Source organism: Cornus florida, unplaced genomic scaffold (assembly GCF_030987335.1).
Source record: "Cornus florida cultivar Cherokee Brave unplaced genomic scaffold, ASM3098733v1 CherokeeBrave_3.0.0_Hap2_Chr02, whole genome shotgun sequence".
NCBI classification, from domain to species: Eukaryota; Viridiplantae; Streptophyta; class Magnoliopsida; order Cornales; family Cornaceae; genus Cornus; species Cornus florida.
In genome coordinates, this window is record NW_026775572.1 from 84,301,531 (window position 1) to 84,373,619 (window position 72,089).

Below are 72,089 nucleotides of genomic sequence, written 5' to 3' on the forward strand. Positions count from 1 at the left end.
ATAATAAAATAAAAACTATAAATAAAGGAACTTGATTAAAAGTCGAGGCTAGAATTTAATTCTATATCCTTAAGACAAATTCCCCCGCTATGGTGCTAACGAACTCAGTGGCGTCTATCTCCTAGGATACAACGACTTGTCTTCCTTCGGTAATAGCACTGCAAACCAAAGGAATAGGCGAACCGGCTCGGTGTAGTACTCTCTGACCCAAAGTCGGACTCAAACTCACTGACTAAGGCTCGAACCCACAGACAATTATAGAAGAAGAAAAAAGGAAGAAGATAATTCAGAAAGAGAAGAATGATTTTCTGAATTGGTGTGATAGCAAATAACCCCAAATGGGGGTATTTATAGGAAGCAAAGTGCGTTTTCGGGTATGGGTGCAACCATGGGTCATATTGGTTCAGCACAAGTTGCAACCCTTTAGAAACAGATGCAACTCTTTGGAAAACAGATGTAACTCTTTGGAAATAGATACAACCCTTTGGAAAAAAAATAAATAAATAAATAAAATAAAAAATAAAAACTAACTTTTATTTTAAATTCAAAAACGAACCACCCATTTAAATAAGTCCAGCCCAAAAATAAAGGCCCAATCCAATTTTCCATTTAGTAAAAAGAATAATCGGACTTTACAATTTGGCCGAAGCCCAAGCCCAAGCCTAAACCCAAATCCCAAAATTGGCTTATTTAAATTTCAATTGGTTTCAACATTTTTTTTTCCATATGGGACAAACACTTCCCACATTTTGCATACCCATTTAGGCTTATCAAAACACCACACTTTGGAGATAATTTCTCATTCACCTGGAAACGGATTTGAGAAAGTAAATATACCACGTTCATTTTCTTGCGGAGAGAAACATGCTCATCTAGAGATCCGCAAAAAATTCTTAGCAGAATCTATTCCAAATCTCATCCAAAGTTTATGTTTTTAATACCCCCGTTTCCAACAGTTTTTCTAGATGTCGGACAGTTATTAGTACTGTGCATCTTTTTTGGGTGTTTTGGTGGTGTTGGTTTCCTCTCTTGTCTAGTTTTGATTTAGTTATAGTGAGTGTTTGGATTTTCCTTTCGGGAGGGTTCTTTGGTGGTGGAGGCGTGGTTTTGGAATCGTTTTTGCCTTATCTCGTTCTCTGAATGGTACGACGATGGCACTGTATCCTGCTGTGGGTGGTGCTTTTGGTGGGTTGTACGCCACGGCAATTGTGGTGGATCTGGATCATCGGTTGGTCTCTCCGGCCGAAGAGGTGGTTGTTATCTTTACGCGTGTTGACGTCACGAGTGACATCATCGTTGCTTCTAGTGGACGCTTGGGTTGGGTGGTTGTGGGTCAGCGGCACGTGCATATACCTAAATATCTTCTGATGCTGCCACTTCAATATTTATTGGGTATGATTCCTTTTGAATTTTCTGTACTGTTTTGAGTTAGGGTATGGCTGAGATTTGTTACCATATGTTCCACGCTTCCATTTTTGCTCTTTCTGATTTTTTATTTCGTCAAGCTATGTTTGGCTGGTTCTTTTCAATTGTATCAGTTGTACTTCACTGCTATTGGGACTATTATGATGCTTCTCTTTTCTAGTGATCTGTGTTTTAGTTGGGTTATATATCATGGGCTAGTCCGACCTTCTCTGTATGCTTCTTATGCAGTTTTCCATTTTCCTTTCTGTATTCCACGGTGGTGCGAGTTCGTACTAACCTTAACTCTCTTTATGGGAACTGCAATGGAGGACGTGATGATGCAAGGTATCCTTTCTCAGTTCTGGGGTTTGACGTTGACTCCGGCTGAGAAGGAACCCATTCAGTTATCTGAGGAAGACACTGCTCAAGGGGTTCAGGTCTGTCATGCTAGTTTATTTGCTAAAGTATGGACCTCTAAAATAATAACTCTGGCAGGAGCAAAATTTACTTTTGGTAAGTTATTCACCAAATTGTGGCCGAAGGACAAACATCATCGTAATAGCCTTTCACAGCGGCTTCAAGTTTTTAAAGTGGCAGCGAATTTATTTCAGCTGATTATTCCGGATGCTTTTGTTCGACAGGCTATTATCCATTGCTGTCTTTGGTTATTTGATGGCCACTTGGTGGTTGTCAAGGCATGGGAGGAAGGCCTATTATTTTTTGAGATTCCATTTCAGGTGTCTCCCTTTTAGGTTTAGAACTCGGATGTTAAGGCCAACTTACTCTCGGAGAGAGTGGGATAAAGGATTGCCGATTCTTTAGGGAAATGCTTAAAGGTGGAGTTAAGAGATAAAGGTGTGGTTGATGGTCAAGAGAAGGGTGTTGTGGATAGTTGTGTCTTACGACTTAAAGTGGAGATGGATATTATACAGCCACTTCGTCATCATGTGGTCTTAACCAGTCCAACTGGAGGTGTCTCGCGCGGTCCAATTCGTTATAAAAAGTTGCCTTCTTTTTGTTTCAAGTGTGGTGTTATTGGACATCACTGGACAGCATGTCCCATAGAGTCAAGCCCTTCTTTGCAGCCTCTTACAAAGTATGGGGGTGGCTTGGGGTTGAAGGCTTTATTGGTAAGGATCTCTAGCAACCTGACAAAGAGGGGGGTCCTTCTAGGGGTGCAAGTTTGGGTAAAAACTGGTTGTATGTTGACGATAATGATTCGGATGGGTCTGAAGATCTAGGTCATACTCATGTTTCATCCATTCCCAGCCAGTTTCAAGGGTGGCCTTTTGATTCTTGTTTGCTGTTTGGGAACCCATCTCATGGCCAAGCATTTCCTCCGGTTCTTTCTTTACAACCTGTAGTTATTTCTTTATCAAGTATTGGAGGTCAGAATCCGATTGGTGGTAGGGATGGTCATGGGGAAAGATCCACGGGGACTGTTGATACCCAGCTTCTGAATGTGATGGATCCTGTTAGAAAAGGGGTGGTTGTTGAATCTTCTCCTGTTGGGGATCACCATCATCTATTAGAGGGGGTTTTGCTTCCGGGGTCTTCTTCTCAGACCCATGTGGCTTCAGTACAGTGTGATGAGGCTGTGGCTTGTGCTCAAGTTACTTCTCCCATTAAGGGAAGAATTTTGCCTTTGGAAAGGTGGGATTAAATGGCGAATGAGTGGCAAAAGGGAAAGGCTAAAGTAGTGAAGTCGAAAGGAAATAAGTCTGATTCCTCTGCAACCTTTAATAGTCAAGGTTCATCTTCTGTTCGTAAGGGTCGTAAACATCGTCCATCTACTTCAGGGGGTTCTCGTGCAGAGCACGCTGCGGGGGAAAATAAACTTAAAGTTGTGAGGGTAGTGAGGCAGGTATGATGGTTGAGCTGAGTCCACCATGTGCTTTACTTGGGACGCCTTTAGCCTCTCCTAGATGGTCTGATGCGCAGGTGAACGAATCTTTTACATCAGACTCATCCCAATCTTTTGCTACTATACTTGCACAGTTGGTGGGTACTGGTCAGTCTACTGCTCCAGAAACCGTTTAAGCTTTGGTTATCATGACGGTCGCCATGTCTTAGCTTAGTTTAGGTTTCTATGGAGTGTTTAGGTTTTGGTTGTCTTATGGTTTTGAGGAACTCTTCCTGTTACTTTGTGTATGCTAATGTTTGATCCTGTAATGGGTAGTTGTATGTTTGTTTGCCAAAAAAAAAAAAAAAAAAAAAAAAACAAAACGGATATTACACATAGATGTTTGCTTGATACTCTACTCATCTACATGACTTCACTGGGTTCAGTGAACATAGGCTTAGGAGTTGTTGGGTTAACATCATATTTGAAATAGTTTTGGACGCTTTCGCTATCATGTGATTTAAATTTTGTTACTTTTATCTTTCCGCTTTCATACTAGTTCTCGCTTTCACTCCTAATTCGTGTGACTAGACTAGAAACAAAAAATTACATTTTTAAAAATAAAAAATTTTGAAATTATTTTGTGTATATTTTTGGCTAACATATTTAAAAATGATTTTATACCTCTAAAAAACAGAAGTTCAATCACCAATGGTGGAACTGACATGATTTGTATCTAGATTGTGGTATAAGCCTATCAATCCAAAAAGCACTACTCATACTATATTTTTAAAAATAAAATAAAATTAGAGGAACAAGAAATTGAAATAAAGAACCAATAACCAAAACTCATATTTCAATATTCAAGATGCTTCTTTTGCACACATTTCATATATATATATATATATATATATATATATATATATATATATATATATAATAACTTAATAAGAAAAAAACATTTTTGAAGTGAGAAAGTTAACCTTAATTTGGTAAGTTAATAACTTTCATATAAGCATTTTTGTGGTGCTACTAATAGGTGAAATTTGACTTAACCTAAAGGATGTCAGTGTAATTAATAGTATTTTTGTAGTAAATTAAATAACTTTATTTGAATGTGACTGAAATAGAAATTAACCTTCATATATATATATATATATATATATATATATATATAATAACTTAATAGGAAAAAACATTTTTGTGGTGTTACTCTATATGTATCACCTTTATTTGGTAAATTACATTGACATCCTTCAAGTTAGGTCAAATTTCACATAGATGAAAATTTTGTTTTTAACTTTCCCTCACATTTTGAAGAGTTAATTTTCATCTATGTGAAATTTGACCTAACCTAAAGGATGTTAGTGTAATTAATAGCATTTTTGTGGTAAATTAATAACTTTATTTGAAATAACATTTTGGTGGTGCTTCCATGTGTATCATCTTTATTTGGTAAATTACACAGACATCCTTTAGGTTAGGTCAAGTTTCACATAAATGAAAATTTTAGTTTTTACTTTCCCTCACTTTCTAAATTAATTTGTATTTCAATCACACCCCCAAATGTCACTTTTTAGGACTGTTAGAGTACTTTTACATGTAAAATGACTATGATACCCTTTTAATATATTGTCGAGTTAAAAAAAAGGTTTTGCAGTTTTTAAATGACCAAACTACCCCCTAGAACCCATCTTAAGTTACAAAAATGTCATTGCCCATTAACAAATTAAAACTACTTTCTACTTTCCTTTCTCCCTATCAAATCTCTCATTCCCTCCGTCACCACCACCACTGCCTACTCCACCAACATACAAGTAAATCTGAACTCATATTGCTCTAAATGATAAAAATAAGAACAAAATTTCAATGTGAAGCATTATGTTAACAATGATTTATCTCAAAATCTCCAACTAATTTCAACTTTGACTTGAATGATATAATATGCTTATGTATACATGTTGATAATAAAAATAAAAAAAAAATTACTCCCTTCGTCCCACAATAGAGGTCCATATTTAGAAATTAGAGTTTTTAAGGGGATATGCAATTAATGCATTATCCCATTTTAAAACTACCAAATTGTCCTTTTTAATTTAAATATATATAGTTACAAAGTTTGAAATTTTTTAAAAAGATAAAGGACAATGATGGAAATATAAATGAAATATGCTTTGACTTTTCAAAGAGGACAAGTAATTTAGGACATGTAAAAATGAAATAATAGACTACTAATATGGGACGGAGGGAGATTACTCTTTGTAGAAGGAAAAAAAAAAAAAAAAAAAATAGAACCGAGTATAATGATTAAATACAATTATATATCCCCTTGCCATCTCATCTTTACCAGTCATGATTTGTGTATTTGTAATATTTCAGAACATACAGGAGAAAGAATTTCTATCTACCACACCCAAAAGAACTATGTATTTAAGGAATACCATGAATTTCTAGAGAGAAAAAATTGATGAGCGAGAAAATAAATGCAGTACTATTGATAACGCATTTGTGTGGAGGAAATGGAATTATTGGACAATACTTGCCTACTCACTGATGAGTAGGAAATTTATATTTACCATATATGTGGCGCAATGTTAAACTGATAAGTGTTCTTACATTTAAAATAATAAAAAAATAAATAATTTGATAGCTATCCGGGTTAAACTTAAATGGATTCGAATCAAATTCTAATTCTCTCTCCTCTCCCTCTTTCTCACACTTCGATCATGTGAAAGCCCTAATCTCATCTGTTTTATCCTTCTCCCCTTCTGTTGTCCAAAATATAGTCTGAGTATACCATACATATAGTATTACTATTTAAATATTATGCATAAATATAATGTGTGTGTATATATAATTATTATTCTAAAATAATAATCTATACATACATCTATGTGTATATATATATATATATATATATATATATATATATATATAATATCTTATAAAATAAAATAAATAAAAGAACTTGTAAATAAGTCGAGGCTATAATTTGATTATATGTCCTTAAGACAAATTCACCCCACTATGGTGCTAACGGACTCAGTGGCGTTTATCTCCCAGGATACAACGATTTTTACTTTCTTCTGTAGTAGCACTGCAAATCAAAGGAATAGGCAAACCGGCTTGGTGTAGTACTCTCTAACTCGAACTCGGACTCGGAGTGACTGACTAAGGCTCGTACATACAAACACTTATAGAAGAAGAGAGAGGAATGAGAGAATTTAGAATTAGAGAAAAAGATCATGAATTAGAGTGCTTTGGAATGAACCCAATGGGGGCTTATATAGGCCTCATGGTTCCTTTTTGTTTTAATATTTTCTCGATGTGGGACAAACACTTCCCACATTTTGCAAACCCATTTAGGCTTATCAAACAACTTACTTTAGAGCTCATTTCTCATTCACCCAGAAATGGATTTGAGAAAGTAAATATACCACTTTCATCTCCTTGTGGAGAGGAACGTGCTCGTCTATAGATCCGCAAAAAATTCTTAGTGAAATCTATTCAAAATCTCATCCAAAGTTTATATTTTTAATGCCCCCGTTTCCAACACCTTCTTTACCTCGCGCTTATATTTTTACACAGAGAAACTAGTGTTTTATTATTGGCAGGAATCTATGGCACCTTTAAGTAACCTTTCAAAAAATTCACAAGGTCAGAAAGGAACTAAAAATTGGGCATGAGAATGGTCTTTCATAATTTGATTGTTGTTGTTTTTAACTAGTATCACTTTCCTAGTCATGAGTACATATGCTCTTCTTTTTTTTTTTTTTCTTTTTTGAACAGGAGGAAAATGGTAATAAATTATGCTAGATGTTGAATTCAAGAGTCTCCAGAACGATATCGAATGCAATGTTTTACAGCTGGATTTATTTACCGAAGCTGATTAAATAGGACCTCGCACCTGTAGGGTGAACATTAGTTTTTTAAGCTGATTTTTTTTTTTTTTTTTTTTTGTGTAAACTATACACTTAAATTCTCTATAGGGTTTTGGCATTTAGTGATTTTGATCTCAAATAACATATAAGCACGAGATGCTTTTCTTTGTTCCAGATGTTTTTTTTTTCTTTCTCAGTAATAGTTTGTTGCCACTCTTCACTTGATGTCAAATCAACTGAATATCTCCTACTTTCCATTCAAAAATTTCAAGGTAATGTTGTCAAGACCAATACTAGTAACAAGTGCAGAAATTAATCAAGAGGGATATTTCATCCTTCACTTAGGTGGTTCTTCTTCATATGCAACTCCCAATCAAGCTATAAGCTACAACTCCCTAATTCAAGAGACTATATTTACTTACCTCAAACACTTCTTGGTCTTCTCATTCCTCCTCTGCATCTACTTCTCTTTTTCTTCTTCCAGTTATCCGGAGACACCAGTTTCTCACTCTAAAAATCTAAGCGCGAGAGAGGGGGAGAGAGGGAGAGGGACGAATGCGATTAGGGCTTTCACATGATAGAAGCGTGAGAAAGAGAGAGAGGAGAGAAATTAGAATTTGCATTTGGGTTTAACCCAGAGAGTTATCAAATTATTTATTTTTTATTATTTTAAATATAAAAACACTTGTCAGTTTAGCATTGCGCCACATACGTGGTGAGTATAAGTGTCCTACTCACCAGTGAATAGGACAGTATTGTCCTTATTATTCAGCATATATATTAAGCTTTTTCTTTTTTCTTTTTCCTTCTTACTTTGACAAGAAACTTACCTCCTCACTTTCGGTTTTTTTTTATTTTTGGGAAGGTAACTTACATCCTTACTTTGTTTCTATGGAAACTTGTACCTTTGACCTTCAACATTAAAAAGTAAAAAAGTAGCACTAAATTATAATTCTTAGTTAGAATTGTCAAATTATAACATAAAATTGGATGTTTAACAGTTAATAGTCCATTTAATAAGACAGCTAAATTCAATTTTTAAAAGTATAAATGAATATTTTGTTAGGATTTCACACACATAATTGGCAAATAGAATAAAAAAAAACACACACACACAAACAAACGAGATTTACGTGGTTCAGCAAATTGCTTTCGTCTACGAGCGAAGAACGACTATCGTTACTTCAAAATTTGATTATACACTTTTTCTCTTCTCACAAAATCAACTCACTTTTTTTCTCTCTACAATTATCTCTTTCTCTCTCTCTACCCAAACCCATCTCTATTTACAGTCTTCAAAACCTATTTCCTTGTTGTAAAAAAATTATACCACTTGTGTAAAAGGAGTTACCAAATCATTATCAACTCTAAAATAGAAACCTAATGAGACAATTTCTTTCACAAATTTTAGTCTTCCAAAACAGAAAAGAAAACTAATTTCTGTAATTTTGAGCCATAAACCCAACAATCTCCACTTTGGCTCAAAATTTGTTTTCACAAGCTCCTTCATAGTTCCACTTTGACTAATGATCTATCCATCTTGAACCTAGCATCCTATTTCTTGTTGTCGTTCTTCGCCGTTCCGCCACACCCATCTAGGTTCAAGGTGGAGAGATCGTTAGTGATGAACCAAAAGTTAATCCGATAACGGATCTGAAATGCGGAAGCAAATCATAAACCAAGGTCTTAAGAGATAGGAATCACTCCTAGGACACAAATGTGACCTTTCATGAGATCACGGGACTTAAAAGGAGCAAAAGCGGGAACAAAGGTCAAAAAGGACAAAATTCGTTATCCGAGGGGCAAAATGGTCAATTCACAATTAAAGAGAGAAACTTGACTCTAAACAAGTCAAACAAGGTAAATACAACCTAATCTAATCATTTCAAGACATCCCAAGAAGCTTTAAGAACATTGGCTAAGAATCCCACAAATTGCCCTTTTCCGGTTTAAGTGAAAATTGACACTACTTCACTAAAACAAGAATATCTCTCACTGTGTTTGGAATTTGAGAATGGCATAGGTACCATTGGAAATCTGACTCAAAATCTTTGATTTTAGGCTCAAGAATCACCCCATTTGGATAAGAAATGCAGAATATATGACCCTTTGAAGTTGGATGTTCAATGCTGAAATGAAACATGGAAGCTGTGGTGCACAGGAGCTATTTCGGTTGACCGACTTAGAGTTTCGGTCGACCAAAACTGGTCACAAAAGGGATCGGTCGACCGACTTAGAGTTTCAGTCGACCGAATCTCACAGAAGGTTTTCTGAATGATGGTTTTTACTGTTCATTTGGTCACAAAAAGGGTTCGGTCGACCGACTTAGAGTTTCGGTCAACCGAAACTCCTTGAAATGCTACTGAAAGCTCCTCCAAACATGTAAAATTGCAATGGAACCTATGAGATTCATTCTACCCACATGCATAGATCAAAAATTGATTCATTTTAAGGAAGATTGAACATATGAACATATCATTTACAAGAATTTCACGTGGCAAACCTCCAAGATGGTTAAAATACATTTTTGAAGAAAAGTTTGATACCAAAAGAGTATTGATGCAAGGTAAACATACTTGGCCCTTGGCCTCCATACATACATGCTTATAATGTCAAAAGTGAATACTTAAGTATCATTACATGTCAAGAAAGCTACATAAGCTCCTAAAGTACCATACACCCATGGTATACAAAATATGACATCAAAGTTAAGCATGTTAAGCACTTGCATGTCAATATACAAAAATGTTCCAAATTGCTCATTAGCCTCTAAGGATGATGAGCATCCAAGAACATAGTCTCCTTACCTGAAAAACAACCCAAACCACTAGGGTGAGTAATCAAGTTACTCGTAGGAAGAAGCATATGCGTATACCCTAAAGTTTCAATATCATTGCTAGATCAATATAGACGAATACAAGGGAGCATTCCACTTAACGTCTATGTTCAAGGTGTTATAAGGGATCATCTTAAGCTATCTTAAATGAATCTAACAACACAATATCAAAATGGATGTACTTAACAACATCAAATCGCATGAAACTAAAATTACAATTTACAACTAAAAATTGATTGTCAACTTGGAATTGAATGCGAAATCAAAAAGTGGACTCCTTGGACACCTAAGCTCGGAATTCTGCTGAGACCTCAACGGTTATTCCGGGTATTAACCCGCAGGGAAGACCACCCTAAGTGCGCACTATCTCAATTGGGGAGAACTCATACCTCTCGCACTAGAACAAAACTCTAGTCATGTCATTTGCAACCATGTCCCAAGAGAATCCAAAATACATCAAGTTCAAAACTTATACATAATATTAAAGCATATATACCACCTTCCATGCACAAGCATTTTGAAACCACACAAACCATGTCTTAGGGTTCCAAGTCTAAAATGGCATAATATATGACAAGTCTTTAACATGATAAGATATGCAAAATAATACCACTAACTTATCAATTTAAATCATGCCTCAACAACAAGCTTTATATACTAAATCTTAGCATTTTAGCAATAAACTTCTAAAACAATCATAATTACCAATAGTAATCTACTAGAATGTAGGATTAACATCAAAATAGTATAGTAATTCAAGTCAATAAGAGTTCTATACAACATCAACAATCCTACTCAAGATACATACACAATATACATGCTTAATCAATAAAATCCTAAGTCAATCATAAGGATTTCCTATAGTATGCAATACCAAAATTCTAAAAGCATGTATACAATATATATTAAACCCCAAAGGATTTTAAAACACTTAAAATATAAACATACTACCACCCCTACCTCAATTGAGAATTGAATCTCTATAATCCAAGCAACCAAGCTTAAAATGGAAAACAGGTTTAGGGTTAATGAAGAGGAGAGTGAGGGGAAACTTTTGTGTTCCAAATTTTAAGTCTAGGATGAATGGAAGGAAGCTAAAAATGAAGTCAAAGCTATGAACCAAGCTCTTCTCCAATGGTGGCTAGGCTAGGGTTCTTCAAGAACATGTGAAATGAAAAAGATAAAGTGTGAAATGGTGAGTGGAAGGGCTAGAAATCCTCCACTCACTATGTGCTCTTACACTACCTCTCACACACACATAATGCAAGACTAAATCATGATCCTACACTTGTCACAAATCAATGGCTCCTTCCTAGGCTTAATCTTAATTCTACACTTGTCAACCATCTATGCCAACAAATGCACCAATCCTAGGCCAACATGTGGGTGAATCTCCACCCTCCAAATGTCAAAAGATTACACATCGAAGTCACTCCACCCCTTTGCCAACAAGTGACACCATAAGAATGTGACACTTGTCACATTTTCCTAAAAATTGCAAAAAGATCCTTTTTCAAAATATCTTACAAATTAAATTTCAAAAAGGTCCCTAAGACGAAAAATAATTATTTTACATAATTACACCAAAACCCTAAAATAATGAATAATTACAATAACAAATGCATCCATGCCCTTTATGAAAAGTAAGCAACTAAAATGTATTTTCTACAAAAGTAAAAATATAAATGTCATAAAAATCAAATATCATGAATGCATGCAAAACCGGAATCAAATCCGAGCACAACAAGTGAGGTTATGCAAGGAAAAATGAAAAACGGGAAAACGATGAAATAGGGAAAGGACAAAATAGGAAAAAGACGAAAGAAGAAAATCGCCGAAAAAGGAAAAGGAGGAAAAGACCGGGTCATTACAACTTACCCTCCTTAAAAGGATTTCATCCCTGAAATCAAGTCGTACCTGAAAGAGAGAACAAATGGGGATACCGAGAGTGAACCTCATGTTCAAGCTCCCAAGTAACCTCTTCAATGCCATGATGTCTTCACAAGACCTTAACTAATGGAATGATCTTAGTCTGCAAAACCTGTTCCCGTGAATCAAGAATCTGGACTGGACCCTCCTCATAGGTCACACCCTCATCAACAACAACATCTGTCCACCGTAAAATATGCGATGGATCCGGCTCGTACTTCCTTAACATAGAAACATGAAAGACGTCGTGAACCCTATCCAGGTCTGGCGGCAACGCCAAACGATAAGCAACTTCACCAACGCGCTCCAAAATCTGAAATGGTCCAATAAACCTAGGAGACAACTTACCCGTCTACAAAAATCTCAAAAGTCCATTCCGTAGAGAAATCTTAAGAAAGACATGGTCGACTACCTCAAAAGACAAGGATCTCCTCCTCTTATCAGCATAAGTCTTCTGTCTGCTCTGAGCTGTAGCCAGCCGTTGCCGAATCAACTTAATTTTCTCTGTAGTCTCGAAGACAATATCGAGACCTAAGGCGGCTGTATCACCTACCTCGGTCCAACAAACTGGAGATCTGCAAGGTCTGCCGTACAACGCCTCAAAAGGTACCATGCCAATACTGGTCTGGTAACTGTTGTTATAGGCAAACTCCACCAAAGGTAAGTAGTATTTCCAACTACCCCCAAAATCCAAAATGCAAGCCCGTAGCGTATCTTCCAATATCTGAATGGTACGCTACGACTGACCATCAGTCTGAGGATGGAATGTTGTGCTGAAATGAAGCCCGTGTCAAGAGCCTCTTGAAAACTCTACCAAAAGTGAGACGTGAACCTAAGATCCCTATCCGAAACAATAGATACAGGAACCCCGTGAAGCCTGACAATCCGCCCCACATACAGTCCACTAAGCCTCTCTGCACTGTCTGTCACTGCCATGGGCAAGAAGTGAGCCGTCTTAGTTAACCTGTCAATAATGACCAAAACAGCATCATTCCCTGCCTTGGATCTTGGAAGTCCCGTCACGAAATCAATGGTGATGTGCTCCTACTTCCATTCTGCCACTGGTAGTGGTTGCAATAAACCTACCAGTCTCTAATGCTCTGCCTTTACTTTCTGACAAGTAAGGCATTTAGCCACGAACTAAGAAACATCCCGTTTCATGCCTTTCCACCAAAACTGTCTTTGCAAATTGTGATACATCTTCGTATCACCAGGATGAACTACGAGTTGAGAATGGTGAAAATCCCGAAGAACAACGTCACGATAAGACAAAGGAACAACCATCTTCCCTCTGTACCTGAGACCACCGTCTGAATGCAAGGTCCAACCCTCTACATTCTCACCACCTGAAATTCGATCGTGAATGGACTTCATCTCCCCATCCTCCTGCTGTGCCTCAATAACTTTGCTAACAAGAGCCGGTTAAGCCACAAGGTTAAATAAAAAAAGCCGATGAAACATCCTCATACAACTGCAAACCAAGATCTGCAAGCTCTTCTAGCATCTTCCATCTGTGAATGGAAATGCTAGCAAGAGTACCCTGTGACTTCCTACTCAATGCATCGGCTACCACATTGGCCTTTCCTGGATGATACTGCAACTCAAAGTCTTAGTCCTCCATGAACTCAACCCATCTGCGCTGTCTCAAATTCAAATCCTTTTGAGAGAAGAGATATTTGAGACTCTTATGATCGGAGAAAACCTCGAACTTCTCATCGTTCAAATAATGTCTCCACCCCTTAAGGGCAAAAATAATTGCTGCCAACTCCAAGTCATGTGTTGGATAGTTCAACTCGTGAGTCTTCAACTGTCGAGACCCATAAGCAACCACCCATTCTGTCTGCATCAAGACACAACCTAATCCTTCTCGCGAAGCATCACAATAGACCACGTAACCCAAACCATGTTCAGGTATGATTAAAACTGGAGCTGATGTCAATCTAACCTTCAACTCCGGAAAAGCAAATTCACAAGCCTCATTCCATATGAACTTGACTCCCTTGCAAGTAAGTCGAGTCATAGGTGTCGCTAAACGAGAGAAATCCCGAACAAATCTCCTGTAGTAGCCGGCTAGGCTAAGAAAACTCCGAATCTCAAACATTGTCTTCGGACACTCCCAATCCATCACAGACTCAATCTTCGATGGATCCACTTGTGATACCCCTCGGATCCGAGACACGGGTTGATCAAGCCCAAGCCCAAACCCGAGGGAATGTCAAACAATTAAAGTATTTTAAAGCGAACACAGAAGACAAAATGAATTTAATAAATAAAGTTTACGCCGAAAGAATCTAGAAATACAATCCTTTATAATTAAATACTTAGAATCTGATAATCCAAAACTCCATCAGTTTAACAACTCGGGAATCCATCTCTAGTGGACCCCTAATAAAAAAAATCCCAAACTGAATGAAAGTAAAAACTGAAAATAAAATCCAAATCTAATATTTGGAAAGAAGTCCTACGTCGTTGGTAGAATGGAAGACCGTCTCTGCTCAACACGAACAAGCTCTAGACTGAAAATGTCTGATACCTGAAAAATGATGAGTGGGTCAGGCCCACATGCAAGTTCTATACTACTACTACCCAAGCAGAGACCCGATACGCATGTACATCCTAACCAATCCAACAATAACTAATAGTCCGTAGATAAATATATATATATAATCACACTACAGGACTCTCACTGGACTACAGGCCCGTCTCAACCTGACTAGTAGGCACCATGCGAAAACGCACCCAAAGGTGGGCATGACTACCTAGTCCTAGCAGGGTACACATCCAACCATCATAGCCAGTTATGCATCCCAATGCATATACACTCCCTAACCAACGACTCTGAGACTCAGGCTCATATCGTGGCATCATAAAAATATATTTAAATTTCATTCCAAACCAAAGTGTCACCCAATTATTTATTGATCTGACACGGAAGACAGGTAGGACTTAACTTTTGTAGTTAATCCATCCCTTATTCCAGAGTAGGTAGGACTTAGCATTTTTAAGCTAATCCCCCTAGTATGTCACCGTCCCATACCGGTGCATACAAAACATCCATCCAGAATTGATAATATATATATATGACAGCATAACATATCAATATCAACATACCCAATCATAAGCATAACAAGAATGTTTAACTAGCATGCTTGTTCAATACATCCAGTACCTGATTCTCTAACAAATTTTAAATGCAGAGAATAAATATAACCATCCTGTAACTCACAATAATAATAATAACATTAACAGTATCTACATGCTTACTTGTAATTACTCCACAACATCCCACAAGTTGACATAAACAATTGTTTTGGTAACCATCAACTAGTTCCTTATTAAGTATTAACTGAATTTATATTAGTTAATAGGCTTAATCCCATACCCCTGTTATATGATTTACATATCAAACTCCTAATTCAATTGCTAAATTAAAATTAAACAACTTGAATCATCCGCACAAGGCAACCATGTAAACTTTCTTAACAGTTTCATAACGTCCCTCCAACTAACCTTCTATAGTATAATATGTATTTTCATGCCTTCTGAAGTTTTAGTAGAATTTAAATATCACTGAGAACCTCTAATTAAACTCTCAGTTGCCCCTGGAAACCCATTAACCCAAGCACAGCAGCTAGCAGTCTCGCAGAAAACCAAAAAAATGAAAACCCACAAAGGAGCCGGCTCCACCCAAAGTGGAGCCGCCTCCATCACCAAGTAGAGCTGGCTCTACTACAAAGTAGGGCCTGCTCCATCTTTTAATTGAGCCTGCTCTACTTGAAATAGAGCAGGCTCCTTCCCCTGTGCGTCGTTTTTCCAATTCCGGCGGTGTCCGGCTGTGTTGATCCTCCAAACCAAATTTCTTGCTGATTAAAATTAAGTCCTTGGGTGTTCAAAAGTTAATTAACTTCCTTGATTAATAATCACATTCAGTGGGAACAAGAATTAAACAAAATAGTTTAAAAACGATTAACATGCACCTAAAAGAAAATATGTTGTTCAACTTATTCTCCAACTCCGGCAACTTTGTTCCTCCAACCCAAGTTTCTTGTTGATTTAAAACTAAGTCCTATGGTATTCCAGAGTAATTTAAATTCATCATTCATTAATTGAATTCAATTGGAACAAGAGTTACACAAAACAGCTTCTGAGTGGATTAAAATCCATACAAGAACACATACTGTTTCAGGTATCTAACCCTGCGACCCAAATTAATTTTAATATTTCCCACTATGTTTTAGAACTATTAAAATTCTTAATCCATCAATTGACATCATTAAAATCATGAATTAAGTAAAACAAAACAGTAAAACAAACAACACTGTAAAACAAATAATTTAACAGATCATAAACATATGTTTATTAAACAATGCAAGCATGCGAACCAGATTTGTTTTAATCCTTATTTTATCCTGAGATTGTGTTAGGGATGCAAAGAACACAGGTCAAAGAGGTAGAGCTAGTTATAAAACTTGCATGTGAGACTCGGTTCAGAAATCTCAACGTCTTTCTTCTAAGTTTTCCCGGCGCCCCTTTGGTTTTCCTCCTCTCTGTTTATTTTGTCTTCACAACGTGGTTAGGGTTCTAAACCCTTGACAGCCTTATACAGATATATTTATAGGTTTATAAGTGTACACAAAACCCTAGTTTAATTTAAACCCTAAACTAAATCCTTAGTCGGCCCATATGAAACCTAATTAATGCTTAATTATGTCGGCTACATACGTGACTTCTAAAACCAAAACCCTTAATTAATCCTACTAACATAAACTCTATTTATAGAAAATCCATTTATACTAAATTAAATCATTTAACAATTAATTCAATTTCAAGAAAAATAATTAATTCTATTTAAAGAAAACAATTACATCCAATAATTAAAACCCAATTAAATAAACAATTAAATAAAATAATCAAACAAAAACAAGTCATTTAAATAATTCATAATGAAATCAACAAATTCACAACTAAATCAATAAAACACAATTTAAATAATTAAATAAATTCCAGAATTATCCTTGTTAAATTAGGGGTATTACACCACTGCAACACCGCTCCTTGACACAACATGTCCAAGGAACTTCACTTCCGATAGCCAAAATTCGCATTTCTCGAACTTGGCATACAACTGATTATCCCTAAGGATTTACAACACTGTCCTCAAATGATACTCATGCTCCTCTACCGAAGCCGAGTATACCAGGATGTCATCAACGAACACCACCACAAATTTGTCAAGATAGTCACTGAATACACGGTTCATCAAATCCATAAAAGCTGCTGGAGCATTGGTCAAACCAAATGGCATCACCAGAAACTCATAATGGTTATACCGTGTGCGAAAAGCGGTCTTGGATATATCTTCATCCTTAATCCTTAACTGATAGTAACCTGATCTCAAATCAATCTTCGAAAAGCACGTCGCTCCTTTCAACTAATCAAACAGGTCATCAATCCTATGCAAAGGATACTTGTTCTTGATCGTAGCGTGATTCAACTTACGATAATCGATGCAAAGTCTTAATGACCTATCCTTCTTCTTCGCAAAGAGAACCGGTGCTCCCCATGGGAAAGCACTAGAACGAATAAAGCCCTTAGCTTTCAAATCATCCAACTGACTTTTCAGTTCATCAAGTTCTGCCGATGCCATGCGGTACGGTGCCATAGAGATGGGCGTTGTACCGAGAATGACATTAATGACAAAAACAACTTCCCTTAAAGGAGGTAACTGTGTCAGTTTCTCTGGAAAGATATCAACAAAATCCTCAACAACTGCCGGAAAAACACTGCCCAAACTGTCATCCTCGTCTACTAATAAACTAGCCAAGTAGGATCTATGGCGACTCCAGTCACCAATACTAAAAACCATCGCCGGGTGAGAATCGCTCTGATCTCCCACAAAATGGAAACAATCTCCCTTGGGAGTGCAAATGGACACCCTCCCGCGGAAGTAATCAATCGTAGCCCGAAAGAATGACAACAAATCCATCCCGAGAATGACGTCAAAGCCCGTCATGTCGAGAACAATGAATTCAAACTCTAAGGTCTGCCCAACTATCTCAATAGCACAACCCCAACAAACATGATCTAAAGACACTGGACCCCCAACTGGTGTGTCAACACAAAGAAAACTGTCCTGAAGTGTGACCTCCAAACCCAATGAATGTGCAAATGATGCAGAAATGAAAGAATGTGATGCACCCGTGTCAACAAGAACCCGTGCCCAAGAACTAAAAACTGGAAAGATACCTCGAACTGAAGAGGTGCCTGCGGAAACATCCACCTGTGGAAGAGCGTAGGCTCGTCCCTGACCCCTGCTGTGAACTGCCCTGATAGCCTGACTGGTGTGTAGAAGCAATAGGTGTAGAACCCCTGGCTGGATAAGTGCCAACTGGCGCCACTGGCTGCAGTGCCTGAGGAACTCTGAAACCAGACTGAACCACTGTAGACTGTGTCGGTACCATCTGTGAATCTGTGCCACTACGTGACTTATTCAACAACTTTGAACAATCCTTCCTGAGATGACCTGGCCGCTTACAATAGAAACAAACTCCCTACCCTGTTTACGTAGAAACTGAAGTCTGACTGGCCTGGGCCCGAAGCTGTGGGCAACGAGGCTTGATGTGCCCCGGCTGCTGACAATGGTAACAAACCACACTTGGGTTGACCCGAAGATACAGGAACTGTGGGCGCAGAACGATTCTGCTGCGATGCCCCCTGTGAGTGGGTATTGTTCCCTGCCCTGACCTTCTTCCATTAACTCCTGGAAGATGATGGATTATCTCCGCGAGGCTGCTTGTGTGAACCCCTAATCTGTAACTGATCCCGTTCCTCTGTTTCAGCTAGCATAGCCCTCTGGACCACTTCTCTGTAAGTCCTCAAATCAAGAATTGAGACCTGTAGCCTGATGTCAAGGTGTAGCCCATCCTGAAATTTCATTGCCCTGGCCTCATTCGTCACTACCATATCCTCGGCATAACGAGAAAGAGAAGTAAATCGTGTCTCATACTCAATGACACTCATAGTACCCTGATAGAGACCTGCGAACTGTGTCCTCATCTCCCACCTCATAGCCCTAGGAAAGAAGCGCTCGAAGAACAAATCTCTGAACTCGTTCCAAGTTATTAACTCAATATTGTGGACATTGGTCATAGACCTCCACCAAATATCTGCATTTCCCATGAACAAAGAAGCAGTCAAGGAAATCCTCAACCTATCTGTGGGTACCGCCATACTGTCCAACTTGCGAACCATAAGGTCCAACCAAGCTTCTGAGACTAGCGGATCTGAACTCCCCGCAAATGGATCAATTTTGACCCTCTGTAGTCGCATAAAGTACTCTAGTGCCTTATTGACTATCGGTGCCGGTGCTGGTTCAGGAAACTGTATCCCTGCCACCTGCCTGCGTATCAACTCCTATAAGGATTTAGCAATCCCCTGATTGATTCCCTGAGCAAACCGCTCTTCGTAAGTTGGTGCCCGTGGCGGATTAGCATTCGCGCCACGAATTGGAATCCTGGGCCTCCCCGAACCCCTCGTGAACTCGGTGTCAGCCACCTGCTCCTCAGTGCCCTGATGTGAGGACTCTCCACGTGTGACAACCATGGTGCTAAACGTGTAAAAGAAGGAAGGTCAACAATAACACAAGTTATTATGACCGAGTGCAACTCACACTATGAATGCACGAAACACCAATCAAGACAAAGTATGCAACATACAGTCATGCTAAAGCAATCAAGGAAAGATGTGTAAACAGTTAAGCACTTAAGTAAGTAAGCATACATGTCAAATAAGGATGTTTTTAAACATATAAGCATATAAGCCTAAAGACATGTCATACTACCAAGCGTGTTATAACGAAACACGTAAACATGTTATAAAGCCAAAACATGTTATCAAAAGCATGTGAATACATGAAGGTAGATCAACAAAAGCATGATATGCACCTAAAACCCGTCGTCCTAAGGTGTTCAAACCTAGGAACTCTGATACCACTTGTGACGGCCCAAGTTTTTCAACCCGGTGCGTCAGTGATGAACCGAAAGTTAATCCGATAACGAATCAGAAATGCGGAAGCAAATGATAAACCAAGGTATTAAGAGATAGGAATCACTCCTAAGACACAAATGTGACCTTTCATGAGATCACGGGACTTAAAGGGAGCAAAAGCGGAAACAAAGGTCAAAAAGGACAAAATTCATTATCCGAGGGGCAAAACGGTCAATTCACAATTAAAGAGAGAAACTTGACTGTAAACAAGTCAAACAAGGTGAATACAACCTAATCTAATCATTTCAAGACATCCCAAGAGGTTTTATGAACATTAGCTAAAAATCCCATAAATTGTCCTTTTCCGGTTGAAGTGAAAACTGACACTATTTCACTAAAACATGAATATCTCTCGCTGTGTTTGGAATCTAAGAATGACATAGGTACTATTGGAAAGCTGACTCAAAATCCTTGAGTTTAGGCTAAAGAATTACCCTATTTGGATAAGAAATGCAGGAGATATGACCCTTTGAAGTTGGATATTCAATGTTGAAATGAAACCTGGAAGCTGTGGTGCATAGGAGCTATTTCGGTCGACCGACTTAGAGTTTCGGTCGACTGAATCTCACAGAAAGTTGAAGGATGGTTTTTACTGTTCATTTGGTCATAAAAAGGGTTCGGTCGACCGACTTAGAGTTTCGGTCGACCGAAACTCCTCGAAATGCTGCTGAAAGCTCCTCCAAACATGTGAAATTGCAATGAAACCTATGAGATTCATTCTACCCACATGCATAGATCAAAAATTGATTCATTTTAAGGAAGATTGAACATATGAACATATCATTTACAAGAATTTCACGTGGCAAACCTCCAAGATGGTTAAAATACATTTTTGAAGAAAAGTTTGATACCAAAAGAGTATTGATGCAAGGTAAACATACTTGGCCCTTGACCTCCATACATACATGCTTATAATGTCAAAAGTGAATACTTAAGTATCATTACATGTCAAGAAAACTACATAAGCTCCTAAAGTACCATACACCCATAGTATACAAAATATGACATCAAAGTTAAGCATGCTAAACACTTGCATGTCAATATACAAAAATGTTCCAAATTGCTCATTAGCCTCTAAGGATGATGAACATCCAAGAACATAGTCTCCTTACCTGAAAAACAACTCAAACCACTAGGGTGAGTAATCAAGTTACTCGTAGGAAGAAGCATATGCGTATACCCTAAGTTTCAATATTATTGCAAGATCAATATAGACGAATACAAGGGAGCATTCCACTTAACGTCTATGTTCAAGGTGTTATAAGGGATCATCTTAAGCTATCTTAAATGAATCTAGCAACACAATATCAAAATGGATGTACTTAACAACATTAAATTGCATGAAACTAAAATTACAAGTTACAACTTAAACATTGATTATCAACTTGGAATTGAATGCGAAATCAAAAAGTGGAATCCTTGGACACCTAAGCTCGGAATTCTGTTGAGACCTCAACGGTTATTCCGGGCATTAACCCACAGGGAAGACCACCCTAAGTGCGCACTATCTCAATTGGGGAGAACTCATACCTCCCGCATTAGAGCCAAACTCTAGCCATGTCATTTGCAACCATGTCCCAAGAGAATCCAAAATACATCAAATTTAAAACTTATACATAATATTAAAACATATATACCACCTTCCATGCACAAGCATTTTGAAACCACACAAACCATGTCTTAGGGTTCCAAGTCTCGAATGGCATAATATATGACAAGTCTTTAACATGATAAGATATGCAAAATAATACCACTAACTTATCAATTTAAATCATGCCTCAACAACAAACTTTATATACTAAATCTTAGCATTTTAGCAATAAGCTTCTAAAACAATCATAATTACCAAAAGTAATCTACTAGAATGTAGGATTAACATCACAATAGTATGGTAATTCAAGTCAATAAGAGTTCTATACAATATCAACAATCCTACTCAAGATACATACACAATATACATGCTTAATCAATAAAATCCTAAGTTAATCATAAAGATTTTCTATAGTATGCAATACTACAATTCTAAAAGCATGTATACAATATATATTAAACCCCAAAGGATTTTAAAACGCTTAAAATATAAACATACTACCACCCCTACCTCAATAGAAAATTGAATCTCTATAATCTAAGCAACCAAGCTCTAAATGGAAAACAAGTTTAGGGTTAATGAAGAGGATAGTGAGGGAAAACTTTTGTGTTCCAAAGTTTTAAGTCTAGGGTGAATGGAAGGAAGCCAAAAATGAAGTTAAAGTTATGAACCAAACTCTTCTCTAATGGTGGCTAGGCTAGGGTTCTTGAAGAATATGTGAAATGAAAAAGATAAAGTGTGAAATGGTGAGTGGAAGGGTTAGAAATCCTCCACTTACTATGTGCTCTTACACTACCTCTCTCGTACACACAATGCAAGACTAAACATGATCCTACACTTGTCACAAATCAATGGCTCTTTCCTAGGCTTAATCCTAAGCCTACACTTGTCAACCATCTAAGCCAACAAATGCATTAATCCTAGGCCAACATGTGAGTGAATCTCCACTCTCCAAATGTCAAAAGATTACACATCGAAGTCACTCCATCCCTTTGCCAACAAGTGGCACCATGAGAATGTGACATTTGTCACATTTTCCTAAAAATTGCAAAAAGATCATTTTTCAAAATATCTTACAAATTAAATTGCAAAAAGGTCCCTAAGACAAAAAATAATTATTTTACATAATTACATCAAAACCTCAAAATAATGAATAATTACATTAACAAATGCATCAATGCCCTTTATGAAAAAATAAGTCATAGAAATCAAATATCATGAATGTATGCAAAATCGGAATCAAATTCGAGTACAACAAGTGAGGTTATGCAAAAAAAAATGAAAAAGGAGAAAAAGATTAAATAGGGAAAAGACAAAATAGGAAAAAGATAAAAAATAAAAATCTCCCAAAAAAAATAAAAAAAAAAAAGGAAAAGACTGGATCATTACAGGAGAGATGGTCTGTGGCTACGATTATGGTAATGGAAAGGGTGACAGAGTAGGTGGTATAATCTGGCGCCAATTTGTGGTTGAAATAAACTGAAGGCATTTTATTATATCGGATATTTTATAATAAATATGAGGTTTGCCAAAAGGATAAAATGGTCATTAAAGATGGCCTTATAGGCAAGATCGAAGAATCCGATTAAGACTGTTTTGGTAGTTTCGCATTGATTACATTTTCATTGTTGAGTGCGGACTCCACGAGAAACAGAGAAAAACCCGTTTTGTTTCGCCTCTACTGCTCATTCTTATAACAAGCGCCTGCCATTTACACTTTTAAGAGAGAGAGAGAGAGATTGTGATCTGTTGTTGTTAGAGAGAGGAAGAGAGATTGTGATCGATCTGTTGTTATCTGTATAGAGCTATGGCGTGTTCGAGTTTGGTGAAGCTGAACGCATCGGCTTCACAGTGGATCTCTCAACAATCCTTCAACCAACGGCCTGGATCTTCCTGTCGCTTCCCCACCCGCCGCGTCTCCGTCGTCCGAGCCGGATCTTACACCGATGAACTTGTCAAAACCGCCGTTAGTTCTCTCTCTGTTTTCCAACTCAATTCATTATATATAACGCACATCTATATCTATATCTATCTGTGTATATATATCATTTTTGTAGTGACTTTGCATGCTAAAAGTTTCAGGTAGGATGTGATTGCTTTTAAGTTTTGTTTTGTTCTGGTTGAATCTTTGTATATGAATCGATCAATTGTTTTTAACCTTTAGTAGGCTTTTACTTATTGGAAGTTGTGAAATTCAAGCTGATTGATCATATTTTTACTTAAATTTCATTGTATAATTTGTGATTTTTTATTTCGGGAAATTGATTTGCCAAGTTTTGTGGTTGTTTGATTTGATTGCTTTGATTTGTTTTGTTTTTGGTATGGTTGTTTTCTCTAATTTTGGACCGTTTGTTTGTTGAGAACTTCAACAACCACCTTCAAAAAAAAAAAAAACCACCAAGTCTGTTCCCAATTACTTGGGGTCGGCTGTATGAATCCAGTGTTTCCATTTCCCTCTATTTAGGGCCACAACCTGAGTCAATCCTTGTTTGTTCAGAACTTGACTAGTGAATTTAGTTTTGGCACGAGACGATAATTTATGAATTGAATTTGTATTATATCATGTGCTCTGTTAATGTGCTCGAATAAATGAATTCGGTAAGCATTGTTACAATTAGTTTTTGTTTGTGCACGTTCATCCTCATTAATTTGATCTTCCAATAACCGTGCCTTTTACTGTTTTGACTTTCAGAAAGCTTTAAAAGATTTTATATTTAACTACTTTTTCTATCTGTAATTATCACATTTGTCTTGCAAGGCGATCAATATTTTGACTTAATTCCAGTGTATTAGCTGGAATGTGAAATTATATCGAGTTTTGAAATAATCCAGTGTCTTTTTTCGGTTAAAATAAAAGAATGGAAACTTATTGTGTGCCGTCTCCACTTTTTTAAAGTACAAAAAGAAAAAAAGAAGGAAAAAGATGACAAATTCTTATGGATATGACTGTTCATGTTTTGATTCGCATTCCTAAATTTGAGCATATTTCTACTACATTTGTTATTTGTTCTTGTTTTGGTAGGGCCCGTTCACTAACAGGAAGTGATTCCTATTTTTACTTTCACCAAAAGCAAAATCATGATTTTGATTTCTTAAGCTGAAATAAAAAGTAGAATCATGTTCAGTAATTTTTCATATTTTCAATATTTTGAAAGCATGTTCAATAATTTTGATTTTGTTTTCTAAATTGGCAATCCATGTTATATATATATAATTTAGGGAAAAGTGCAAACCCCCCCCCCCCCCCCCCCCCCCGCCCGCGCGTATTATTGGGGTTTTGCAACTAACCCCGTTGAACTACATAAAACCCCCTTGAACTAACAAATTGTTGCATTTAACCCCCCTTGAACTAACAATAGAGTGCCGGAAAAGCCAAAAGACAACATTACCCTCAATTAAATAACCCCCTTGTCTTTGGCCCTCATTTTTCTGCAGGCAGGGAGAGAGAGAGGGAGAGAGAGAGAGAGAGAGAGAGCTGAGCTTCTTTTGCTCGCTGGCCGTCGTCTGAAGCCCCCTTGCTTGTCGGCCACAGCCGAGCTTGGTGGACTGAATCGGCAGTGAGAACTATATATATACTGATTATCTGGGTTTGAGAGAACCGGCGAGGGGCGACTGGAGGAGGGATTCGCAGGACTTTGTAGCGAGTGGATTGGCTGGAGAGATGACAACTCCAATTCGGTAGTGAAGAGCTCGGCTCGGCGGTGGAGTAGCGGTAGCGGCGAGCTTGGAGATGGGGAGCGAAGACGGCTGTGAGAATGTTGATGGCGCCGGCGAGACAAATCCGGCGGCGGCAGATCCAACGGAGACGACTGGTTCGGCTGTGGCTGTGATGAGCTCTGCGAAGAGGGAGATGACTGGGTCTTGGAGATCTGGCGAGACAGATCCGGGTCTTGGATTTACAGATCGGACCGGATCGGCAGAATTTGGGGATGGATGAGGAGCAGAATCGGAAGAAATCTTGGGCTGGTTGTGGATTTGAGGGATTTAAGGACTTCTGATGATTCGGAGGGGGTTAGAGTTAGGGTTAGTGTTTGGAGGTAGTTGGAGAGGTCGAGGAAAGGGTCTCATTACGAGGATTGGAGGATCCGAGCGACCTTGCAGATGAGGTTGCGGCGAGGGAGAGGGTATCCTCGGGCATCGGTTTGGAAGGTGGGAGAGTCGACTTTGATGGCGAATTAGCGGCCGTTGTCAGATTCGACGATGACTCTGCCGTTGTATTTGGTGGCGAATCCACGGCGAAAGAGGTGGATTAGATGGAGACGGAGGTGGAGGTGGAGGTTGTGGTGCTTCATTGTCAGTGTGAGCTATACGACGCGGTTGAGGTGGAGGAGGGGATGTCGCAGATGGTAGAAGGGCATTATTGTCCAACATATTCAATTTGTCTATCGCGTAAGAATCACGCGCTCATTTTTGGACGGCCGGTGGCCGGATGGAGTGATCTGCAACAAATTTGTATAGTTTAGGGGGTTTTATGCAATTTTGATAGTTTAGGGGGTTAGTTGCAAGTTTCGCAATAGTACAGGGGGGTTTTTTGCACTTTTCTCTATAATTTATATATCTGAAAGGTCAAGGTTGTTATATTTTTACCAAAAGCAAGCAAACATTATATTTATTTCAGTTGAAAAAAAAATTATATTTATTCAGAAAGAGGACTTAGACAACATATTCACCATCAATCACCTCTAACAAATAAGGAGGATAACTGTGAACAAATTCCGAATAAATTCCACATCAACCTTCTGTCTAAGCGCCCATTAAAAAAGTGTTGTAGAGCCCAATGAACACCATCCATCACTACTGCAATCAGAATCGGCCCCACTGAATTTTTTTTTTTAGTATTATACCCTAATATTTTTAGAATTTTGATATATATATCTATAAAATTATACTATGGCCCCCTCTGAAATTAGTAAAAAATTTCACATTGCCCCCCTTAACTTATGTTTCTGGATCCGTCCCTGACTGCAATTGGTCCAACCACCACATGTGCATCCCCCCAATTAACACACCATGAAACCCCAATCAATAACCCATTGAACAGCACAACCAGCCACCAAGAGAGATGAAGATAAAAAAAAAAATTCAGATCTGAGATTAACCCAAGTATCAGTCATCATCAATCCGGTGGTTGCCGGTGTTGTAGTCGTGGTCGCTGATCTAGTTGTTGCTGATGACTGGTTGTCTCAAGAGCAAGGAGCTAGGTCTGTTGGAGAAGGAGAAACAGAGTTTGCGTATGCACTTTCGCTTCTCTACATGTTTTCTCTCTTCTTTGTTTCTGCTCACCACTCGGAACGCCACCGAATTGGGCATCATTTTCTTCTGTTTCTCGATCTTCAACTGAACTGGGCTTTCTTGCTATATATGCATCTCTTTATTCTATCTCCAAAGAGAACCCAATGTTATAAACGTCAATTTTAATTCCGTGCTGCTACAGTAGCAGAAAGTAAACAGTAGGAAAACATAGAAAGTAATAAAATCTCACTTTCTCTTTCCCTTCCTTAAATGTGAAAGTATTTTTTAAAGATGAAAAGTATAATTATATTAGTAAACATGATTTGCACTTTTATTTTACTTTTTAGGAATTGACAGTAGAAAATAGGATTTACTTTCTGTTAGTGAAAATGCTCTAAATTACCTTTTGTTTTACTACATCTTCAATTCCTGATTTAAGAGCTCTTAATTTTATGCTATGAAAAATCTCTTTTTAGTTTACAGGTGTCATCTATATCCTTGCAGTATTTTCACACTTGATTTTTTCAAATGCATAGTATTCTAAGAACCTATCAAAAGGATAGTGAAATCAATGAGGATAGAGAATATGCAACCAAAAATGGTATGGTGCTTATTTTTCCTTGGTGTCTTTGTTGATGGTGTAGAAAACTATTGCGTCTCCTGGTCGTGGTATCCTTGCCATTGATGAATCAAATGCTACCTGTGGGAAGAGGTTGGATTCTATTGGCCTAGACAATACGGAAGCCAACCGACAGGCTTATAGACAACTTTTGCTGACCACACCTGGCCTAGGTGAATATATTTCCGGTGCCATTCTCTTTGAGGAGACTCTGTACCAGTCAACAACAGATGGGAAGAAGTTTGTGGAATGCTTGCGTGAGCAGAATATTGTACCAGGCATCAAAGTTGACAAGGTATGGCCTCATAACATGTTCCATTCTTTGGAAAAATAAAATTTTGGAATTGAATTACTTGACCCAAGATTTTTTTTCCTTTGTAGTAATCTAATACTCCTCTTTCTCATCTTCTTCCTCACATGGTTTCAGGGTTTGGTTCCTCTACCTGGATCCCATAACGAATCTTGGTGCCAGGGATTAGATGGATTGGCTTCTAGATCTGCTGAATACTATACGCAAGGTGCTCGTTTCGCAAAATGGTAAGTCATATTTTAGCTTTTGCAAACCTGTTCCTTGTAGTTTATGTGAGTTTCTTCTTAAAGAGTAGTAATTTTCATTCTATGTAGAAAATGATATATCACAGCATTTGTTTTACTTCATTGCATATTTATTTGAAACTACTAGGCGCACAGTTGTCAGCATTCCTTGTGGTCCTTCTGCTCTGGCAGTTAAAGAAGCTGCTTGGGGGCTTGCACGTTATGCTGCTATTTCTCAGGTACAATTTCTTCTTTTAACAATCTGTCGTCCACTTAAAATTACTAAATGTTTTCTAGTGGAGTAAGAGATGGAGGATGTTTATTATAGTACTAAATTGTGCTCTTTGGTATTTGGCTGTTCAATGTTAAACAAATTAGGTCATTTATATGTCAAAAGGAACAGAGGAAGAAAAGTTCTATCAAATATATATATATATATATATATATGTTTTTAGGGAAATTTTTGAAATGGTAAAACTTATAGGAATTCCTTTGTAAAAAAGAAAATTGTAGGCATTGTGTTTTTGTATAAGTAGATTTATATAACTGTTTGGAGGGTTTGATGATCTTAGTTGAGATGCAGGCACTAGTGTAGAATGCAAATGTACTAATTATTGCTGGTCTACAAAAGCTCCACTCCACTATACAAAGCTCCATTATTGCTGGTCAAATAATGTCATCTAAGAAGGTTAAAAAGTTTTTCACCTTAATTTCGCGTTTGCTCCTCATAGGAGACTGTTTTCTTCTCAAGAACTTCTTGTGCACAAATTATGATATAGTTTGCAGTTAATAAAAGGAGAAGCATTTGTGCTTTTAAAGTGCTTGACTGTTTCTTTGATTGATTATATGTATCTTTATCTAAGTTCTAATTATCATTGATCTCTTTTGCCGAATGTGTATGTGAAATGGACTCTGGGTTTTCCTTGCATTGATTGACCAGTGTGACTTTTTGTTTTTTTCAAAGTTACATTGAATGATAAGATTATAATTGAAATAATGTTTTAGACAACTATTATTTTGGACTGTAATGGCTTAATCACTGGTTTCCGTTGTCCCACTAATTTTTCCGCTCTCTTTTTTTTGTTATGTAGGACAACGGACTTGTGCCTATAGTGGAACCTGAGATTCTTCTGGATGGAGACCACCCTATTGAGAGGACACTCGAGGTGGCAGAGCAGGTCTGGGCAGAAGTCTTCTACTACTTGGCAGAAAACAATGTTATGTTTGAAGGAATCCTACTTAAGCCCAGTATGGTAACTCCAGGGGCTGAGCACAAGGAGAAGGCTTCTCCAGAGACCATTGCCAAATATACTCTCACTATGCTCAATAGGAGAGTACCTCCCGCAGTTCCAGGAATCATGGTACAAAATCCTGAGCCCATTTTTCCTTTGAAATTAACGCACTTCATTACTTTTTCCTTATTTTCAATGATTAAGTTTAAACCCTTTTGAGTTCTTATTGGCTTGATATTTACAGAATACAGTAAAAGTTAAGGTTCAAAAGACAGTTGCCCTGAAACAATTTTTTGGCCAAAAACGTATCCAACATTCTGTTACATTGACTTCACATGATGCTGATTCAGTAAGAATCATTAGAGATTGATGTAGAATAAGAAAACTTCATTCTTAGGTCTTAAAATTTTCAGCTTTAATGCCATAAAAAAAACCATACAAAATCTAATGCACGTGTATGTTGATGTTTGATATTTGTTATTCAATTTTGCTGTGTTTGCTTATTTCCATTTGTTAGCAATTGATTACTAAAAGAAGTTATGCTTTACGTGTAGTTCTTGTCCGGAGGGCAATCTGAAATGGAAGCAACACTGAACCTGAATGCAATGAATCAAAGCCCCAACCCATGGCATGTTTCCTTCTCTTACGCACGTGCACTACAGAACTCTGTTCTTAAGACATGGCAGGGACACTCTGAGAATGCAGAAGCTGGACAGAAGGCCCTTTTGATGCGTGCAAAGGCCAACTCCATGGCACAGCTTGGAAGGTACTCTGCCGAGGGTGAGAGTGATGAATCGAAGAAAGGAATGTTCGTGAAGGGCTATACCTACTAAGCCAGAGTTCAATGTAATTCACATTTCTTGTCCCGTACACGATGTGTACTTTCTACTTTTGCAATTTTTTTTTTTTCCCGCTACCGGAGGCTCTGGGGAAGTCGGAATAGGAGAGCACTCATCTTGGGGTGGGCTTACTACTTAGATGCTTTCAGCAGTTATCTTTTGGCTACATCTCTTGTTAGAATGCATTAATAATGGCTTTTGGTGAAAAGGAAAATAGATGGGGTTAGTGAATGAGGATGTATGTACCATCTTTAAGTTATATACATTAAATACTGTCTTGAATCTTGTTTGTGTACTGTGAATTGCTAGAGTTCCTTTCAAACATCATAGCACTTGCGTTCACAGAATGTTAAAATAAACTAATACGGAGTATTATGTTTGGTAGAATGGAACTAGTGAAATTGGAATTGGAGAAAACTTGGGAGCATAAATGCATTTTGAAGTACAGTGCTTTGACATGTCTGACCCAATAAATGTTTACTTGAACCATTCACAATCATCAACCTGATCTTGCTTAGGCATGATTAATTTAGCGCACTCATGCACTTTGACAGTTTTTGCATTATTCAATTCATCAAGGGTAGGAATGGCAATGGGGGCCTCCCCTTTTTCAAATTTGAATGGAAAACCCTAATTTCACTTTTCAAATTTGAATAGGATTAGTAGTCTATTTTCATCACCAATTTTTACGTATTGGATTTTGTGCAACTCCGAATGACTACTTTAAGTAATTTACTCAATACGTGAGTAACTTCAAAAAGGACTTTTTGACTTAGTATCCAACTATAATATTTTTTACTTTGTTGTATTTGACAATTTGTACATAAGTAAAACATTTTTAAATCATACTTACTCTTTATATTTCTACTCATACCTTATATTTTTATTCATACTGGGGATTCATCTTATATTGTAAAGGAAAAGATTACTCGATCCATTTCCGTATGCATACTCTTTATATTTCTACTCATACCAGAAATTCATCTTATACTATAAAGGAAAGGATTACTCGATCCATTTCCATATGCATCTAGATATCCCATTTTTGCACAGCAGGGTTGCGGATCCAATTGCATTTGAAGCAATTAGTTTGAATTCCTATTGTTTGAATTCCTTATGATATGCAACTGAAACATGTTCTTGCTAATGGTAAAAGGGGATTTGAATGTGGGGGTTGTTCTAATTTTAGCCTTGAAATCACTTTTCATATTCTTTCCCAACCTGTAAATACGTAGGTGGAAACAGGGTCGGCCCGACGGGAGCAAGAGTAACAATACAGTTTGTAATGCTAAACGGGTTGGATGGATGGGTGTGGTGGGGCAGGGACGGAATTAGTAGAGTGTTTTTGTAATAAAACAAATTTTTAATCATGATAATAGTTACTTTTTTCTTGTGCGGATAAGAAAAAAAAGTAAGATTCAAAGTGATTGGTGAGAGCCCAAATCTCCAAATAAGTAGGCGTACGAGTAGTGTGTTAGTTTCTTGCTAATGAAAAAAATATAAAATATAAAGACAAAAATGTAAATTATCAGTATAAACAAGTTGGTTGACCTTTTCCATCTTGTCCCATATTAAGCATACTGCTGGATTTTGTGTCATTCTTTATGATTGCAAACCATCCATCCCAGAGTCCAAAATGGCGGTACTGGGCGGGTGTACACCAACCCGCCCGTCCTCGTATAAAATACCCAACCCGCCCCACCCAAAACAATCTGAAGGGGGTGCCCTGCCACTCCATCAATGGTTTTTCTGGACCTCCAATGACATGCTCTCTAATCGTGCCCTCGTATTGTTGCTTAGTTCTTCTAGCGCTTTTGCATAAGCCTGCAATTTTTCTATAGACTCCCAATCTTTATACTCTTCACTTCTCCACCATTCCTCTCTACTAGTCTTCTTTTTCTGTTCATTCTGTGTAGCACTCTCAATCTTCATCTCTCGCTCGATCGCCTTCACCTCACGGTACAGGGGACGTAGGGATTCTTTGGTGCAGTCGCCCATTGAAGTAGCAGGAGATGAATTGGTGAGGAAGGTGTCGATGACCGTGTCCGCGGACGGATGTCCGAAACTGAAGATTTTAGGGTTGTTGCTTGGCGAGGACACCAGAATGGCGATCTGGGCACCAGTAACCATGCACATTTCTGCTGCCTTGCTAAAGAGTCCGACCCGTCGCTTCGAGAAAGTCACATGCCTCTTGCTTTGGCTCTCTTGCTTCTCCATCGCAATCTTCCTTCGACCCATCTCTCTAAATGGTGTTTAAACACTGCTAGTACTGCAAAGTACCTGCACACGTATAACATATATATAAACAATCTAGAGAAACATTATTAAAATAAATAAATAAAAAATATAGAGAAAAAAAAAGAAGAAAAAAAACCTTTCTCTTGAAAGGAATGTGAGGGATTCGAATTCTGAGGGTAATATGTGAAATGGGTGTCCAAAAAAATAAATGTTTTCTTGATGCAGCAGTGCTGTGTGAAAACCCTAGAAAGAGAGGAGGGAAAATGTGGGAGAAGAAGACTTACAAAATTAATCTACTCGTCGCTTGGTGTACTATTGCAGAAGTTTGGGGGCCAAAGCCATGTTATATATAATATTTATGGCACCATTTTTGTGAAGACTTACTTCATTTGGCTGTGGATGAGAGCTTCCAATTCCATGGATAGGGTTATTAGGTTATATATTATTTTTGGTAGGTCATTATTATTTACCTTATTTATTAATATTTAGAGTTTATATATATAGATCATATGTTATTTCCTTAGTCACATAAAGCAAAGCGAAAATGAATTCGAAAACATGAAAGCTATAAAATTAAGTCATAAAAAGTGAGAACGAAAGCAAAAGCATACACAGAGTGTGATTGCCTTGAGTAGATCATCTCTTATTACAAATATACATATAGTAATCAGGGAAGTGATGAATAAAAAAACAAAAGAAATTATTCTAAATAAAATTATTATTCTTATTTATCATCATTATTATTATTATTATTATTATTATTATTGTGTTTGTAATTAGGGACAATTGGACCACAAAAGTATGGATGACCTACCAACTATAATTAGGCAAGTCTTGTCATTTATCAAATCCGCTCAAATTGGGTGAGGTTAAAATTATTTACCATGATAATTATCATTTGTGTTTCTATTATTTACTCGATGAATGTGCCAATTATATGAGATAAAAAAAATTACTAAAAATCACGAATGACATTCGTGATGTTCTGTTTCGAATGACATGATCATTACTTCATTTGGCTGTGAGCTTCCAATTCAGTCGGTAAGATTATTTTGGTTTTGGTAGGTCATTAAGATTTACCTTAATTATTAATATTTAGGGTTTAAATTTATAAATCTTAAGTTCGTTTTTCAAATCTTTTATTTGTTAAATCTTTTCAAATTGGATGCTACAGTACTAAGAAATGTTAACAAATCTTTGACTTGATAATTATCATTTTTTTATTATTTTTTCTTGGTAAGAATTTTTTACTTTCTTTCTATTATTTGACTCGATGACATAATGCAAAAACAGGACAAGTGTTCAATGATATAAATAATAAAAAAATTCGAAATACTAACCGAGTCGAACCAAGAGGATTCAAATCATTTCCTAATCTAATGCACAAAAGAGGAGGAGAAAGAGAATCATATTAGGACATTTGCATCAGCCTCTTTGAATTTTGGTTCCCTATAAATGTTACTTTTTAAGAGTCACATCAGCAGGTTTTACTCTCTAGAAACATGTACTCCATCAGACTTTCTGAATTTTCGCTCTCTAAAAAGGTTTTTTAAGGGGAAAAAAAGGTTTTTTATTTATTTTTGGCCTAAATAAAAAAAAAATTTGGACAAACAATGCCTAAACAATATATTTTTTATTTAATGAATTTTATTTTTTTTTATTTTTTATTTTTAAAAAAAAAAGAGCTCAAAATAACCTATTTTTAGGTTTTGTCAAAAAAAAAAAAAATCTTCCAAACAATGCCTTAAGGCACTATTCAGCAACGGTGCAGGAACGCTTAAGAAAAAAACAAAAAAGGCAACCGCAAAACGACGCCATTTTGCAACAGAAAAAAACAAAAATAATAATAACAATAACAATAACGGGCTAGTTAACGGTATTCCGTGAGCCGCCCCGCAAGGTAAAGTGGGTCCCGCAGATTTAAGCTAACCTGCTACGCAGCCAGAGGGCCACTTGCTCGCGGAAATGGGCCGCTGCGGCAGCTCTTAGGGCTTCCAGGTGAGGAGAGAGAAAAAACAGTACGACAAGTGTTCAATGATATAAAATAATAAAAAATTCGAAATGCTATCTGAGTTAGACCAAGAGGATTCAAATCAAATCCTAATCTAATACACCGAAGAAGAGGAGAAAGAGAGAATCATATTAAGGCTTCCAGGTGAGGAGATAGAATCATACTAGTAGTGTTTAAATCATATTGGGTTTAACTCCAATGGTATTATTTATTATTTATATTCTGGGATACTTGTCACTCTAATTTTGTGCCATCACCATTGGTAATTATGAACTTTCTACTATCCCATGAGTAGGCAAGTATTATCCTTAAGATTATATATTTTGGTAAGTCGAAAGCGATATGTAATTCTCAGCTAAGACAATTATTTACTGAATTTCAGTTCGTCATCTTAACTTAATTTATGAAAAAGAAGGTACTCAACTCTTGACTTTGGAAGAAAATAACAGATGTTCTTGGTTGAAAAGGAAACTAAAGTAAATCAGCTAATAATGGTTAAACAACCACAACTTCTTCCACACAAGTGGATGTTGTTAACTAATTCTAAGCCGATTAGGAATCAATTAGAAGCATTGGACCTATTTAAATTTTTTATTTTATTATTAATGTTTTAGATTGAGAAGAAGTCAAGCTAGCTATTGCGATTGGATTTTTCCCCTAAGGGAAAACTCACTCGAGCTTTATCCCCCCAGTTTGGAGGTTAGCCATCGCTTCGATCCTGGCATCTATGTGTGGTGGGTGTGAATTGGAGGTGGATTGATTTAATAGGGCCAAATTCAGAGATTTTGAGGAGTCGTCACCTAACATTAAGTTCTGACGTGTTAGGTCACCAAAGATTGGGAAGAATTTGGATTGAATTTGAGGGCCCTGAATGACTCGCGGTCTGCTTCACCAAAGATGGGATTCGGGAGTTTCTTTACGCTTGGGGAAGGTGTTAGGCACCTCAAGACGCCCATACCAAGTACGGTTACCCATACTCTGTGCTAAATTACATTTACATTCATATGATTATTCGATGATCAATTATGAGGTACATGTAAGAATGTTTCAGTTATTTGTGGAAGGTGGTGATGAAAATGATATGTGGAGAGATGAAGATTGAATAATGGAGGATGGTCCCAGTAGATGAATGGTAACTGTGATGAGGGACATAACTGAGCTTGGGGAATGCCCCAAGCTACCTACGTATCTCAAGGTATGGGAATCAAGTCAAAACGTAGTTCAGGATTGGTGAAATAAGTCAAAATCGACTCCAAATGAGATTAAGGACCTTCGTCCACTCTGAGAATGAAGATAAACCTTATATGGTTCAGATGTGAGTTTTAGGGCCTCTACCCGCAAGGAATGATTTAAAGGGGAAGCAAGCATCGATGTGTTTACTTAGACGAGTATTGTAAGGGGTCCCCACCTGAAATGATTAACTGGGTGTCTTACAGAGGCCTCGGGGTTCCTCTGAATGGATGAGGAATAAAGGCATCAGAGTGCCTACTTGGATGAGTATTGTAAGGAGTCTATACCCGAAAGGATGTCGCATAGAGGACTCATGGTGCCTCTGAATCGATGGGGGAGAGCAAGCATTAGAGTGCCTACTTGGATGAGTATTGTAAAGGGTCCCACCCGAAAGGATGTTGTAATGATCCGGTCATTTTCCTTCCTTTCTTTTTTTGGTAATTTCTTTTTTCTTCCTTTTCCCTATTTTGTCTTTTTCCCGGTTATCGTTTTTCCTTGCATAACCTCACTTTCCATGCTCGGATTTGATTCCGGCTTTGCATGCATCCATGATATTTGATTTGCATGATATCTGTATTTTTACTTTCGTAGAAAAACATGCTAGTTGCTTACTTTTTTTCGCAAAGGACATGAATGCATACCTTCTTGGAAACATTCATGATTTTGGGGTTTTAGTGTAATTATGTAAAATAATTATTTAATTTGGAAGATATTTTGGAAAATGACCTTTTTGCAATTTTTGGTATGTATGACAAGTGTCACACTCTCATGGAGCTACTTGTTGGCATTGGGGTGGAGTCACTTGGAAGCATTATCTTGTGACATGTGGAGGGTAGAGATTCACCCACTTGTTGGCCTAGGATTGGTGCACTTGTTGGCTTGGATGGTTGACAAGTGTAGGCTTAGGATTAAGCCTAGGAAGAAGCCATGGATTGGTGACAAATGTAGGCACCAAATTGAGTCTTGCATTGTGTGTGTGAGAGAGGTAGTATAAGAACACCTAGTGAGTGGAGGAATACTAGATCCTCCACCCACCACTTTTCATTTGATCTCATCTACATTCCCTTTACTCTCATCCGAACCTAGCCTCCATTGAAGGAAAAGCTTAGCTTAGAGTTTTTGACTTCATTTTGCCTCCTTCCACTCACCTTAGATCTTTAAGCTTGTAATACTTTTGCTTCCTCTCATTATCCTCTACAAAACCCTAGTTTTGTTTTCCATTGTAAGCTTGGTTGTGCTTTGGATTAGAGAGATTCGATTCTCTATTGAGATAGGGGGTGTTCTAGTTTATTATCTAAGTGAATTAGTTATTTTTGTAGTGATGTATAAGTTGTATGCATGTCTTTTAATTAAATTGAGAAATTAATGATTAATGGTAGCTTGCATATAACTCACTTTAGACTTGGTATATGGCATGGCCATGACTTGATCTTTGTTGTATATTGATTTGGCATGATTTAAATGAGCTTTTAAATCTAGAGAATTAATAAATTCAATTTGGTTTAAATTCTACTTAATTGTACCTTACTTATATTCCATTTTAGACTTGATATATGGCATGGTCATGACTTAATCTTTATTATAGATTATTTTGGGATCATTTGAATAACTCTTGAAATATAGAGAAATTAATTAATTAGTTTAATTAATTTCTATCTTATTGTTCTAATGATTTAGTCATGTATTTGATGGAGCTTTTATGTTTTATCATATGTCATGACTTGTTGCTCAACTTGTTGATTTTGGAAACTTAGGATATCATCAAGCACTTGACTTGGCTAGGACTTAGTTCTAGTACGGGAGATAGAGAGTTCCCTACACTATAGCGCACTAGGAAAAGGTACCCATGGGTTAGTAGCCCTAAAGTGATCCCAAGAGTACGATTTTAATCCGGGCAATATCCAAGCATCCACTTTGGTTTGATTTCACACTTTAAATTCCAAATTGATAACTTTGTGAGTTTGCATCTTACTGTGTTGTGTTAGAAGTTCCAAAGTGGGTTAAACATTACGGATTGAATTACATTGAATTGTAAGTTCATATAAAGTTAGGCTTTTACATGCTCATTCCTTACAAGTAAACTTGTTTACTCACCCCAAAGTTATCGGGTTATTTTTCAGTAAAGAAGCATTATTGTGGGATACACAACACTCTTAGGCTTGCTTGACTACTTAGAGAAATTTTGTTATATGGAACATGCACTTGTTTTGCATGCTTTATTTTTAGATGACATATTTTACATACCATGGATGTATGGTATTTTAGAAGCTAAGATGGCTTCCTTGATGTGTAATGTGTATTTAAAAACACTTGAAGATGCCTATTTTGTATGTATAACATGAGGCCAAGGACCATTAAATTTAAAATTCACACAAGTATGTTTTTAAACTTGTTTTGGATCATTTGGAAGGCATATATAGCTTCAAGGTTTCCTTAAACTTGCTTAATGTTTTGTCGTTCGGCTGATTTCTTATTTTTGTTTTATCGTTCGGCAATTTGTTGCCTTTTTTTCCGTCATTCGGCAGTCAGAACGTCAGAAAGCCTGACTACATAAGTCCGAACGCCTGACCATGTAGGTCAGAACATCAGAACGCTTAACCATGTAAGTCAAAACGCTTGACCATGTAAGTCCGAACGCCTAACCATGTAGGTCAGAACGTCAGAACGCTTAACCATGTAAGTTAGAACGCTTGACCATATAAGTCAGAACGATTGACCATGTAAGTCCGAAGCGTCAGAACGTCAGAATGTCTGACTATGTAAGTTAGAATACCTAACCTTGTAGGTTCGAACGTCAGAACGCTTGACCATGTAAGTCCGAAGCGTTAAAACGTCAGAACGCTTGACCATGTAAGTCCGAAGCGTTGGAACGCTTGATCATGTAAGTCCGAAGCGTCAGAACGCTTGACCATGTATGTCCGAATGCCTAGCCATGTAGGTCAGAACGTCCGAACACTTGAGCATGTATGTTCGAACGCTGACCATGTAGGTCAGAACGTCCGAACGCCTGACCATATAGGTCAGAACGCCTGACCATATAGGTCAGAACGACTGACCTTGTAAGAGCGTTCAATGTGGAAGAGCGCCGAACGCGCGCTCGGTGCTTTGGCTTTAGACAAGCGCTCGTCCATGCCTCAAAACCTTTCTTTTCTTTTACTTTGTCCATCTTTCACTTCCGCATTTTGAATCTGTTATCGGGTCATCTTTTGGTCATCACTGACGCACCGGGTTTATAAAACTTGGGTTATCACAGATGTCATACAGAGGACTCATGGTGCCTCTGAATGGATGAGGAAAAAATAGGCATCGAAGTGCCTACTTGGACGACTATTCTAAGGGGTCTCCACCCGAAAGGATGATTGGATGTCATGCAGAGGCCTCAAGGTGCCTCTGAATGGATGAGGAAAAAACAAGCATCGGAGTGCCTACTTAGATAAGTATTGTAAGAGGTCTCCACCTGAAAAGTTGATTGATGATAGACAGAGGACTCATGGTGCCTCTGAATAATTATTGTAGGGTCTCCGGCCACCCGCGATGAGTTGAATTACAAAGATAGACAGAGATATTTTGGCATCCCTGAATGAGTATTATCGGGTATCCACCTAGAGTTGAATTGAAAGGGTTGTGATTGAAGAATAATCGTTATGGTGCTCATGATTGAGCATTATAGGATCTCCACCCAAATTTAAGAGAAAGCTAGACAGAGACATTTTAGCATCCCTGAATGAGTATTATAGGGTCTCCACCCAAAGTTTGTGATTCAAATGGACTGAATGCAATCCATGGTGTAAGTGTCCTAAAACTGTGCTGAATTGGAGAGATGATTGAAGATGAGGTTCGTTATATCCTAGCATGAATGTTCACTTATTCAGAGGATGTTTCCAAATTTCCAACCACGATCCCTTTTGCACACAACTAGGCAAGTTCCAAGGTAGAATAAGCAAGATTGTTACAATATTTCTTAAAGACCCAGTCCCCTCTAGATGACTTAATTGCCTATTTTTGTCAAAACGATTCTAAACATTACGCGGTCAGGGATACATTGGTAGTAACGATGATCCTAAGCCAGTCATGAAGCATTCATGTTTCAGATGAAATGATTCCGCATGATTTTTGGGTTGGTTGTTTAAAGATACATTGAAATGACCTTTCCAAATTGTTAATCAATGTTTTAATGACATCTAACTAATAAGCTTCCAGGGATATTGAGGTGTCACATCGGTCCCACTTAAAAACCATAAACCTTGGGCCTATAAGCCGGTGGACAAAGCTTTACTAGACATTGTATTATCATTAGACGCATTGACGGACAATGATTATCCGTTCTCAGAATGTGTGCACGTGTTTGTGCTTGTGTTTACTTTCGGAAGAGTAATGTTTGTTATGAAAATTGATTTGATTGGATGGTTGACTTAGAATGTAAAGTGAATGTGTGTGAACATGTCGTTTGTTAATTTGTTAGCACGACTTTGAACTTGAAAATGAACGTTTAATTTAAAGGTCGTTTTATTGACTTAAAAAATACACACCTTGCCTTGAAGTGGTTTTTTATAATCCAAAAATAACCGAAAGTGGTCGAAAGTGACCATTTCGGTAGGAAAACGATTTTGGTTGCCAAAAAAGCAAAAAATGACCATTTATTGAAAAATGAGTTTTTCAGGTGTCGATAGTGAACAAAACGTCCACTTTATCACGAAAATGGTTTTCAGTGTCAAAAAGGACAAAAACGACCGCTTGCTTAAAAGTGGGTTTTTTTAAGAGGCCGTAAATGACCAAAGTGACCATTTTAGCTAAAAATGGTTCCAAAAGTGTCAAGAATCGACAAAAATGACCTTTTGTAAATAAAATATCCATTTTCAATTTTAAGCCGGTTTTGATATAAAAAATTGTTGTGAATGATCGAGATGGTAGTTATGTAAAGAAAAGTGTAGAAAATGTCTCGTTTGCTGGTTAATGCATGTGTGAAGTGTCAAAATGCCCTCGGGCGGTGGTCCCGTATACGGAAAGCTATCGGTAAATCCCGTGAAGGGATAACCATTTGGTTAACTTCCGAGAGATCATAGTAACCTTACGAGAACCATCTTTTACGTGTGTGAAATCAATTACGACTACGGAAATCCAAGAATGTCATCTCGTGATGATAGGATGTGCATGTGCTCGATATGTGCTCATTTTACATCAATAAGTAAATTTTAAAGATATAAAGCATGTAAAAATGTAAAGATGAGCAATATAATGATAAAGAGAGCAATAATGGACACGAAATGTAAAGTAAGGCCAAAAAGTGATGATCCCGAGTATGAAGAGCTACTAGTAAGCTCGTAAAGGGATAACCATTTGGTTAGCTTCTGAGAGGTCGTAGTAACCTCACGCGAATCATCTTTTGTGTGTGTGTTTGCGTGAAATTTAGTTAACCTGATCAACCTGTGTTCCGGAATTGAGGGGTATCACAACACTCCTATAATAAGACATTCTTTCATTCTAGTTGACTTGGTTTTCTTTTCGTCCTTGGTTGTTAGGGATGGCCTTTTCTTGTTTGCCTTATTGTCATCCCTTTCTTTCCCCTTTCATGTGCTCATAGCATCTTCAGTGTTCATGTGTTTTTGGGCTCGGACCAATAACTTGGCCATGTTGGAAAGACGCTCCTTTGATACGGAGAAGAGGAATCTCGAGGTTTAAAGTCCTCCAATAAAGGCGATTAGGGCCACCTTGTCGCCAGCCTCCTCCACCTGTAGCATCTTTATATTGAACCGACTAATGTAGTCTCGCAGTGACTCTCCCTTTTGTTATTTTTTATGAACCCTGAATATTGCATATTCGAGCCCTAAAACATGCATATGTTAAGGCCTTATGTAATACTTTTATTCAGTTTTATACTGATTTTAGTTTATTTGCTTTTTTAGGTGATTTTCTGAATAAGTTGATCAAATCATTATCTTTAGGCATGAAGCAATGTTCCCAAGGCCTTCGGAGGTGTTTTAGACCTTTCAGGTTGAATTAGGAGTCATTCGAGTGAGATTTGATGAAATTTTGAAAGATTTTGGACCTACTTCAGTATTTTGGTATAACTTTTTACTCGAAACTCCAAATTGGGCAAACTCAATGGCTTTGGAAATAAGACTTGAAGAGCATCAGTTTTGTGTCTAATAGTAATTTTGAGATTTGGACTCTAAATAGGTCAAAACAGCGTTACAAAACTGCATATTGAGAGGTTGATCGAGCACCCTATTCATGGTGATCGAGCACTGTTTAGGGTGATCGATCGCCCTGATGAAAAATGCTAAAATTTGGCTAAGTGTTATGAAAAAAGACGCTTCGAAAATAATTGAGATAGGGTGATCGATCACCCTCACGCTGATACTTAAAATTAGTTACGGAATTATTCTATTTTCAGCTTTTTTGACCTTAGATAGGCCTAGATGACTTCATAAATTCTAAAGTCCATTTAAGAGGGAATAGAAGTCAGATTTCTTCTATAAACGAAGGGGAAAGGTCATAAGAAAGGTCTCTTGTAACTTTTTAGATCCGGTGGCGTCTTTTAGTGTTTTGAAGCTTTCTTTGAAGAATTGAAGAAGAAAATCCTGAGAAGAGGAGTTACAATCCATGGAGATGCTTTCCACACCAATCAAGATGATATTCTCCGTCTCCATGAATAGCTAAATCCCTTCTTAGGGCACTGATGTAACCTAAATTCGATACTATGGTTTGATTGTTTTAACTTTGGGATTTTCATTATTAATGTATAATTGATTGCATGATTATTGAGCAATTGACTTAGATCTTCTAAGCAATTGGGTTTTAATTGAATAAATTGGCTTTTGATAAATTAATCTCTTATCTTAGAATTAATTCTTCTTTAAATTAAAATCAGCCTATTCTTATTGTTTGGGATTGGCTGCTAAGGGCTTCTCATGACAATAAGAATAAAGATCATGTAATAGTGCGTAAAGCATTTTTGTGAATGAATGTTTTTATAATTTATGCTTAGAAAAAATGGAATATTCTGTAAAATTAGTTAGAAGTAGGTAGGTAGATAATTCATGCCAACTGAAGATAGGTTATTATTAACAAACATTCGTAATTTATCTTTCTTTAAATTGAATTAAATGAATGTTAATGATTTTAATTTCGAGTTATACATTGACATTAAAATCCCAAGGTTGAGACAATTGGCCATAGTATAAGGTTCGTGATGAAATCAAGCCCTAAGATCTTCTATCTCTGATCTCAATTTGTTTACTTTGTTTAATGTTTGTTTATGCTATTTTAGTGCAACACAACAAACAAAATTTTCTCTAAACTAAAATAGAAATTAATTTTAGACATGATAAAACTACTATAGTCCCTGAGGTTCAACACCCTCTAAGTAGTCCTATCCTGCAAAGGATTCGTACTATTGCGAGTGGTAAAATAAACACACATCAGTTTTAGTGTGAGAAGGTAGGTAGCCGGCCTTCTATGCCTCTAGCCTGTAATGAAATGGCCTACAAATTGCTTACTCAGTTCCTCAAAGGTCTCGATGGTTCCTGGCCTCAGCTTATTGAACTATACCCGCATTGATCCTCCGAGGGTCGTTGGAAAGGCCCTGCACATGATTTCATTCAGCACAACATGCAAATGCATAAGAGCTTGAAAGGTCTCCAGGTGGTCGAGGGGATCTCTAGTCCCGTTAAAACTCTCAATTGATAGCATCTTAAATTTGCTTGGCAAGGGGCATTTCAAAACGGCGGGGCTGAACGGTAAGTTGGTCTTCTACACCAGGTTATCTATGGTGGCAGGACCTTTCCCCTTCATAGCGTGTATCATATCTTCCATTTTCACCTTGAAATCCTGGATCTGCAGGTCTAAATAGGTAACCTCCTCTGTCTTTTCATTGACTGTTGTGTCTCCATAAGGTCAGGAACTCCGTGGGAGAAATGGATGGGCCACCTCTCTAACCTGACTTTGCTCCACTTCGGTTTCATTTTAAGGAGGATTGTTATCCCGTTCTTTAAGGTTTCTATCCCCATCATTTGGGTTTGGAGGATCTTATCGTTGGATATTCTGTTGAACCGGTGGACCAGCTGGGGCGAGATGTCGTAAGATCGCTGCATTTTGCTGAATCAACTGGTCCATACCCTGATTCAGAGTTTGGACGTGTCGTTCCAGTGCTGCAACGCGTTCCTGGTCATTTGGGACGTCTGGGTGTTCACTCGACCCTTCCCTTTAACCTGAGCCTTGTTTCTTCTTCGGTTACCATACCAGACCGCAAACGCATATACCCAACTGAGCAACTTATTGATTTTCACTAAAGGAATTGTTGTTCCCATAGACGGCACCAGCTATTGGGGAAGAAATCTGTGCAGTTTGAAATGACATTGCTCTCTGCAAAACAAAAACGGCTAAGTCTGACACCGGTGAGGTGCTGGTCGAAGACCCTCTGACGATCAAGTCAGTGAGGTTTAGGAGAGAAAAAATAAGTTTTTAGCCAAATCAGAGAAGGGTTTTCTCATACCTCATTAACAGCTGGCTCCCGTATTTATTATCTTCTTCCTGATCCAGTCAGTTGAGTGTAATTCGGTTATAGAGATTTAATTTATCATTAACGACGACTTCAATTATCTTCGTCAATTGAATGTCGTCATCCTTATTGTAGACAATCATCATCATTAGGAAGTTGAGGAGAATTGACGGCTGATCAATATTAGGTTTTTTCCATCTGGTCAACATATGTTTATTTTCCCCATCATTATGAAAACTAAACCATCATCTTACTTATGAAATCACTGAATACTCTCATCAGATTTCATATTAAATACTCTTTTTAAATTTCATATTTTGATTAAAATTAAAGTAAAAAAATGTTAAGAAATTCAAACAAGTCCTTACACTTTTATAATATATATATATATATATATATATATATATATAGATTTTGTTGTAAGTGTATTTATATAATTTTGTCTTTCTGTAAAGGCTAAGTGACAGAATTTTCTTATTTGTAAAATTTAAAAAATGTAAGGGGTTAAGTGAATGCTCGAATATTTTTATTTATTTATTTATTTTTATTTTTTGCACTCTACCCTTTTAAATATAATTTTATTATTTTGGTCATTTAGAATGACCAAAATAATAAAATTATATTTAAAAGGGTAGAGTGCAAAATAATAAAATTATATTTAAAAGGGCAGAGTGTGTGCGGAGAGCCAAAAAAAAAACTAGGGTTTTCAAGTGACTTATTAGTTGGGGGGTATGTTCAACTCAGCCGATGAGAGTCCCAGAGTCGTATTTGCGGTGAGATCCATGGAGATCTTCCACATGTATGTAATATGGAATTCTATTTTACGAATAAAATGGAATTTATAAAAAGAAATTTGAAAAGAAATAAATTTTGTAAAACAGGGTTGTAACTTGTAAAAAAGTATTTTAGTAAGTTAAATCTTGTAAAATTCTTCTAATTTTTTAATTTGGTATTTATTGACATACTTTTAAATTCATTCTTAGTTCTTTTTTGTTTTTTTAAGTTTAAATTCATTCCGTGAAGTAATCTGCACATATATATATATATATATATATATATATATATATATATTCACACATATATCACACGCTTCCCTTGCACCCAACCCGCTTTTTATCTCTCTTGCGGTGGGGTTTATACAATTCGTCTCGTTTTCGGGTTCAACTATACTGTCCAAATAGGGTTTTTCTTTTCGCTTCGGCTCTCAATTCCGTCTGTTTCGTTTCCGAGTTCTAGGGTTTAGCTATGTATCTCTACAGTCTCACTCTACAACAAGCCACTGGCATAGTATGTGCCATCAACGGAAACTTCTCGGGAGGAAAGTCCCAAGAAATCGTGGTCGCTCGCGGCAAAGTTCTCGATCTCTTGCGTCCTGATGACAACGGTAAGATCCAAACCTTACTCTCTGTTGAAGTTTTTGGTGCTATTAGGTCTTTGGCTCAGTTTAGGTTAACTGGTTCTCAAAAAGATTACATTGTTGTTGGGTCTGATTCGGGTAGAATCGTAATCCTTGAATACAACAAGGAAAAGAATGTATTTGATAAAATTCACCAAGAAACTTTCGGGAAATCGGGGTGTCGCCGGATTGTTCCGGGGCAGTATCTGGCAATTGACCCAAAAGGTCGTGCCGTGATGATTGGTGCTTGTGAGAAGCAGAAGCTTGTTTATGTGTTGAATAGGGATACGGCAGCTAGGTTGACGATTTCGTCGCCGTTGGAGGCACATAAGTCTCACACGATTGTGTATTCGGTTGTGGGGGTTGATTGTGGGTTTGACAACCCTATTTTTGGTGCTATTGAGTTGGATTATTCAGAGGCCGACCAGGATTCAACTGGCCAGGCGGCCAGTGAGGCCCAGAAAGTCCTTACTTTCTACGAGCTAGATCTTGGACTCAATCATGTTTCGAGGAAGTGGTCGGAACAGGTTGATAATGGTGCTAACATGCTTGTTAATGTTCCGGGCGGTGGGGATGGACCGAGTGGTGTCCTTGTTTGTGCTGAAAATTTTGTCATATATAAGAATCAAGGTCACCCAGATGTTCGGGGTGTTATTCCAAGGCGAGCAGACTTGCCTGCGGAACGTGGGGTTCTTGTAGTTTCGGCTGCCATGCATAAGCAGAAGTCCATGTTCTTTTTTCTTTTGCAGACAGAGTATGGGGACATTTTTAAGGTGACACTAGATCATGACAATGACCGGGTTACAGAGTTGAAGATTAAGTATTTTGATACAATTCCTGTTACTTCTTCGTTGTGTGTTTTGAAGTCGGGGTTTCTATTTGCTGCTTCAGAGTTTGGGAATCATGCATTGTATCAGTTTCAGGCAATAGGGGACGATCCTGATGTGGAGTCTTCATCGGCTACATTGATGGAAACTGAAGAAGGTTACCAGCCAGTATTTTTCCAGCCTAGAAAACTTAAGAACCTTGTTAGGATTGACCAACTTGAGAGCTTGATGCCAATAATGGACATGAAAGTATCAAATCTCTTTGAGGAAGAAACTCCGCAGATTTTTACACTTTGTGGGAGGGGTCCTCGTTCATCCCTACGGATACTAAGACCGGGTTTGGCTATCAGCGAGATGGCTGTTTCACAACTTCCCGGTGTCCCAAGTGCAGTTTGGACGGTGAAAAAGAATGTCAATGATGAGTTTGATGCGTACATTGTTGTCTCTTTTGCGAATGCTACTCTTGTGCTCTCTATCGGTGAAACAGTTGAAGAAGTTAGTGATAGTGGGTTTCTTGATACAACCCCCTCACTTGCAGTTTCTTTGATAGGCGATGATTCTCTGATGCAAGTTCACCCAAGTGGTATTAGGCATATAAGGGAAGATGGACGTATTAATGAGTGGAGAACTCCTGGAAAGAGGTCAATTGTCAAGGTTGGATACAATAGACTTCAAGTGGTTATTGCCCTGAGTGGAGGGGAGCTTATATACTTTGAGGTGGATATGACTGGCCAGTTAATGGAAGTTGAAAAGCACGAAATGTCTGGGGACGTGGCTTGTTTAGATATTGCACCGGTTCCTGAAGGAAGACAAAGATCCCGTTTCCTTGCAGTCGGATCATACGACAACACTATTCGTATACTATCTTTGGATCCTGATGACGGTATGCAGGTCTTGAGCGTGCAGAGTGTTTCCTCCCCTCCAGAATCTCTTCTCTTTCTTGAAGTTCAGGCTTCTGTTGGTGGGGAGGATGGTGCGGATCACCCAGCTAGCCTTTTTCTTAATGCCGGTTTACAGAATGGAGTCCTGTTTAGAACAGTGGTGGATATGGTGACAGGTCAGCTTTCAGATGCCCGTTCCCGGTTCTTAGGATTGAGAGCCCCAAAGCTATTTTCTGTGATCGTGAGAGGACGCCGTGCTATGCTTTGCTTGTCAAGTAGACCGTGGCTTGGTTACATACACCAAGGACATTTCCTATTAACACCTCTATCATATGAGACTCTTGAATATGCAGCCTCGTTTTCATCTGATCAGTGTTCAGAAGGTGTAGTTGCTGTTGCCGGGGATGCATTGAGGGTTTTTACTATTGAGAGATTGGGTGAAACATTTAACGAAACTGTGATTCCTTTGCGCTACACCCCGAGAAAGTTTGTGCTTCAACCCAAGCGGAAACTGTTAGTAATTATTGAGAGTGATCAGGGAGCATTCACAGCAGAAGAGCGTGAAGCTGCGAGAAAGGAGTGCTTTGAGACTGCTGGAATGGGGGAAAATGGAAGTGTGGAGCAGATGGAGAATGGTGGGGATGATGAAGAGGATCCCCTTTCTGACGAGCAGTATGGCTATCCAAAGTCTGAGTCAGACAAGTGGGTTTCTTGCATTAGGGTTCTTGACCCAAGGAAATCAGATACGACTTGCCTGCTGGAACTTCAGGATAATGAGGCTGCATTCAGCATATGCACAGTAAATTTCCATGATAAGGAGTACGGAACTCTTCTCGCAGTTGGTACAGCAAAGGGCCTGCAATTTTTGCCCAAAAGATCCTTTGCTGCTGCTTATATTCATATTTACCGATTTCTGGAAGATGGGAAATCCCTTGAACTTTTGCACAAGACGAAAGTGGAAGGTGTTCCTCTTGCAATGTGTCAGTTTCAGGGAAGATTACTGGCTGGAATCGGACCTGTGCTTAGATTATATGATTTGGGGAAAAGGAGATTGCTGAGGAAATGTGAGAATAAGCTGTTCCCCAACATGATCACCTCTATCCATACATATCGTGATCGGATTTATGTAGGTGACGTTCAAGAGGTATGTTCTCCATACAATATTTATTATTTATTATTTTCTCTATAGAATTATGAGTTTGTGTTAGATGATTTAACATCTGATGCTACAAGTATATATGGAGACAGTTATGTCCCTTCTGTCATCTTTGATCACATAGAAACATGAATTTGTTTATAGCAGTGTCATTTATTCGATACTGTTGTATTAGCATCTTGTCGAAATAAGGATATTCTGTTACATTGGTCAACTAAGACACATCTTGTTTATTGACCGAGTTAGACACACGTGGCACGAACAGGACCCGTTTATTAAACATGTAACATGACATGGCCTGCTTAATAAGTGGGTTGTATAATGTGTAACACGACATGACCCATTTAAAAAAAAATTTACTTTTTTTTTTTTTTTTTTCTTTCTTATATATAAAATGCAAATATAAACCAAAAAAGATTTGGTATGAATTACTTATTCAATATAAACTTCATATTTAAGGCTATATCTTTCATTTTTCTTAATAATCACACAATTAATGAGGTTCTTTTACTATTGTACCATATTAATTTAAATATGTTACCTAGTATACAAGTTGAAATGGGTCCTAGTCAATTCGGGTTGACATGACATGGTTATGACACGATTAGTTATACGAGTCAAATTGGGTAAAATTAGTTTAGCTAACTAACAGTTAACTCGATCACAATATGATCAATTAAACAAGGTCATCGGGTTGATACGATTATGACATGAACACGATTAAGGTCAACCCAGACCTGCTAATTTTGTGTTGGGTTTGAGCTGTGTTGACGGGTAATGTCAAAATTTGCCACTTTTATCTGTTTATTTAATTCTTTAATTTTTCTGATGGTTGGCAATACATTAAGAAAATACTAAAATAGTGATCATTGAAATATATCTGAAGTAGTAGCATACACTAATTGTCATAATTTTTCATCAACTTTTTGGCAGATATATGTAATACACATGCTGATTTGCATCTATATTTTTACAGTTAAGATATTTATATACAGAATTGTTCATCATACTATGATACTCTGAAAATTTTGTTGCCATTTTTTTCAGTCTCATATTTATGTATGACAAATATTTATGCATGTAATATATGTAAATAAGCTTATGTAGATGTGTATCCATAAATGAATTACACACACACACACACACACACACACACGTGTGTTCGTGCTCATATGTGCAAAATTGTGTTTGTACATGTGATTATGATGATGGGAAGAGGGTGAACCCAGACAAATAGAGTACAAAGCAAGTTTTTATCTTTTGAAAGCAAAATGCAATTTCATCTTTTCCACTTTTTAGAAAGTACATTTTAGGTGTAGATCAATCACCAGGCTATCCTATTATCCTTTTATTTTAGCGGCTTAAACAAGTAATTAGTACTAATAAAAAGCGCAACCACATGGTACCAAGATTTCGAATGTCTTTCCTTAATTACTGTTCTGCCAAATTCTTAGTCAACAAATTCTCTTTCCAATTTATATTTAGCATGCCATCTATCCAACTTCAGTGACTAATTGGACTTTCATCCCGAATATAAGAGTGATGATACGAGTTCGTAGTTTCTTTGGTAGTTTAACAATGAGTTTCAACATGTCACTTCAGTATTATTTTATTTGCAAGTGAAGTGTACATATACCAGTTCTTTTTTATGTTTGGTTCATGAATTACCGTATTAACTGACTTGGCTCTGGTTTCCCTTCTCTTATCAGTCATTCCATTATTGCAAGTATAGACGTGATGAAAATCAACTATATATATTTGCTGATGACTCCGTTCCGAGATGGCTTACTGCATCATACCACATAGATTTCGACACCATGGCAGGTGCAGACAAGTTTGGCAACTTCTATTTTGTGCGGTTACCACAGGATGTGTCGGATGAGATTGAAGAAGATCCAACTGGTGGGAAGATAAAGTGGGAGCAGGGGAAGCTGAATGGAGCCCCAAACAAGGTAGAGGAAATAGTACAGTTTCATGTTGGTGATGTGGTTACTTGTCTGCAGAAGGCATCTCTAATTCCAGGTGGTGGAGAGTGCATCATTTACGGGACTGTAATGGGAAGCTTGGGGGCATTGCTTGCATTCACATCTCGGGATGATGTCGACTTCTTTTCTCATTTGGAGATGCATATGAGGCAAGAACACCCACCTTTGTGCGGAAGAGATCACATGGCCTATAGATCTGCTTATTTTCCTGTCAAGGTGAGCCTTGCGTCTCCTTATTTACTAGTTTGAATCCATCAATACACCTTGAAGGCATCTTCTGGTCCCATCTATAAAGGAAAATTATTCATTGAGCCGTCAAAAATATTATGAATTCCTTTGGAATTGAACAAGTTTTCTGGGTTAACCTCGTGGGTGCACATACTTTTGATTTTGCCATATGGGATTTCTAGGTTGTAAGATTTAGCACCTGGCTGTTTCAGCCATAGGTGCTAATCTCATGTGTAAAGTAGAAACTTACTTCCGGGGTTTTAGTGATGTAGGTAGATGGGTGAAAACATTTCACTACAAACCCTTACACCAAAATGTACTGTTAGGCATAATGTGATGGGTTCAAAATAATCACATAATACTGAAGGCTTCAAATGCCCTGAGAATTTCTTAATCTGAGTTTTATTGGCGTGATAGAGTAGATAGATAAGATATATTTAATTGTATATCTCATACTCTACTAGGACTTCGGTGTGAAAACTAAATATGACGCAAAATCTATCTGAACTAACTAAACTATATAAAAATGCTCAGTTAAGTAATTTGATAGTTTGACCACCCTACTTCAGCTTATGTCCAGCAAATATTAAAATTATCAGAATACCCATGACTTTTAATTTTATTTATTTATTGTTAAGTGACTTTTAAAACTTAATAAAACATAAATAAAACTATACCTGACAAGCCGTGCCTCGAAATCTAATTAGTTTTCAGAATCTTTCTTATCTTCAACTTTGCTTTCTCTTGAACTTTTTATGGATTGTATAATTTAGGTTTTACTTTATTTCTTAATTTTATGGAAGGGTGAATTAAATAGTTGTAATATAACACTTGTCCTAATTAATAAACAAGTTGTTTGTAATGATATAGGCACATCTTGTTATACTCAATAATTGTTCTTCATGATATATTGTTGCAATAAGCCTTTTTATCTATCAGATACTTAAGTTTCTAATATATAATTAACTTAAGATGGAGATAACTTTGCATTGTGTTCTACGGAAATTGACTTGCAACTTAAATAGAGATTATTTTTTTTTTGATAAGTAAAATGTATTAAAAAGCGATCAAAAGGGGAAATTAAATAGAGATTATATAGGATCATCATATCCTAATTCGTCTTCTTGAAAACATAGTCCAACTAATTTTTTTGGATAAGTAAATATGAAACATAGTACAATTATTTGAAGGTCTTAATGATCAATTATACTACAATGCTATGCTAGAATTCTGCTTATCACTGTTAAAGACATGTTTTGCCTTGGGTCTTGAATTATTAAAGAACTATTAAATATGTGTTTACAATCAAAAAACATATTTTCTCAAAATATTGATACATTGAAGAAGTATTGGAGACCTATACACAAGTTTTAGTATCGACCACTAATCACTATGGAAATGGCTCATTTGCTGAAGCTTTTGTTCTTCATAGGTCACATAGATTTGTGTCTTCAAATAGAAAATGGGAAGAAATGACTGTTTATTATTAGTAATTGTTTGTTTTTTTTCAATGATTTGACATCTTTTTAGTGTGCGTAGTTGATTGTTAGCATACCAAACTTGAACTAAAACAATTCCAGTTCAAGGTATTGGCCAGTGCTTAGAACAGCTGCTGCTGCTACTATTACAACTATTAATAATAGTTTATTATATTGAATGCTTAGGCTGGCATCATATTATTGTTTTGTTTATTTATTTATTTTATTTTTTAAGTGGCAATATGTATCTTAAGTATCCGAATGTTGAGAGAAAATTTGGCATTCATTTTTCCTGCTTGGCCTTTCCAATTAATGTTGGAATAAAACTGAAATTTTGAAATGGTTTTGTAGGATGTGATTGATGGAGATTTGTGTGAGCAGTTCCCAACATTGCCGCTGGATTTGCAGCGAAAAATTGCAGATGAATTGGATAGAACTCCAGCAGAGATTCTGAAGAAACTTGAAGAAGTTCGGAATAAGATCATTTGAGAATTATAAGTCCTAAGGTACACCAATCCTCTCTACTCACCAACTTAGACATGCCTTTTTAGCATGGATGTGTATTTATATTATTTGTGAACGTCTTTATTACTTGTAAAATATATATATATATATTTGTGAACGTAATTATTATGTTTGTGTATTCTACACGGAAAACTTGTGGTAATAGATTACAATTGGTTATGCATTTGTATTTTCTTGATATGTCTTCTTGTTATCTGTGTTTTTTTTTTTTAATCTATAATAGCTGTCTAAGCTTTTCCATGGAAAATTGTACCAGGGTGGACACCACCTGAATGGAACTGGGTGTCTTTGGGAGTATGGGTCTGAGTACTCGACATGCTAGAAGAAGCCAATTAAAACCAATAAGAAAAAATAAATGATAGGAACTTGAATGAGAAGGGGCATAGCAGAGAACATACTGTCATTATATAGATGTTGTAGCATTATATAGATGTTGACGGAATTGTAGAATTAGAGATGGAATAATTCACTGCAGAAAGAAAAGGGCTTGGATTGGGATGGAATACAGAGTACAGAGTAACAACAGCAAAATGTAATTTGTACACATTAATGTATTATTATTATTATTATTTTTTTGTGGTTGGGGGGGTTAGGGTAAAGTAGCAGGATACAATCTTACTTATCAAAACAAGGGCAAAGTAACTTATCAAAAAAAAAAAGAAGGGCAAAGTAGCGGGATCCTTATTAGCACCGCGTTCCCATTTCACAAGAATATATGTACAGGTTGTACTCCCCCGCACTACATGCTTGCTCAATTATGACATTGGGTAACAAATTGTAGGAAAAGGCAGTGGTGGAGATCTCCATGCTGTCCTTTAGCTTGTATTATTGCACATTGGGTGAAGTGCGGAAAACACTCGAATAGTATATAGCTTATTTCTAAACACCCCTCAAGTTCAATGTAGGTGCTAATGAGGGTCTGATGTCAGTCAACCATTAACAGAGCTTTGAAAAGACTAAAGTACCCCTATCTCACTGAACTAAAAAATATGCCTAAGTGCACTAAACCCCCCTGTGGTTTTAAAGAGTTGCAAAGTACCCCCCTCTATATATATATATTTTTGTTAGGGGGGTGGGGGCAACACCCCCTCAATTTGCAAATTGCCCCCTTTTGGTGGCATTTTGGCTGACTGTGACCTAACTGTGTTCCCCCCCCCCCCCCAACAACAACCCGACAAAAAAAAAGGGGAAATAGAAAGAAAAAAAAATTGGCTGCTGTTTTGGGCTGTGTTCTTCTTCGGTGTTGTCGTTGCCAAGACCAGAGCATAGGTGTATATATATATATGTATATGTATATATTAGTGTATGTTTTTTTTTTTTTTTTCTCTTTTTTTTATCTATGGGTATATATGTAATTTTGCGCAATACTCGACCCTAGTTAGCTCACAGTCAAGTAAAAGGGGGTAATTTGCAACAATATACATATTGAGGGGGTTTGTCCCCCCCCCCCCCCCCCCCCCACAACAAAGTAGAGGGGGGTAATTTTGCAACTCTTTGAAACCATAGGGTGGTTTAGTGCGCTTAGGCCTAAAAAATATGTAAAAAAATTGAATCCGAGAAAGGACTAACCCCTTGTCTAAAGTTGCTCTGATTCCGTTGAAGAAGCTATTCTTGGAAGATCGGGAACCTCCATCTTTATCGTCACCGGAAGCAGACAAATTGGAAAGTATATATTCCTCCGGAACATACTGCATTTGGAGTCCAAAAGTAGTTGAATCGTTGCCAGATAGATGTAAGAAAAGCCGTTCGACTGGATTGGAAATTCTGGTGACGATTAGTCAAATTCTAACACTCTTGGTGATGGAGAGATTCCTCATCTAAGTGCTGAAAAATGGCGATCTGCTTATTCCAAAGCCCTCTTTATTTCTTTCATTGTCATTCCGATAGACACCACTCTACCCATATGTGCATGCAAGTCAATAGGTAGTAACAATTTACTTTTGCCTCTTTCAGATATTATATATATATATATATATATATATATATATATATATAACGGTGAGGGCATTTTTGGAATAAAGAAAGGGCATTTTTAGATTTTCATATCTAAAAAATGTTGTACTCACATGACTATTTGACAGGCCTCTCTAGTGGCAGTCTGATGGGAGGCCCTTAGTTGCAACATTATTTGATACAATATTGACTTGTATCCAGAAAATAAACAATAGGGGTGTTACGTGCACAAATGTAAACCATAGGGAGTGTTTTTATGTACTTTTTCCCTTGCACAATTGTCGGACACTATAAATAATAGTTGTTGATTGTGCTGATTGAATGGAGTGCGCATTGCATAGGTAAGGTGTTCTCATATGGATTCTCTCTACTTTTTATGTACAAAGGGCTCCATGCAGAGGCATGCAATATCTAATGATATAGATCATCTCCCTGCCCACTCCCCTCCATTCCTCCTCCTGTCCTCCTTGTCAGTCCTGCATCAATGAGTCTCCTTTCCGAATCATCATATGTTGAACAAAGGCAGTATCATTTCTGGACTTCATTAATGCAAAAGACCTTCCATAACTGATCTGAGTCATTTTCTTTTTTCGTTTATGCTTTGTTCGGTAGAAAGGAAGGAGGAAGAGGTGTGGAGGGAAGATAGGAAGGATGGAACAAACTTCCTTCGTTTGGTAGAGAGGAGACAGAGAGAGAGAGAGGGATATTAGGAGAGATGAGCCATCCTTCCTCCTTTACAAATTTTTCTTCCAAATTTGGTCAGAAGAAAGGAGGGAAAACGAGTGGGACTATTATAGAAGTCTTAAATTACTACTATCCTAAATTAGACAAAAATCGTACATTACTACTATCCTAAAGGCTAAATTAAAACTCTCTCTTCCCTTTTCTCCTAACGAACTCATTAAATTGTGAGCTTATTCTCCTCTTCCATCCAACCAAATAAAAAGAGGATAGGACACAATTTCTTCTCTAGGGATATATCGTCCATCGCTTCTTCTCTCCCTATCATCCAAATTTTTTCTTTCCTACCGAACAAAGCATTATTTGTTGTTGATTACTGATGGAATGATGCTTGAAGTTTGACTTTGATCTGTTTTGATAAAGTAAATTCAGCGTAAAAGAGAGAGAGAAAGAAACCCTCCTTTCCTGGGAAACTAATTGTTGTACGAGGAATGTACCATATCTGATTTGGGTTTAATGCATCTTTTATACAGTTGCTTTATATATGACCTTTAATACCAATCTGGTGAAGTATTCCTTTCTTTATTCATGTTTTTCCCTAGAATCTGTTTTCCGGTCTTTGTCCTCATTATCTTTGTTTTTTTTCCTAGTTGGTACTCATACACACGTCTCTTTCGAGACTTGAACCTCTGACCTCCCCTTTGGGAAGTAAGAGACTGATACCATTAGGCCACTGACCGGTTGGTTCCTCATTATCTTTAGTATAACAAACAGTATCATTTCTGGAGAATACTGGTCATCTGAATATCGTTCCTGTTTTCCTGGTTTTTGTCTGCTCAGAGTTCTGGGCCTATTGCTAAAAAAATAAAAAATAAAAAAAAATGTCTCACTTGGGTTTGTTGTGTTTTTAGGTTTTGGTGACAATGTGAGCGTGCTGGGGCTTGCCCGTGGATCTACAGGGGGCAGCGAATTCTCTCATCTGATTCAAGTATGAGCATGGATCGAAAACCCACTTGGGGAAACTGAGAGTGCATTGGACAAAACAGAAAGCAGTACTTGCACCTCCCAGTTGGCTTCTTTAATTCCTCGGGTCTTTTGTTGTTGTAATTAGACACTAACAGATTTTTATGGCTTCTTTAGTGGATTTAATCCGTTAATCTTTAGGTGTGATGTTAAACTCTCCCCCTCGTACTATACATTGCGCGTCTTGCAGTAAGAATAGATTTGTTTTTATACCGTTCTTGGCTATCCTAGTTCATATGCAGCAGTAGAGATGGTTCTTTCTCAAACATATTCACTTTTAACTTGTGGAAAGGAAGGTTTATTTTCCTTCTTGATGTGATAGAACGTAGAAGCAGAACCCTTGAATGAAATCATCTCATTTTACACTTGGTTATTTATGTCTTTTTAGCGCATGAGCTCTGTATATTTTTTTCAGTGAATAGATTGATTTTTTTTGTCTTGACTTTTATCTTTTCTTGGCCTTGAACAAATTTGTCCAAGCGAAAATGTCGAGATATTTTGATATGATAATTTCATGGCTTGACTTCGGTTGGAATTTAGACTCTTGTTATTCCATTAATACAAGTATTTAAGTATTATATAGTTGAAGATTCTTATTAAATTTGAAAGAACAACGATAGTTGCTGACAAAAGGCTGTAACCTCTCATAGGGATGGTACGGGTTCGAATTTCTGCAGGTGAGTTTCTTAAATACTCTTGCATGAAGACAACAACAATATATGATTTTATTAAGCTCTATATGATTTTATTAAGCTCAAGAAATTGAATGAACCATTTTGGACAAATTTGAAATTAAGGCTTTGTACATGATTTTCAATGCTAGAACCAATTCACCACCATCCCCATCGCTAACAAAGTAGTAAAGTCACTCCAATCCAAAATGAGTCTTTAAACCCTAATCCAACACTCTTCTTTCATTCATCAAAACGTTACCCTTTTATAATTTCAATATTTTTCTTGATTAGATTCTCTAGATTTTGGTAGGTCTGCATTATCTTGTTTACCAGAGTTGGCCTTGGAGCCATTGTCGTGTTTGTGTTTTTGCTCTCCAATCTAGAATTTTTCGAGGCAACTTTCTCATCCAACCAAAACTGATAATGTCCGAGAACACGGTATCTGTGTTCTCCGGCAACTCCCCATAGGTGAGAGCGTGCTACATGCCGGGATACAACTTGAAGGCCTTGTCCGTGCTCGAAGCTGGCTCCTAAAAAAGCTTGCTAATGGATGGATCAGTAACTTGGTCATCTCCTCCATGGACAATCAGAGATGGCAATGAAACCTGATAATGACATACACATAATGTATTAATATTTGGAGTTGTGACTAGGGTCCAAACCACAATTGATAGTTGGTGCCAATTTTATACTTAGCAACCCTAATTTTTATACTATGGTAGAAGGTTAAACACATCAAAAAATAAACGTCACATTTTTTTAAAAAAAATGAGAAGATTAATGAAAAATTAACCAACCTCTTGAAGTCTTTTCTGGATATCTAACCTCTTGAAAAGTTGTTGGCCAATTTATAAGCGTGGTCTTCCTTTGTATCAATAAGCTTTGGACCGAATCTGTCACCATTAAATACAAAATATTATAATGTACAATGTCATATAAAAGATCGAAGAAGATACAAATTTTATAACCCAATTTTTTGTACTTTTTTTTTTTTTTAATTTCATGATGATAATTATTAAGGGTATGATGAAAATATAAAGTAGCCTATTTAATTTACTACATGAATTTCTTTCCACAAAAAGAATAAAGTAAATAGAAGACAGGAGTGATAAAATTATACCTCTTTTCTAATTTCAGGAACTCTAAAGGCAATATCAATAATATATCTTGTGTTAGTTGTAACGACCCAAATCCAGTGGATCCAAGTCATTAACGGGGGTGATCCGAATTCCGGGTCCTTGCCCGAATCCGATGACACCTTAGGGGTAAAACGGTCATTTAATACCAAGGATGGAGGATGAGTTGACTGGGGGGTGATCCGAACGTTCGGGGCCTGATTTGCAGTGAGAGGGGTGCATTCGAATGCCTCTGGGTGATTTTTTTTTTTTTTTATTTTAAAAAATGCCTATTTTAGACAATGTAATCCCCGGAATCAACTTTAGTCGATTAGACCCTTCAAAACCTATCCCAAATCACATGAATGGACAAATGAAGCCCCAATATGCATCCATATACATGAATATACCAAAATGATTCGATTGCATGCACAGTCCATCTTCCATCCATTTACATTACATAATTAAAATAGAAAATTTAATGTGAGGTAGTGTTACAGGATCAAATTACATTGTGAATTTTTTCCTCTGTAATGGCACTTGGGGCCACTAACTCTCAGCCAACACAATACACAAACACAAATATAGGCACACAGAGTTTACAAGACAAAGTCCCAACCTTTGATCTTATTGAACAAAATACAAATGACACAATTTCGTACAAGAGACTCAGGCAATCATTGCATACACAACAATATCCTCTCTCTGCCTAATTGTAACAAGGGTCATTTATCCCATATCGGATCCAGATGGGAAAGTGATTGGGTATAAATGGGTGGGTATGCAGCACTACCCAATAACTTGAGCTTTTGGGTAAATGGGCAAGCGTCCATCCGTTATAGTTGGTATCAGAGCCAGACCCAATCCTTGATCCGGTATCACACCAAGTGCCCGACCCAGAGGGCGTCCGGGTTTGCAACCCGGGTACGCAGGGTAGCCCGAGCCGCAATGAGGGCGTTGCGAGTTTGGGTGGAGGAGAATGTAACAAGGGTCATTTGTCCCACATCAGATCCAAATAGGAAAGTGATTAGCTATAAATGGGTGGGTATGTAACACTACCCAACAACTTGAACTTTTGGGTAAATAGGCAAGCACCTACCCATTATAGGTAGCTACATACAATCCTTCTAAATACATTACACCTACAAAATGTAGTTATGGTCATTATGTACAAGCCATTCCCCACGTGGTCATCAAAAGAATATGATATAACTTTGAGGTCGGTAGGACATCGTTAACAACATATGTTCCTTAAAAAATAAATAAAATAAAATAAAATAAAAAAAGATTACTACATTGGCTACATGGCCTTCTGTCTACATTAGACAAGTCACAAAATGAAATCAAAAGGCAACAACTTCAAATTTAGGCTTGTAGGAGCGCATCCTCCACTATTTCTTTCTCGTGTTTTGAAAATGTTAAAATAAGGGATGAGCAGGACGACTCGGTATGAAATGCCTAAAACACACACTTTAGACTCCCTTGAGCCTAACATCCAATGAAAGATTTAAGAATGGATTATGGTTCATGCTTTTGAGGGGAAAACATAAGACATGAATAACACATAATTCCATAACAACCAACTCACAAACAACTAGGTATTGAATGCCAATGACAATGAACCGTGCAATGAATGCAATTCTGACTCTAACCCAAACTCATACAACTCACACCGAAAATCGCTAACCAACTTTATCGATGCGAAATTAACTAGCTATCCCTGGCCTCTCACCGAGGACCTTGGGGCCTAGCTAGTTCAATTATACATGTCCTACCTGACACGTGCTCCCTATAAGTTGAATTAGTTACCGGATCGTGACTTCAGGCCCTTCCTTTATTATAATCCTTTTTAATAAAACTTTTCAAAAACCAAGTCATTTCCTTAACTAATAGACTATACTCTCCATGCTAATGCTATAAATGAAGTGAGTATAACCAATATCCATTGAACATCATCATCCCATACAAAGTCATCCGGGCATATCAATTTCACTAAAACTAATATAACTGTTCCTTGGAGCATTATATCAAATAGCAAGCATGCATGGTAGAGATAGTCACAACTAAGCACAAAATATAATTTAGCATGTTTAATTGGCAAAGCAAGCATACTTGTCCAAGTACATAAACATAATAGTTATATACATGCTTTAAATTTAACAAATAAGCATACAATTGTGCAAGTGAGCAAGTAAACAACAAAATTACATCTTTGTCAACTAGTAACCCTACAATTTCATTTCTAAACACAACATACGGCTAACATACACACAAAGAGGCAAAGAATGAAACTATCTTAAGAAAACTCACAAAGAGGCAAAGATTAATGGGTTAGACACCTCTACCTCAAATGATGTAATTTTGACTAGTCTCTTGCGAGAGGTCACTTCACAATGTCAATATGAATATGGTTTTGGAAGCTTTAGAAAGTCAATTATACATTTATAAAACCACTACTACTGTGTAGCATAGTGAGTAGGGATCGTCCAAAGGGACCAACGGCTTGAGTCAATTTAAAATTAGTGAACAAGTGATTAATAGAAAAGATAGTTTGCTTAAAATCCTAATTAAACTAAATAATATAACAAATGCAAAGAAAATAAAAAGATAAATGGATAACGCAATGGAGATATTGAGATACTTAGGTCTGGACTCCACCTTTGGCCTTGCAAATGTACCATTGCAATCAAATTGGGAAAAAATACTTGTGCAATAGTAAAATTGTGGCAACAAGAACACATTGATAATTAAGCGGATAATGTAAATTGCATCAATAAGTATAACCCATCAAATCTAAATAAGAATTGTCTACCTACCTACTTTTACACTTGTAGCACAACCCATCAAATCTAAGCATGGACTATCAAACTAATTGCAACTACATCAATTAAGCACCATTGTTTAAAAATAGAATTGTGGCTATAAGCACACAATCATGGTCAAGAAGATATGTAAATTGCATCAATAAGCATAACCCATCAAATCTAAGCATGAATTATCTACCTACCTACTTTTACACTTGTAGCACAACCCATCAAATCTAAGCATGGACTATCAAACCAATTGCAACTATATCAATTAAGCACCATTGTTTAACAATAGAATTATGGCTATAAGCACACAATCATGGTCAAGAAGATATGTAAATTGCATCAATAAGCATAACCCATCAAATCTAAGCATGAATTGTCTACCTACCTACTTTTACATTTGTAGCATAACCCATCAAATCTAAGCATGGACTATCAAACCAATTGCAACTGCATCAATTAAGCACCATTGTTTAACCATCACCCACATAACTACAAGAAGTGAAGATGTTGAGATCAATATCAACCACAATTAATGCATAAAATAATGTCAAGATCATAAGAAGACTAATGGAAGAATTAAATACATAACTAATCTTAGTATAACCAAAGATAATTCACAAGGTTAAACAATCTATACAAATAATCCCCAAAATTAAAGACAAAAAATACAATACTTGGCTTAAAGCTTAATCCAAACCCTAAGAGAAGAAATCGGTAACCATAGAGATGATGAATGAACATCGATACTCTAATCCCCACCTCCAAGCATAGCCCATGGTCTTCAATGGTGGAAGAGAGGGTTTCTAGAGAGATAAAGTCTTCAAAGCATGGCCTCTCATCAACTCCAATCCGCGTCCTCATCCAAACGAGGCTTAATCCTCCATATATGCTCGATTTTTTACTCTAGGATGGTCAGAACTCTGCCCAAGGATCTCCTCTTTCATGCACAGCCTGAGATAGGTACAAATGAGCTTTAGATATGATTTTATAAGAGCACTGCGCAATTTATGATCAATCATATTTTTACCACAATCGATCATATTTTCACTTTTCCCACGATCGATCCTATTTTCCCTTTTCCCACGATCGATCCTATTTTTCCACAATCGATCCTGTTTTTACATCGATCCTACGATCGATCCTGATTCTGCTTTTGGCTTTTTGGTATTTTTCTTCTTCGCTACAGTTTGGTTGAGTTCAAAAAGACTTTAATGTATTGGATTTATCTCGTTTAAGCCTTGTTAACCTGAAATCGACAATAAAACAAATTAAGACTAAAATGGGAAAGTAAAAATAGATAAATGTTCTATTATACCCAAGATTAGGGACTGAAATGTGCATATTTCAGCACTTATCACACCCCCAAACTTAAATATTACTAGTGCCTTAAGTAATAAACAAAAAAAGAAATAAAAAGAAACAACTATACAACTAGAATCAATAAGGTAATAAAAAGATAATGCCGTTTTCGTAGGGATCACGGTTGCATTTAGCATATGCAACAAGCCTTTTAAACCTCTAGGTTATCCCTAGTGGATGAGTGAAGTCTCGTGAGGGTTTCCAGGAATAATACTCACAAACATTAAAGGCTCTTCCTCACTTAAAAAGCAATAAAGTACATTTAAATAAGTGCCAAGAAAAGACTACTTCAAGTATGCAATTTTCAGCCATTTCTAAGCTATTTTCATTAATTCAACATCATACAAGCAAATATGGTTCCCATACATCAAGTAAGTCAATCATGCAAATCGAATCAATTCTAGCATCCTTTTTGAGTGAACCGGCATCAAAATATGTTGTTATCTTAGCAAAACCAGTGTAAAGATCACAAACCGACCTTAAACTAGCACACATCTCAAATACCAATAATTAAGACTATAAATAAATCTTTTATTCAATCATATAAAATAAAAATAAAAAAATTCAATGGGATCGAAGATGAGAGCATGGTGCAATGTAAAGATCTCTTAAGCTTTCTAGAAGACTTGTGTAACGAGTGTTGGGTCATTGGCTCCCAAACCGGATGACTTTATGGCATTAGGTGTTAAGACACCTTTAAGGACTTAAAACCTTAAGCCAACTAGGCTACAAATCAAGACAACTCTCCCTTTTCATTTCCTAACTCTTCACCTTTGGTGAAAGCCTTATCATTTTTTTTTATATGGCCCTTTATTTTTTGACATGAGAATTCAATGTTTAATGAAACAAGAATCCTGGTTACTTAGCAAAAAGGGTTGTTATTTAGCATGTAAGGTCATTTTGTTAAGAATGATGACTCTTCAAAGCTTACTAGCTCACATGAGATATAACCAAAATAATGATCATTTAAGCATGTACCCCACAATTTGAATGCTAGTGTGCGCCTGTGCAAATGTAGTACTATAGAATCAATCCTCAAAACATATTTAACAAGCAAGATGATGTGGACCATAAAAGCAAACATGATATCAAAAAATTTCAATTTCCCTAATCGGCATCATAAAGCATACAAGAAGAACGACATAGTTCGAGTGTTAAAGAAAGAATGCACCGGATGGAACAACATCATAACTTAATGGAGTGGAGAGGATTTACACGCTGTGTTTGGAATGCAAGGATATCATTAGACTTAAAATAGGATTTCAGGTGTTTGGATTGTGTCTGATTTTTAAAAGAATTGGAATTTGACGAGATTTCATAGAAAATATAAGCAGGTTTGGGATTACTCATCTATTGTTTAAAAGTGTGTTTATATTGAAATTGCGTTTAAATATGTTTGGTAATTATTAAAATTATTTTTAATGATTTAATAAATTTAAAACTAAAATTTTAAAATTTTAAAATAGAGGTTGAAATTTTTAAGTAACTCTTTCTTATTTTTTATAAAAGTAATTATATTTATTCTTAATAAAGTTATTATTATCAAATACGATAATATTTTATTAAATAATATTGTTGTAAAATTAATAATAAAAATATTTTAAAAAATATTATTATAAAAATAAATTAAAAAATAATTTAATTATAAAAAAATATGTCACCAAACACCAAATTGTAAAATTAGAAGAATTTTATAAGATTTAACTTACTAAAATACTTTTTTACAACAGTGATTTACAAAATTTATTTCTTTTATTTAGGAAAAAAAAAATTATTTCTTTTCAAATTTCTTTTTATAAATTCCATTTTATTCGTAAAATAGAATTCCATATTTACTACAGTAGTAGTTAAAACCCAACTCCTTTTCCAATTCTAATTTCAAATCAGTGTTTGTTTCCAAACAAAGCGCGCGGGTCTCCAACTACTGAAACCCTAATTTTTCTGGAGAGAAGATTGAACAAGTTCTCTCACTCCATATTACATACATGTGGAAGATGTCCAACGATCTCACAGTAAATACGACTCTGGGACTCTAATCGGCTGTGTCGAACATATCCCCCAACTGGTAAGTCACCTGAAAACCCTAGTTTCTTTTGCTCTCCGCGCACACACAGTTTCTCTGTGTTCATCATATTCTTTTTCTGTGATAACATTCATAGATTTCATGAGCATATATATTTATATTGTGAATAACTATAATGATATTATGTTAGCATAAACAGAATTCTCAATCACCCCTTTGCTGATTTACCTATCTTGTACTTGAATATTTCGGTAACTCTTCGCTCTCTCTTTTTAGCTTAAATTAAATTAAATGAAAATAAGTATAAACTAAAGAATTAAAAATTAACATGAGAATAAATTTAATTGTTTTCCTTTAATTCTATTTGTTCACAGGCACATTGAGAATTCTTGGTTCAAAGAAGATGGTGGCATCGGGGAGCTTTACTAACTTATTATGAAGACAGCTAGTAAAGAGATTAATTTTTCCATAATTTAGGAAGTGATTATTTTGCCCTTGTATAATTTTGTTTAATTTATTTTCCGAAAGTTGCATCCACCAAAGCAATTTCTTGAATGTTTGTAATGGTTGAAAGTAAGCTAGGGGCAAAAGGGCAAACCCAATGCACGAGCCTTCTACACGCAGAAAAGTTGTTTCCGTGTTTTGAACATGTGACCTGTATATACTGCATAATATATGCACATATAGCTCTTTGCGATTCATTTAGGATAAATTTTATGATTGCTTCGTAGTATACGTATCTATTGGTAAGAATTCAGTTTTATTCCTTCTTTTTCTTTTTCTTTTTTCTTTTTTCCCTGTTCTCATAGTATCAATATTTTTTCCCCTTGAATTCATGGTATCAATATTTTGTTGTTTAACTTATTTCTTAATTTTCACGATTTTCCAGTGGATACTGATTGATTGTATGTTCTGAAATTGATTGATTGGCGAACAAATATTGGAAGTGAGAATTAGGGATAGGTTTTGAAATTCTGATTTGGGAGAAATTATATTGAATTGATTGAGCATACAAATATGGCTTCTATGGATCCTGAGGTTGCAAAGACCCAGGAAGAGAGGAATAAGTTGGAGCAACAGCTCGCGTCGCTCACTTCAGTCACCTTCGATACCAATCTCTACGGTGGCAACAACCCATTTGAGGGTTATGAGAAATCGATACCTGTTAATGATGATGAGGAGCACCTTGATGCTATGGACTCTGAAGTGGAGAGGGAATTGGCCTTGTACACGGCCCCAAAGTCGATTTTGAAGGATATGCCCAGGGGTGGGGATGAAGATGAGGCAATGGGTCTCAAGAAAACTTGGAGAATCATTGATAGGGAGGATGATTATAGGCGAAGAAGGTTGAATCGGGTGATTTCACCAGAGCGACACGATGCTTTTGCAATGGGAGACAAGACCCCGGATGTGTCAGTGAGAACTTATGCTGATGTGATGAGGGAGGAGGCCTTGAAGAGAGAAAAGGATGAGACTTTGAAGTTAATTGCTAACAAGAAGAAAGAGGAGGAGGAGAATAAGGCAGTGGAGAAGGAAAGGGAACCTGCAGCTGCACAGCCAACCCAAAAGAGGAGGAACAGGTGGGATAAGTCACAGGAGGACTCTTTCTCGGGAGCAAAGAAAGCAAAGACTGCATCTGATCGGGCTTTACCAGATTTGACTCCTGGGATTGGAAGATGTGATGCAACCCCAACACCCGGGAGAGTTGGTGATGCGACACCCTTGGTCTCAAGGAGGAACAGGTGGGATGAGACTCCCACCCCAGGTTGGCTGGCTGACTTGGATGCAACTCCGGCTGGTGGTGTTACTCCTGGTGCCACACCTGCTTGTATGACTTGGGATGCTACACGTAAGCCAGCTGGGCTTGCAACCCCAACCCCAAAACGTCAGCGGTCAAGATGGGATGAGACTCCAGCTACTATGGGAAGCGCCACACCGATGGCGGGTGCTACACCTGCGGCAGCATACATGCCTGGTGTGACTCCTATTGGAGGGGTTGAACTTGCTACGCCAACTCCAGGAGCTATTAATTTGTTTGGCGCCATAACACCAGAGCAATATAATTTATTGAGGTGGGAAAATGATATTGAAGATAGAAATCACCCGTTAACAGATGAAGAGCTAGATGCAATGTTCCCGCAAAAGGGGTGTAAGATTTTGGACCCCCCACCTTCTTATGTTCCGATTAGAACGCCTGCAAGGAAGCTTCTTGCTACACCAACTCCAATAGGTACTCCTCTATATTCGATTCCTGAAGAAAATCGGGGTCAGCAGTTCGATGTTCCAAAAGAATTGCCAGGTGGGTTGCCATTAATGAAACCAGAGGACTACCAGTACTTTGGTGCGTTATTGAATGAAGAAGATGAGGAAGAGCTATCTCCTGATGAACAGAAAGAGAGAAAGGTTATGAAGCTACTGCTTAAAGTTAAGAACGGGACACCACCACAGAGGAAAACAGCTTTAAGACAGCTCACTGATAAGGCTAGGGAGTTTGGTGCTGGCCCACTATTTAATCGTATTTTGCCGTTGCTCATGCAACCCACATTGGAAGATCAGGAGAGACACCTTTTGGTGAAGGTTATTGATCGAGTGCTATATAAGTTGGATGAGTTGGTGCGCCCTTATGTGCACAAAATTTTGGTTGTGATTGAGCCTCTGTTGATTGAAGAGGACTATTATGCCCGTATGGAGGGGAGAGAGATCATTTCCAATCTCAGCAAGGCAGCTGGCTTGGCCACAATGATTGCTGCTATGCGTCCAGATATTGATAACATCGATGAATATGTGAGGAACACCACTGCTAGAGCCTTTAGTGTTGTTGCTTCTGCACTCGGAATCCCTGCACTGTTGCCATTTTTGAAAACTGTGTCAGAGTAAGAAATCTTGGCAAGCTCGTCACACTGGCATCAAGATTGTTCAGCAGATTGCTATTTTGATAGGTTGTGTTCTTCTTCCACATTTGAGGTCTCTTGTAGAAATCATAGGACATGGTCTCGGGGATGAGAATCAGAAGGTCAGGACTATAACTGCATTGTCTTTGGCTGCTCTTGCTGAGGCTGCTGCCCCTTATGGTATTGAAAGCTTCGACTCTGTTTTGAAGCCTCTGTTTAAAGGTATTCGGTCACTTCGTGGGAAGGTTTTGGCTGCATTCTTGAAAGCAATTGGTTTCATCATTCCTCTGATGGATGCTATATATGCCAGCTATTATGCCAGGGAACTGATGATTGTTTTGATTCGTGAGTTTCAGTCTCCTGATGAAGAAATGAAGAAAATTGTGCTGAAAGCGGTTAAGCAGTGTGCGAGTACAGAGGGTGTGGAGGCTGATTACATCCGAAGTGATATTCTTCCCAAGTTCTTCCGGAACTTCTGGAACAGAAGGATGGCCTTGGATCGGAGACACTATAGGCAACTTGTTGATACCACTGTAGAGATAGCTAACAAAGTTGGCATTGCTGATATAGTACGTAAGATAGTTGATTACCTGAATGATGAGAGTGAACTGTATAGAAGAATGGTTATGGAGACAATTGAGAAGGTGGTTGCCAATCTGGGTGCATCTGATATTGATGCTCAGTTAGAAGTGCCTCTGGTTGATGGAATCCTTTACGCCTTCCAAGAGCAGACCAGTAAGGATGCGAATGTGATGCTTAATGGGTTTGGTGCAGTTGTGAATGCTTTTGGGCAGAGACTGAAACCGTATCTCCCCCAGATATGTGGTACTATAAAGTGTCACCTGAATAACAAGAGTGCATAGACTAGACAACAAGCTGTGGATCTCATTTCCCGGATTGCAGTGGTTATGAAGCAGTGTCAAGAAGAGCAATTGATGGGTTGTCTTGGGGTTGTCTTGTATGAGTATTTGGGAGAGGAGTACCCAGAAGTTTTGGGATCAATACTGGGAGCTCTCAAGGCTATTGTCAATGTTATTGGTATGACGAAAATGACACCTCCAATAAAGGATTTGCTGCCTCGATTAACTCCAATCTTGAAGAACCGTCATGAGATAGTTCAAGAAAATTGTATTGACCTTGTTGGTAGGATCGCTGACCGTGGGGCTGAATTTGTACCTGCAAGGGAGTGGATGAGGATTTGCTTTGAGCTTCTTGAGATGCTTAGAGGCCACAAGAAGGGTATTCGCCGAGCAACAGTCAACATGTTTGGGTATATTGCCAAAGCCATCGGCCCCTCAAGATGTCTTGGCAACATTGTTGAACAACCTCAAGGTGCAGGAACACCAGAACTGTGTTTGCACTACTGTGGCAATTGCAATTGTTGCAAAAACCAGTTCACCATTCACAGTTTTACCTGCCTTGATGAATGAATATCGTGTGCCAGAGCTTAACGTTCAGAATGGTGTTCTGAAATCCCTATCCTTTCTATTTGAGTACATAGGTGAAATGGTAAAAGACTATATATATGCAGTGACTCCATTACTTGAGGATGCTTTGGTTCATAGGCAGACTGCTGCTTCTGCCGTCAAGAACATGGCTTTTGGAGTGGCTGGGTTGGAGTGTGAGGATGCTTTAGTACACTTGCTGAACTATGTTTGGCCAAACATTTTTGAGACATCCCCACATGTTATAAATGCTGCCATGGAAGCCATTGAAGGGATGAGGTTGGCATTAGGCGCAGCTGTAGTACTCAACTACTGTCTTCAGGGGTTGTTCCACCCGGCTAGGAAAGTAACGAAAGTTAGGGAGGTATATTGGAAGATTTACAACTCACTCTATATTGGTGCCCAAGATGCACTTGTGGCTGCTTATCCAGTGCTGGATGATGACGAGCAAAGCATGTATATTAGGCTTAAGTTGATGATGCTTGTGTAAGATGCAGGTCGTGACTGTTTGTCAAGGCTTGTATCTGCTTCTCCCATTTTTCTCTGGCTTTTGCTGTGAACCTTCAAATTTGTAGCCTTAATGAAGTAAGATTGACTCTGAGGCATTATCTGTTTTTGTAAAAATATCGCTATGCTGCTTTATACTGATATTGCTTCTCATATTTCTTCTAACATTCCTATTGTGATATATAATATCTCTATTATATATTGTGGTGCAAATTAAACTTCCTCCATGAATTTTTCTTTCTGAATAGTTTCTGGCTTTTGTTGTGCCTTCAGATTTGTTTTCTTAATGAAGTAGATTGACCTTCTCAGACATTATCTGCTTATGTAAAAATTTCGGTACGCTGTTTGCTAGTGATATTTCTGCTCATCTTGTATTTCTATTCCTATAATATATATGGTGCAAATGCTTTCTTAAATTCCCTCTATGAATATTTCTTTCAGATTAGATTCTCTCTTTTCTTTCTTGCTTTTGCCGTGCCTTGAAATTTGTAGTCTTAAAGTAGAGTCAGCTTACAAGTACTGGCATTGATGATCATATTGTATTCCTATTCTGGTAAACTATATATGGTGCAAGTGCTTTCATGAATTTCCTCTGAATTGCCTTCAAATTTGTAGTCTTAAAGTAGACTCAGCTTACTTACATCTAGTGTCATTGATGTTCATATTGTATTCCTATTCTGGGAAACTATATATGGTGCAAGTGCTTTCATGATCATGAATTTCATCTGAATATATATTTCAGACTCTATTCAGATTATTATGAAGAACAGAGGCTTTTTAGCGATTGTAGCCTCTCCCAGCTGAAGAAGTATTGCTTTGATTATCAAAGTGACGTGTTCATGGGGCATGAATATGATTTCTGGTAATGTATGCTTTTATATTTAATTGAGGAGATGTTGCACCCTTTTTTCAGATGATTGTGAGTTTACTTTGATAAATCTAATGGTGAACAACAGTATACCAAATGACATGGACTGGATGTACTCTGTAAAGGGTTGTCCTAATTTTGGCAATGCTGGTGGTGGACATATAGGGGCATGGGTGAATGACACCAGCAATCCTTTTGGCAGATGATAGGTTTATACTTGGATCCAAGGGGAGCGGAGCCCTCATCAGATTCTTCTGAAAAGGCAGGGTTGCGTGTGTGTGCATGCAGGTTGCTATGAGATGCACTTTGGTTGAGTGGCCTTTGTTTAACAGCTAGAATTATGTGCACTAAATTTTCAGTAATGCTATTTACAGTTTGCTTTGGGGTTCTATTTTGTATATTCTCTAATATTGGGAATGATTATGAATAAGGGCCAATATGAAGCAGCCATCTTGTTATCTTCATCTAGAAAGTGAATTTTCACAATTATAGTTGCATCGTGGATGTGGTTGTTATATCTGAATCTGTTTTGTTACATCTTATTATCTTCGTTTCTGTTGGAATCCTTATCTTTGATCTATTGTGACCATCAAGTTGTTGCACAAAATCACAAATGTTTCTTTCTCTGGCCTTCTTTCTACCAACAGTTTTTTTTTTCCAAGTCCAAATAAGGATGCAACTCGAAAGGGAAGTGGAGGGTACCGGGGTTCTAGTGGTGGAGATTCAGGTGGGAAATGTGAAGCTGGTGGTTTCTTCTTCTCTGGGTTCCAAATTTTTTGGTCCCTTTAAAGTGGACAATTTGTTTACATGCCATTTCTTCTTTAGGTTCTTATCTTGTTAAGTCATAAGTGATACTTTTCACCATGATAATTTGGTCTCTTAAAAGCATCAATAGAGTTAAAGACCATGCTATGTAGTAGCTCTCGGAAAGGTAAATACTGGTTATATGCCTAAATGAAGAAAAGTTACATGACCATCTGTTCGAACTCATGTATGCTGTGCATAAGGGGAGGGCAATCTGTTGACACCAAGTTCTACATGGTGAGATGGCTTTTCTCCATATGGTTTTACAGTCTCAACCTTTCATCTAGGCACAAATCAATTTGCCTCCTTGCAAAATTACATGTTTAACGGGATCCTCTTTATGGGATTTATGTGTTCCAAGGCATGTGATTAGAAATTGCTTTGACTAGAGGCGGCAATCTTGTTGTGCTGTGTTGTGTTCATGATGTATTGTTCTCTAGGCTAGTTGCACTAAGCACAGACTCCCTTATTATGGCAAACGCCTGAACGGCATTTATCTGATATTATATAAAATCCAACTGCTGACATAACATTGTTTGTTATGCTTTTTACTGAAAAAGAAATTTCGATATGGTGCAAATAGGAAACTTTTATGACGTTAATCGTTATACATTCTCTACCATTTTACCTCATGTTTTACTTTATTTCAGGTCTCTGACTCTTCTTGAGAAATATCCGGTGTTAACAAAGGTAGTGACATCTGCTTTTTTTTTTTACTCTTATTGGAGATGTGATCTGCCAGGTAGGCTTTTTGTGGTCCCTGTAACTACAGCTGTCTAAATATTAATTTCTTTTCTTTTTCCTTCTTGTTTGGACAAGACATTTTCTAATTGTTACATACCATTCTTCACTTTTCAGTGATTTATATGTTGAAATACTGAAAAGAAATCTTTTAGTATTAATTGTTTTTTGTTTATTTTCCTTTTTGTTTATCCTGATTTTAGGAGATTTTCAGTGTCGAGGAGAATATAGGTTGATTTAGAGTTTGTTAATAATTTAGTGGATGATGTCTAAAGGTTCCTTCAGGTTGGAATTTATTAAAAAGTTTTGCAGCTTCTCTTCTGTCTTTAACAACATTGACATATTCCCATCCTTATTTTTGTCATGGTAACTTTGTAGGCAAACTATAGTAATCCTAGGGTGGGTGTCTGGCACCCAGCCATCACCATATAGGCACCATGGGAAACAAGTAGGCATAACGATTTGGCTTCATTTTCTTCACTGGAGAGGCTTCGGGAAGACCTGGAGACCTTTACCTTGAGGACCATTTACCTTGCAATCTTTACCTTGAGACTTCTACTTCAGGACCTCTATATCAGACTCATCCGTGTCAGAATTTTCTGCAGGTTCATTGAACATTTAATTCTCTTTGATTACACTATTCAACAGGCTTGATTGCACATTTCTCTAATCATGTTATTCATCTGACGAAATAGACAATATTTGTTTTTTTTCTCTATGGGACTTGATGTTGAGAAACCATATTATATGA

The 72,089-nt window shown here is 37.3% G+C and overlaps 3 protein-coding genes and 1 pseudogene across 4 annotated transcripts; 3 read left to right on the plus strand and 1 right to left on the minus strand.

Annotated features, from left to right (window-relative positions):
- Positions 1-23,118: 23,118 nt before the first annotated feature.
- On the plus strand, positions 23,119-30,268 carry LOC132295396 (fructose-bisphosphate aldolase 3, chloroplastic-like). Its single transcript, XM_059793668.1, has 6 exons — positions 23,119-23,496; positions 27,407-27,676; positions 27,809-27,918; positions 28,064-28,154; positions 29,007-29,276; positions 29,702-30,268. Exons 1-6 carry the CDS (start codon positions 23,338-23,340, stop codon positions 29,978-29,980), a joined length of 1,179 nt encoding a protein of 392 aa, XP_059649651.1. The 5' UTR covers positions 23,119-23,337; the 3' UTR covers positions 29,981-30,268.
- A 1,225-nt stretch (positions 30,269-31,493) lies between these two features.
- On the minus strand, positions 31,494-32,610 carry LOC132287986 (agamous-like MADS-box protein AGL23). Of its 2 annotated transcripts, none has more exons than XM_059789834.1 (2): positions 32,509-32,610; positions 31,494-32,266 (listed from the first exon to the last, which is right to left on the minus strand). In XM_059789834.1, exon 2 carries the CDS (start codon positions 32,222-32,224, stop codon positions 31,724-31,726), a length of 501 nt encoding a protein of 166 aa, XP_059645817.1. In that variant the 5' UTR covers positions 32,225-32,266; positions 32,509-32,610; the 3' UTR covers positions 31,494-31,723. The 2 variants fall into 2 exon arrangements, with proteins under 2 accessions (XP_059645817.1, XP_059645815.1); XM_059789832.1 differs by having other exon boundaries at positions 32,361-32,610.
- A 12,445-nt stretch (positions 32,611-45,055) lies between these two features.
- On the plus strand, positions 45,056-56,471 carry LOC132295397 (spliceosome-associated protein 130 A). The gene is made up of 4 exons (XM_059793669.1): positions 45,056-48,213; positions 49,935-50,426; positions 52,268-52,422; positions 55,987-56,471. Exons 1-3 carry the CDS (start codon positions 45,211-45,213, stop codon positions 52,403-52,405), a joined length of 3,633 nt encoding a protein of 1,210 aa, XP_059649652.1. The 5' UTR covers positions 45,056-45,210; the 3' UTR covers positions 52,406-52,422; positions 55,987-56,471.
- Positions 56,472-63,937: 7,466 nt separating this feature from the next.
- LOC132295398 (uncharacterized) lies at positions 63,938-70,236 on the plus strand (annotated as a pseudogene).
- The last annotated feature ends 1,853 nt before the right edge of the window (positions 70,237-72,089 follow it).

Coding starts and splice junctions, on each gene's coding strand:
- LOC132295397 (XM_059793669.1), top strand. CDS start 45,211: ATGTATCTCTACAGTCTCACTCTACAACAAGCCACTGGCATAGTATGT. Junction 48,214..49,934: donor ATGTAGGTGACGTTCAAGAG/GTATGTTCTCCA, acceptor TTCTCTTATCAG/TCATTCCATTATTGCAAGTA. Junction 50,427..52,267: donor CTGCTTATTTTCCTGTCAAG/GTGAGCCTTGCG, acceptor ATGGTTTTGTAG/GATGTGATTGATGGAGATTT.
- LOC132287986 (XM_059789834.1), bottom strand. CDS start 32,224: ATGGGTCGAAGGAAGATTGCGATGGAGAAGCAAGAGAGCCAAAGCAAG.
- LOC132295396 (XM_059793668.1), top strand. CDS start 23,338: ATGGCGTGTTCGAGTTTGGTGAAGCTGAACGCATCGGCTTCACAGTGG. Junction 27,677..27,808: donor CAGGCATCAAAGTTGACAAG/GTATGGCCTCAT, acceptor ACATGGTTTCAG/GGTTTGGTTCCTCTACCTGG. Junction 28,155..29,006: donor GTTATGCTGCTATTTCTCAG/GTACAATTTCTT, acceptor TTTGTTATGTAG/GACAACGGACTTGTGCCTAT.